Source organism: Nansenia antarctica, assembly GCF_963989245.1.
Source record: "Nansenia antarctica genome assembly, chromosome: 3".
NCBI classification, from domain to species: Eukaryota; Metazoa; Chordata; class Actinopteri; order Argentiniformes; family Microstomatidae; genus Nansenia; species Nansenia antarctica.
In genome coordinates, this window is record NC_137688.1 from 76,297,371 (window position 1) to 76,369,459 (window position 72,089).

The following is a 72,089-nucleotide window of genomic DNA, read 5'->3' on the forward strand; positions in this document are numbered from 1 at the left end:
ACCTCCTGGCTGTTGGAAGCAACTTTGTGAAGTCGCAGGTTCGACACAGCAAGCATCTCCTGTGTCCGCTTCAGTAGGTCGATGGCTTCACGTGCTGTGGGCCTTGACAGGAGTCCGTCGTCAACGTAGAACTCTCTTTCGATGAACTGTTTGGCGTCAGACCCAAATTCTTCTTCACCATGAGCTGCAGCACGTCTGAGACCATAGATTGCCACCGCAGGAGAGGGACTGTTCCCGAATACGTGAACCTTCATGCGGTACTCACATATGTCGTTCCTAGGATCGTTGTCCTCGTACCACAGAAAGCGGAGAAAGTTCCTGTGGTCTTCTTTCACAACGAAGCTGTGAAACATTTGTTCTATGTCCACAGTGACAGCGATCGGTTCTCGTCTGAATCGCACCAGTACTCCTAAGAGGCTGTTATTTAAGTCCGGACCAGAAAGGAGAACATCGTTCAGTGACACACCTTTCCATTTTGCACTGGAATCGAAGACGACTCGAATCTGGCCTGGCTTCTGAGGGTGATAAACCCCGAAGATAGGTAAGTACCAACATTCTTGTCCGTTCTCCAATGTAGGAGCCAGCTCAGCATGATCACGGTCGAAGATGTTCTGCATGAACGCGATGAAGTGCCTCTTCATCTCGGGCCTTTTCTCCAGTGTGTTTTGAAGAGAGGTAAGTCGTGTGAGGGCCTGGCCTCGGCTGTGAGGGAGTTGCTGACGGGGTGTTCTGAATGGCAATGGTGCCACCCAGCTGTTGCAGTCATCCATATACATTTCTTTGTCCATGACCTTTAAGAACAGTCTGTCTTCAATAGAGAGTCCAATCTTGTTGTCATCCCCGGACGTGTTGAAGATGGTGCTCCCTAAGTTGCATTCCCGGATACTGTGGGTGCCTTGCGCTGGGGCAATTTGATGTGCTGGCTTCGGAACATATTGCTCCTTCACCTGGATCCTGTTCGGACATGGGCTGAAGAATGAAGGGCGTTGGTTCTCAAGCACATTGGTGCGGTAGCTTTGGATGTCTGAAGGCTTGTGGGCTGCCTCTAGGCAGACTTCTCCTATGATGACCCATCCCAGGTCGAGTCGTTGTGCGTAGGGGGCGTCATGTGGACCGTTCCGTTGCTCCCGCACTTTATGAACTCTAAGGATGTCTCGGCCTAGCAAGAGAAGGATCTGTGCTTTAGAATCCAAAGGTGGTATACCATATGCTATGGGCTTGAGGTGGGAATGATGCAACGCTGCTTCTGGCGTAGGTATCTCAGCTCTTTCGGTGGGAATGTTGTTACACTCTATTAGTGTAGGTAGTGTCACTGTTGTAGCTCCATCCACAGATTCCACCACAAAGCCTGTGGCTCTCCTTCCTGTCATCTGAGTTGTACCTGCACATGTACGAAGTGTGAATGCTGAATCTGACCCCTTGATGTGGAACATATCAAAGAATTCAGACCGTGCAAGCGACCTGTTGCTTTGATCATCCAGCACAACGTATGCTCTGGTTGCTCTCTCTGGGTGTGCTTCTGGGAATATATTCACCAGGCAAATCTTCGAGCAAGATCTGCCGCTTTGACCCTCTCCACAGACTTCTGTGCAATTTGAGGTGACTGCAGATTGGTCTGATCCTCCTTCTCCCTCCCCGCCATCCTCAGATGGGGCTGAAGGCGGAGGTCCTGGATGAAGAGCCGTGGTGTGGCTGTTACTCTCACATTCCATGCACTTGATGGCTGTGGTGCAGTTCTTGGCCAGATGAGTAGTTGTGGAACAACATCTGAAGCAGACACCGTTGTCTTTGAGGAAGGCCTTGCGCTCCTCGAGGGGCTTGCTTCTGAAACCTCTGCAGCGTGTTAGGGGGTGTGGCTTCTTATGGAGAGGGCATAGTTTTTTTATGTCCACTGCTGTTCGGCCTGAACCGTCTTGTGTGTCTTTCTCGTGAGAGACATCTGTCTTATGTGCAGAGACCATGCTCTTACTTTGTCTCTTGAATGGCTGCTCTGACTTCATCTGGGCTGTGTTACTCATCGATAGCCTGAAGCTTGGGTCATTGCGAGCTCGTGCTTCTTTGGTGATGAACTCGCAGAAGAATGTGAATGGGGGAAAAACTACCTGTCGCTCAGCTTTGTATCTGGAACCCTGTGATATCCATTTCTCTTGGATGTTGTAGGGCAACTTGTCTACGATGGGCAAAATGCCGCGTGAAGTGTCCAGATAGCTCAAACCAGCCAGGTAACCTTCGAACATGGCTGCTTCCAACTCTTGGAGAAGGTCACTTAGCTCTCTCAGCTTCACAGGATCTTTATTGCTGATCTTTGGGAAGTTCTCCAGCCTGTCGAAGAGGGACTTTTCAATTACCTCTGGAGACCCGAAGCACTCTTCTAAGCGTTCCCAAGCTTTGCATAGACCTTGAGATGAATGACTTACATGTACTGCTCTTATTCGTTTCACGTGCTTTGCAGATTCACTCCCTAACCACTTAATCATGAGGTCCATCTCTTCATTAGCACTGAGTAGTAGTCCGTCAATGGCGTTCTTGAAGGACGACTTCCATGCCCAGTAATTTTCTGGGTGATCATCGAACTTGGTGAGACCGGAGGTTACGAGGTCTCTGCGTGCTAGGTACCGAGCCACATCACTGATGTCGGTTTTGTCACCGCTTCCTGTTGGTTTGTATGGTGAACCCTTGGGCCTGCTGGGTGTGAGCTGCTCTGATGTCTTTGGCCTACTAGGTCGCAGTGATGGAGAGCTGTGCTCATGCTTCACGGTGGAGGAGTGCTGTCTCTCGTATGAAACAGTCAGACGCTGTCTGGGTGGTGAGGAGGATCTCAGCCTATGGACTATCGGTTCCAGATTGGCTACAGAGTCCTTAACATCTTCGGCAGATAGTGGTAGCTGTGACTGTTGTTCTACGTACTGGCGTGTGCGGTCAACAGTGGCATGAATGACAGCTTCGATACCGTTGTTTTCTTCCTCCGCTGCTGCTTCAAGAACATTAGCTTCAGCGATGGCTTCTGCCACTTCTTTCTCATGCAGCAAGTTCTTTAATTTTGCTTCCATTTGGGCTTTTTCGATCATAATCTCTGATTCCATTTTTGCATAGCCAGCACGTGTGCGTGCTACTTCCACTTTGACACGTGCATTGACAGCTGCCCTACTGGCTGTTGATTTAAAAGACCTAGATGTGCTAGAGGCCACTGACCTTGTCTCAGCATTGCTCAACTCTTCCATCATGAATATTGCTGTGTGCTTGGCGTGAGCAAGGATGATGGGGAGCAGTGCTTGCGCTGAAGATCTCTCTCCTTGAGTCGATCCGCCCGCTGAGTGGTTGCTTTTTTACTATTCTGTTCCCACTGCGCGTAACCAGGGCGCAACTTCCACAGATAGCGAACACACACTGACACACAAATGAATCCTCAGACGCTGGAGTAAAGTTTAGTTCTTTACTCAACCCTCAGAAACATGAGTGGTCGTTTGGTTATTTTGTAAAACTGTAAATAAACATAAGAGTACAATTACTGTAATGCTCAAAACTATACTGTTACACTTTCAACATCAACAGTATGTAGCCAACATATAATATCAATATAACAATACAAATAGTTATACTTAAATAATATAAGCTATGTATTTATAAACATATACATTATACATTGTAGTTAAACAAGAAAAGAAAAGGCAACTTACAAGCAAAGCCTTTTCCAGGGCAAGAATGTAAACAAAGAGATTCTCCGGAGCTTTTCCTCTCAACTAGCTGTTGCACGAGCTATCACGTCTGAACAGTGTGCTCACGTCATGTGACTAATGTTCGTCATGTGACTAATCAAAACCGAAACTGAATAAAGGCAGTAACAAATGTAATGTCATAAAATGTCCACTAGATGTCTCTAAAATGAAAACCTAAGAAACCATGACAGATTCATTAGACCACTTTAAGTCTAAACCCTTATCGGTGAGACGCACGAGGGTGTTGTGAACCCTGGCTTTCCACGATGCGAGAAATGTCTCCTCCTCTACTGCGCTCACAATGTCTTTTCCCTGACAATCCATGTCGTTGATCTGGCAAGAAGATGTATATCTGGCCCAATATAGGCCTGGTTGGATGGTGTCCTCGGTTTCCTTACCAATCTGCCAAAAAAAACAACAACACGTTTTGTCATAGGCTACATAGTACAAGACAATGCAACGAAATGATTGTGCGTCTAACCAGAAGTGCATTACCGTTAATTATATCTTTAGCCCTGTCCGGACGGCATATAAATTACCTGAGGACCCCGGCAATACATTTTTTACCTGGGGAAATTCGGTAATTTATATGCCGTCCGGACCGACCATGTCAGTGATTTATTCCAGGGACCCCAGTAATTATTCCGGCTGGAATTACCTACTGTGTTTCAGCAAACCCTAGGGTCCTCAGGTAATTTTATTACCGTCCGGATCGACATGTCAGGTTTATGATTTCGTGCGCGATATAAACACTAGCATTTCCGGTTTCGACGCTGCACATCATTACGGCTCTGCCTGCTTCACGTCGATCGTTACCTGGTACTAATTAGTTAGATCCCTACTAAAATATGGATGTGATTTGGGACTTTATTAATGACTCCCTTGAATCTTCACCATCTACACCTGTCATCCCCTCATGGCGACCAATAAGAAGAAGAAGAGTGATCAAATCGATCAGAAGAGCCAGGTCTTGCAAGCTACAGAGATGGGCCACACTTATGAAGGTTGCCGGTAAGCTCGTTGATGAACTGCTAATAATAGCTAGCTAGCCAAATAATGTTAGCCAACACAGCCCCACTGTTCTCTACTACAGTGCTACTGAAATAGTCACATGTTGCTCAAATCGGAGGGGAGGGGAATCCTTACCCGTTTCCTTACGTGTATCTCAAATATGAACGTTATCCATGGGTACCCCCATCAGTAGCACTGCAACTGTGGGTAGGGATGCTCCGATCTGGATTTTTGGGGCCGATACCGATCACCGATTTTTTTCCTCAAGATCAACCGATACCGATACCGATTTTTTTTTAAATACATAACTGTAGGCCTACTGACTGGATAGCCTACATCTTTTTTGCTTTTTAGACAAAAGTTTTGATCCATTAGGCACCAAGCAAACGCAGACCCATTTTTATGGCATAGTAAAGGTCTGGCCTATCACCCAGTTAGGGCCTGAAGCCCAAGTCAGTCGATATGGCTGTATAAAAGACATCATAAACGTGGCCTTCATGGTTTACATACTGTTACGTCCTCCTATGTTTTCTGTTCAGTTATCTTTCTTCCCCAGGGAAAAAAATTAAATAAATAAATAAAATAAAAAATCGGTTTTTGCGATCGGCCATTTTTGCCGATCACCGATCGAGTCATTTGGAGTGAAATCGGCCGATTTAAATCGGTGGCCGATAAATCGGAGCACAGTTCGGACAGCCCAGCCGTGACTCTGGGCTTATATGTAATAAACCAGTTGCGGCTTGGGCTAGTCTTAACCCAACCCAACACATCTTACCCTACATTTAAAACATCCTTGATCTGAGAAATCAGAAAACAAGGTACAAATGATTTAAATGAAAAAAAAGGAACGGCCATGAGCGGTGGTATTTTCACTATTTTGATTGATTTGCGAGAGAGAGAGATGCTGAATGAGCGTGGGAGGACACAGAGGGAGAGAGATGTGGAGGAAGAGAGGTCATAAGCGGTGATATGTCTGCCTGAAGAAGGTCTATGACCGCAAGCTTGGATGAGCTGTGGTATTTTCACTATTTTTGGTAAGCGGTGAAACTGCAATGAGTCAATTGTAGTGTTTTCTATATCATTTCTTCACTAGATGGCAGTGTAAGCATTATGATAAGCCAATAACATGGTTCTGAAGAGAGAGAGAGAGAGTGAATAGAAAGTGTGTGAAATGGAGAGAGAGAAAGAGAGAGAGAGACAGGGAGAGAGATAGAGACAGAGAGAGAGACACAGAGAGAGACAGAGAGAGACAGAGAGAGAGAACTGTATTATTAATGTTTTGCTCAATGCACCCACATTGGAATAAAGCTAAATTCACCTTTCTATGCCTTCTATATTACAGTGAGCAGTTGGTGTCCCACCCCCAGCGCCAGTGGCGTAGCGGACGGGCCCGCAAGCGACGCACCGCGGGGGGGCCCCAGCCACTAGGGGGCCCCCTAACATTGGATCCACATTTTTTTTTTTTTTAAATAATTTAAAAATATATAAAACAAAGAAAATAAGTGGCCCTTCATTGTGTCAACCTTAATTTTAATATATAGGCCTATATTAAAAAATATATACATGGTTAGTCGTATCCAATAGCAACATGACTTTGACGTCACACGTAGGCAGCGAGACACAAGGAAAATGAGCAAGCGAAAATACAATACAAAGTACAATAAGCATTCTTTAGGTGGTGATAGATTCTCTATTCGGACATTGTAGCCGCTATATGTGGGACTGTCGGTCCGATATTGTAAAAAAATCCAATAAAAAATGTATGTTTACGGAAGTACATGTCTCAAGTATTATCTCGGCGGTTAGTCGAGTGAAAGAAAAACAACATACAGATGATAATTCACACAATATAATACCACGAAAGCGTACAGCACTAAACAATAACGTTTATTTGGGCAGCATCATACTCAAACTCAGGCAGAAAGGCAGGGTCCGGCCAGGTTCACAGTCACAGGCTGTCAGTGCATCATACAGGTACATAATTCAGCATGGTTAGGCTATTATATAGCTGTTTCTTTTTCTATTCTACTATTCTATTCTACTTCTGCTGTCTGCGTCTCCCTGGGTATTCCTAGACCAGATGGCAAACAGTAAAGAAATGCCACAATATACCAGGACTTAAGAAACGAGAAGTCCAACAAAGGATTTGACTAACCCTGGCCAATATTACGCAACAAGTAGACTCTGATGCAGCGGAGACAGGGTTGCCAGATTGGCTGGTTTTTGGTGGATTTAGAAGTTTTTAGATTGATTAGGTTGGAAATTCTCAATCCCATCTGGCAACCCTTAGCGGAGAGTCTACAGATATGTTTACAGATATCACACTGCTGTGCACACCACACTTTGTTAAAATAAATAAAGCTTGTACTATTCTACTTATAATACATTCTACTGATGTAGTGTAGTCTACCATTTGGTTTTAGTTATAGGCTATTGCTCTCACTTGTTTGTACCTTTTGCTAAGTCAAGCATTTAGAATGTAGAGTGCATATTGCGAAATTTCGCAACGTCAATAACGCATCGGCCTCTAAAAAACGCATTTTTTTAATTTATTTTTTAACTCCGTTGCGAAAGGGCCCCCGCCGCCACCTTGCGGGGGGGCCCCGGGATTTTGCGCTACGCCACTGCCCAGCGCACCAAGGGAGCGGAGAAGTCTGTTTTGGGAATGTGACGTCCTGCAAAACGTTGATGACACTGAGTGGTACCGTAACTTCCGAATGCCACAAACAACATTCCTCAACCTCTGTGACCAGCTTCGCCAGTATGTCAACCCCAAAACCACGGTGATGAAAGGCCCAGTCTCCCTGGAAAAAAGAGTGGCGGTCACTCTTAAGACTTTTTAAAGACCTTGTCAATAATGTTTCCAGACCTCACCGCCACTTCGAGCTGTAACCGTTTACATCAGTGACACCTTTCACTTAACAGTTTGAGTTCGCAATAGACTAGACCACTATCATACAACACAATTTCCGGTTCATCTTTGTTTTCTAATAAAACTAATACATTCACGAACGTTGACTAAAAGTGTTTAGGACTCAAACTCTTTGGACAGAGTCTAGTTCAGAAAAATACCTACAAAATTCAAGACCTCATAAAATCGTGATAATACTTTTTAATACTTATTAAGGGTCTTGATTTTCATAAATTGATTGATCAACTTTTAATACTTTTCAAGACACCGCGGATACTAGTGATGCTCCGATCTGATCGGCGCTGATCGGTATCGGCCGATATGGCCTTGATCGGTTTTGATCGGAGTTCTCAAAACGGCCGATCAAACCCGACCGATCACAAGATGGCCGATCAAACCCTGCCAGTTTACAAGATGGCGTCGCCAGTCTGGAAATATTACACCGTGTCGGAAAGAGACAACAAATATGCCGTTTGTAATGCCTGTTCAAAAGAAATACCTCGGGGAGGAACGCACGCAAGGTCTTTCAATACAACGAATATAATACGGCATTTGAAGGCTTGTCACACGAAGGAATATAACGAGTTTAATACATTGGCGAGCACTAAGGCCAGAGAGAAAGAGTCATCGAAAGAACGTTCGACACCACTCACTCAGCTTACTGTTACCGAGACATTGCAACGACAGCAACCATACGGCAACGACCACAAGAAACGAAAGGAAATAAATGCGAAAGTAATAGAATTCATATGCCTTGATCAGCAGCCCCTGTCTGTTGTGGAAGACGCCGGGTTCAAACGCCTTGTTTCCTGCCTGGATCCACGCTATACGCTGCCGGGGCGAAAATATTTCACTGATGTTTGCCTGCCGGAATTATATAACACTGTCTACACATACATCGGGAGCCTAGTGAAGGACAACATCGCGTCAATCAGCTTCACGACTGACATTTGGAGTTCGAGTGTCAGTCCTGTGTCTATGCTGAGCCTGACTGCGCAGTTTATCAACGCAAACTTTGAGCTGACTAAAGTGGTGCTTCACTCTCAAGAATTCCCTGGGTCACACACAGCAGAGGCACTTGCTGCAGCTTTCACAGACATGCTCAACGCCTGGGAAATCCCAAAGGGAAAGGTGCACGTTATCCTACGGGATAATGCCAAGAACATGGAGAAGGCTATGAGGGACGCGCGTTTACCAAACCTACCGTGCATGGCTCACACACTCCAGCTCGCTGTGCATGAGGGTACTTTCTCATCTCCTAATTTCATTTGAATACTTAATATACAATATCAATGGTGTTAAGAATAATTAAAAACATAATTAATGCTACACAATAAATAGAATGAATGAATGAATGAATGGTCTTTATTGTCATTGCTATAGTACAGGTACCAAACAACGAAATTTAGGAGGGGTGGCTCCCCTGGTGCTAGGAAAGAAGAAGAAGAAAAAAAAAAAAAAAGCTTCAATTGCCATTTTCGACGCTGTGATCGGTGATCGGTGATATCGGATCGGCAGATCACTGGTTCCAGTGATCGGTGATCGGTGATCGGCACCAAAAACCCTGATCGGAGCATCTCTAGCGGATACCCTGTTATAACTAGACTATAGTATAAATACATACCGTCACATACCAGTTTAGGGTGTTTGGAATCCATTCCAGTCCGTGTCAGCAGCTGTTTGATCTGGTTAACTTACCATTTATCTACATAACAAGCAAACAAACGATAGTTAGATTTGATGACAACAACAATAACAAAAACGCGGTAAACTTTAAAGTAACGCATCCGGGTATTTTGCCCTCGCGTCATGTCCCCTTCTTCTTCTTCTTCTCTTCAGTTTGAATGGCGGTTTGCGACCAACTTGATGCGCATTACCGCCACCTACTGGACTGTGTTTGGACGGTATATTTGACAGGGAAAACTTAAAAATGAAAGAAATGTAAATTGTTGAAAGATATTAAATCTTGTCTATCAACCCAGTATCTTAAAAATACTGAATTACCTGTTTGTCCATTTTGATTGCACTTCCTAATAACAGGGCTGGCAAATTTCACCAAAAGTTTGGAGTGAGATTTTTTGACTTTTTGATTTTGATTTTTTGATTATTATTTTTGGAGCGACCCAAAACTGTGCGCGTTTTGGCAGCGGCGGCCCCTCTCTCCCACCCAATTATTTGTGCTAGTTTCCTGCAATTTTACATGTTGTTCAATGTTCATAATAAACCAGCACAAGAAATGAAAATAATCAACATTTTATAAAACAAGAAAAAAATTCAGACAATATATCATATTTATGAAATCTTAATAAACAAATACAGTAGCCTACAGACTCTAAAAGAAATTGGGCCCCATCAACAGGACTCAGCCCCTTGGTCAGCAGCAGAAAGACCCTTGGTCATCATCTTATATACTACAGTGCATTGCTCATAGATGGCTATCATGTTATACAGTACATACCAGGGTTTTTCCTGGGTCAGAATGAGGGCTTGGTGGGTGATCTTGTGCGCGTTAAGCGCGCCCACATTTTTTGGGAGGGACCCCCAATTGTTGTATTTGTATTGTAAATTGTAATTATTATTCATTATTATTATTAATGTACCTGGTTATGTTACAGTAGAGAAACAAAAAACAGTTACCAAAACTGAGTATTTACTAGCTAAGATTGGCAAAAGATTGGCGTGGTGCAACCGAAATTAGTAAACAACTAGTTTGAAACTAGCTAGTAACAACTAGGGGTTTAGTAACTACTATGCCTGCATTTAGTAATGACTTACGCCAAATTGGTGCAACCCAGTCCAGTAGGCTACCAGATACGATGTTGTAATGTATGCACATATTTTGCTACCACGGTTGCCAGACGGAATTGACAATGTCCAGCCCAACCGGTCTAAAAGCGGCTGAATCCACCCGTCCAGTGTGACCAAAAGTAGCTCAATCTAGCAACACTGCTTGCTACTGTGGCAAGATGGGCTATGGTGGGACTACTCAACTAAATAATAAAGTTGCCAGACAACGCCACCCTGGGAGTTTCACCCAGGGAATTCAACAAGGGCACACAGGTTCGTTTCACTCAGTAGGTCAGAGACGTGGTTTAAAAATATAGAAACTTTATTGATCCCCGAGTGGAAATTCACACGTTACGGCAGCTCAGACCACAAAACAACAACAACAATATAAAGTGACAATTGGATAATAGGCTAAAATAAAATAGATAAAAATACAAAATAAAGGTTGATTATAATGTGAGGACGAGATGCGGTGAGACAAAGCGGCAGTGCTCCGCGTAGTGGAGCAGGAAGTTGCTTGCTTGTAGCGGGGGAGGCTTGACCGGCTAACAACACAACCTAATAGTAAACATACAAATGAGCATTCCCGCGCCACTAAAGGAATATGGTTGAAATTCTAAGCTACATTCAAATACACTCGACCTACCAGTTAGCAGCGACACGGACACATCTAGGGAGGATGGAAGAGGCACCGCTACAGCTACCAGCGTCTACCTGTGAGCACCATACTAGCATTAGCCGCTAATCAATAGACAGTGCGTCGCGAAAGGGGGGGGAGGGCACTTACCACTGCAAATGGAGCAGAGCACTCGCACCGAACGAGAGGCGCCAGGAACCCGCAGTCACTCTGCAGTACAAAATACTTTGTTTAGCATGATCGCCACAGCAACTCTACTTGTGAATGAATGAAAACAGCGAGTAGCCATACCTGCCAAAGACGTCACCACCACCCCGGAAGCGGAAGGATCAGGTGAGAGCGCAGAGACCGAGCCAAGGGGGAGGAGTGCCTCTTATACCCTAGCTCGCCTCAGTGATTGGCTACCAGCACATAGAAATATATATTTCTATACTGCTACACTACGTTCTTGCAGCTCGCGTGAACACAGGTTCTTCCATCAGCGCTCGCCTGCCGCTTCGATTGCAGACTCAAGTTAACGCGCGTGCAGAAAGATGCCACGAAACTCATGTCCGATAGCTTTCTTTCAAGGAATTTCTAAAATAAAAGTCCCGTAAAACAATTGTTATTTGAGAAATAGAGGTGCGGTGTGAGAGTGTGAGAACTGGTTGAAATGCGTGAGTCTCACGGCGATTGCGTGAGACTTGGCAGCTGTGTGGGAAAACTAGGGTTAGGGTTAGGTGCTACGGTTAGGGTTAGGTTAGGATTAGGGGTAGGGTTAGGGTTAGGGTTAAGGTTAGGGTTAGACATGCCAGCATGTACCAAGTCACCCTAGCACCTAACACTAACCCTAGTTTTCCCACATGTACCATATTCCCACATGTACCGTAATATATATATTTAAATTTTTCAGAATAAAAGTTCGACTTTGATTGGTTGCCGACTTGTTCCCGCTTTCACCAGCTGCTGTCACATCTAGCTCGCCGAAGATGACTACTCCAATGGTCGACATCACGACCGCAATTAACCCAGAACCTGCAATATCATCCAATAAGATTGTGAGAGTTGTATTCACAAGGACGTTCCCCAGGAGAAGTGAGCATAGCAAGTAATTCCCTTGGCTCCTAACTGGCTCTATCTTTTCGGAATAATTCTTCTCTTTCTCACAATTCTGGACTATTTGGAGCTCCATTGGGTCCAATGCCATGAATCCCAAGTTTAACCCACTGAACATTCCTGACAGACAGAGTAACATCCCAATAAAGATGACCTGAAGCCAGAAAGGCAACAGAAACTTCTTCTCTTCCACCACTATAACCTTTGTGTCATCTCCATCATGGTATATCCAGGTGTTCTCCGTCCAAGCGTTGTGCAGACCAGTAGGCACGGCAGGTACCGAAGTGGCGACTTAAAGGTCTTTCGCTGGGGATTTGACTTCAATTTCAACTACTACTACTACTATGATTATCCGAGGTCCTGATGCCGCAGGGATTGCCGGATGTATCCTCTGGTTATCCCCGACGAGCTGTCAATGTTCCCAACAACTCGGTTTCGCTCATGTTCCGTAAATGCTATTTTGGACCCCGTCTTGTTGTTTATGTTTTGCCCGTATACCCTAAATTTTCTCACGAGACCGTTCGCTCACCCGCAGGTGGCCCCTGCCTGGTTCCACTACGCGTCCGAAACTGATGACTCTTCAGCAGCACAGGCTATGTGCGAACTCGTGCCTCCCCCGATGTCCCCTAGAAGGCGCTGTCCAATCCAGTTGAGAAACCGGACGGGGGCGGGGTGAGCGCGGCCGCTGCAGCGAATGGAATTCCAAAACAAGCGCACCTCAAGCGAAAAGCGAAAGACAGGACTTTCCTCGTGACTTTTTTAGACGGATTTTGTAGAGCCAACTCATATATAATGAATTGTGAAAGCCAGATGTATATTATATGAGATAACAGGGGATAGTGTCGCGGCTGCGCTGTTTGCCACCTTTTCAGAGCAGTGTACAGGGAGAGATGTGACAGGCGCACGTAGCCTCATATGTGCCAATATTCATTATGCAATTCAGTCGCTTTGTGTTTAAGATAAGTCTGCATACAAGGCTAGTCTGTATCTATTATTTTAGAGAATATCTAAACATTTAGAATATTAGGTTTGTCTATAATAAGTAGGTTGCTGATGATTGTCTGAGTGAATGATGTGAGTCATGTGTAATAACGCACACATAATTGCATAAACTAGTTGTTAACTAGGTGTTATGACATCTTTGGGTGGGCATTTGGATAATTTGGATGGGCAACAACACATTAACAAATTAATTTGAGGGTGGGGTGGGGGGATGCAATTACAGAATTCCATTTGTATTTTTTTTTTTTGTAGGCCTACATTTATTATTTAGCTTTTATGATGGCCATTTGTATGATGAACAAGAGAGGAAAGCACATTTTTGGGGGGCTTTTCAGTAGGTTACAATAGAATAGAATGCACAGGGTCAGGCAGCAGTGAACTATAGGCCTAATAGTCTTCTGTCTAGGATAAAACGATGTCTAGGCGCAATATGATTAGCAAATGCAATGAAACATTAGAATTCATTTTTAAAATATTTAATACGTTATAATTATTATAATATATATATATATATATATATATATATATATATATATATATATCCGCTTGTTAAGTCGTGACGTGTTTCCGGGTCCAACGTTGGCTGAGGCGCTGTCTTCGAAATGCCGAAATAATAATAATAATTAATTATATTTATATAGCGCTTTTCCGAGGCTCAAATACCCTGACAATATGGAGAAAACGGGAAAGTGTTGTGTCCCTTGTTGTATGAATAGATCCGAGTCTAAAAAACGAATAAACTGTCATTCTACCGCTGTAGTTCACAGGTACTCTGGTGCGGGGAATTTCTGGTTTGGACTCGGAAATGGCTAAACGTCACTTTTGACGTCGGTATCCGCTTAATATTATTATTAATATATCGTTTTTTTACTATTTTGTATTGGGTAGCCTATGTGTGTAGAATGCAATTGGTAGCTAGCTAGGGTCAATAAAGGTAAAAGAAGACAACAGTGAGTACGCTAGAATGGAGACAGTATAGGCAAAATAAATGTTCTGTTTGCCTACTGAGTGCAAGTAAATCACAGTCTACTTGTTGAATGTTGCGTTTAGTTTTAAGATGATGTTAAGTAAATGATCGAATCACCACATATTATGACAATGGTAAATGGACTTACTTATAGCCCAGTGCTTTATTCCAAAGCGCTTTACAACGGCCTCTCATTCAACCATTCACACACACACATGCACACCAATGGCGGCAAGCTACCATGCAAGGCGCCGGCCTGCTCATTGGGAGCAATTTGGGGTTCAGTGTCTTGCCCAAGGACACTTCGTCATGTGGCCAGTCGGGGCTCGAACCGCCGATTTGCAATGGGGGAGCTAGAACAGTAAACATTATAGCTCAATGCAGTAATTTCTATGGGAAGCTAAGATGCCACCTATCCATGTTGAAAGATTTACCTAGTTAACTAAATATAACTAATCGTGTTAGCCTTCTGTAAAATTATTTTATACCCAACAAGCCAACTCATAGTATGACTAACAACAAATCAGGTATAGCTAGCTTGGAGCTGGCTAATCACTAAAACAACGGCCACCAAGTGAGCTGGTAACTTAAACGCAGTTTGCAAAATGTGCAAACTGAACTGTGAAACTATACAAGACTACTAATATAACTGATAAGAATCAGCGAAAAGAATGAACAGGAATCAAAGGTATACCGTGTTAATTCAAAATGGCGAGCAGGAAAGCAGTGAAGACAAAATTACAAATGTTTCGTCAATGCTAATAGAGGTAGATAGGAGTTTTTATTTTAAAATATCAATTTCAGCTCATCAACATCTTGTGTTCGTCATGGAAAAATGTACGCATGTTTCGTTACAATTTTCATTCATGAAATTAACACTGATGGGCAGATGATTCCTCGAGGTGGGCAAGGCTTATCTCTGGGCCAGCCCACCCGTAGACACGCCCCAGTTAATTATTATCAAAACACAATGTTTTTACATTACATTTTACCATACTTACCATTTAATTAGGAGATATGACACAATTAAGGAATAGGACACCAATGTCTCATGAATTACAATTATGCATAGTCTTTATGATTATTCTTGTGACATCCTGACTCCCTTTCATCAGTTGCAGCAAGACTTCTTTGTGCCACAGCACCCCCCTGTGGTCGAAGGCGTACTTGCACTCTTCAGCTGCAGCAGCAGTTCAAAGGGATTCACAGTGCTCACCTGGAAGAAGAAGAACGCGTGGTTTCACAACACGGACATATTTACAGTACATCAATATCAGTACAGTAACAACTAACATTCAACGTTAGCTATTCCAATGAAAATCCATGACATTTAGGAATTTACTAAATTAATAATTATTAACTAAATGTTAATATCGCTTGTACTTATAGACTCTAATTGTTTTTGCAGGGTTCTTTGAAAATCCACGTCCAAATGGCCACATATTGTAGTACTGTAGTATTAGTAACCAATGGATTATTTCTCATTGAGTCTATTAGAAATATTACAGTAAAGATGGCTGACTTTGCCACATATTTAACAATTTTACTAATCTTTGCACATGCAAAATGGGGCCCTCTGTATGTGCAGCTGTACCTAAGAGGTTTATTACTGTTAGAGATCTGAGCATGACCCCAGCCTCTGTATCGGAAAGCCCCCTCCAGTTCTGATCACTTGAAACAGAATGTCTAAAGGTCGACATGGGAGTAAATCTGAATAAAATACTCTCCACCACTCACTCCCCTGACTACCAAGACTGGAAACATTCTCCCCAGATTGAGGAATGTGTATGATTACAGAGACATTAACAAACCAGAAATAGTCTTTCATATGTATGTATGTACTGCGTGACCATGAGGCATGATAAGACGGCATTCCATTGGCTGAGGGGAGGACATTCCATCCTGTTCAAGGTTCCCAGCATGACTACCGTATTTTCCGGACTATAAGTCGCACCCGAGTATAAGTCGCAGCACTCAAAAAATGGGGCATGAAGAGGAAAAAACCACATATAAGTCGCACTGGACTATAAGTCGCATTTATTTACAAATGTGTGTGGTGGCCTGGGAAAACCCGTCGGATGTCGCTGGCGTTCGTTCGTGGCAAAGAGCAAAAATAGATGGAAATCGCGATTTTGGCGATTTTGATATTATGTGGTATTCTAGTACTTTGAACTCCATACTACATTATGGTGAATAAACATTTTAAGAAAACAAAAGAGAAAGTACTTATTTTTATGTTTTTGTGGTGGGTAGTTTGCTAGAGAAACAAGGTCATTCTCATTTCCTCATTTCCTCATTTCCTCATTCTCAGTTAAGCAACGCACGCACACTTGAGCGAAAGGAGAGACGATACTTCCACCTGTGTTATTGCCAGTTTACTGATGCTCACAATATAAGCATAAAGTAATAACATCTTAACTAGAAGACACACAAAATTGGATCTGTCCCTCGCATACCGACGAGGCGAGCAGACTAACACCGCATCACAAGCAGACAAACGAGACCGGCCGATCTGCATAGGCTCCTCCCCCGACCCAGAGGAGAAAGGGGGAGAAATCACCTTTCACTTTTTTTGACATGATACATTAAAATGCTCATAACTTTTTAAGATAAAGGGCTATCTCGGTCATTCAACCAGTTATGAATAGCTGAGAACTTCTAATTTATGGAAATATTAAAAAATGGAAATGTCAAAATGCCACCATGTGAAGGGTTTTCCCAGGCCACCACACATATGTTTCACAAAATCCAAGACCAAGAACAGACATTTAATCTGGAAAGGCAAGTTTATTCAACTACACAATAGCACACAGAACAACAGGCTGAATAGAAGTCCGGTATGTTAACAAGCCACATTGACAGTTATTCAGCTACACAATAGCATAAAGAACATACCTGGGAGGCTGAATAGGCTAAATGAACATAACAAGCCAGCGAGTCCAACAAGCAAGTTACCAGTAAGCAAGTTACCAGTAAGCAAGTTCACCAAGCTACCGTTTGCTTAGCTTCAACAAGCTAATGTTTCCTCCGCAGACTTTTCCGGACGAAAGTGTGTCTCTGTCGGCTCGGTACAGCTGGAAGCCCTCCAGTTGTACTGCTGCGTCTGGGACTTCCTCAGAGAGCCAGGTCTCCGTGATGGCATAAGCTGCTGAAGAGTTGTAGTCCTTGCTTTTCGCTACCAGGCACCGGAGTTCGTCCATTTGATTACATAAAGAGTTCACGTTGGCCAGAAATATTCCTGGGAGTGGAGTGCGGGAGCCGCGTCTTCTCTTTACCTCGGCCACTCGTGCGCTAATGCGTCTACTCCCAGCGGGGCTCCCCGATCGCACAGAGAGAAGAACAGGGGACACTGGGCGTTCTCTGCCGTAGCATAAACGTCCACGGTCGCTTGACCGAATCGTGACCAAATCTGTTTCACTACTTCGGGGTTGTGACGCCTCCCACTCTGCCTGCATATTGGCTGTGGCTGGAGCCTGGGCAGAGTGGGTGGGTCGTTAGGTTGAGTGGTGTCACCTGGGTTTGGGGAGCTGGGGATATATATATGAGAGGGGTGTCCTCAGCTCTCTCTCTCTTCCTTATGATTTGGGTTCTGTTGGTAAGGTCTCTGGGTACCTGGTGATGAGCGAGTGAGTACAGGTGTAGGAAGGGGGGCGGGGCAGTAACCTGGGGAGAGACACAGGAAACAACAAAAACACACACATAACCACACACACACACACACACACACGCCAAAGCAGTCTGAGCCATTCTCCCAAGTTGTCTGTGTCCTCCACCTGCAGAACCAAGGGCCTGAGAGGGGGCCCACACAGCTCTGTGTCCACCAGAACAGGCTGGACCACTCTGGACGACGGGAGACCTGGAAGACACCCAAAGAAAAGTGTAGGGTCAAAAGTGCAGTCAAAACAGTCTGTCTGTTGCATCTGCTGTCATCTCTGTCCAAGTCATTCTTGAGAAGTAGAGTGTACTTCAATGGTACATAAAAATAAAATAAAAACTCTCATCATTCCAATAACTGTTTATGTGCAGATCTGTTCCACAGGAAAGATTGCTGCAAGCCAAGCCTGCTTACTCAGTGAAGACATTCACTGAGTTGAATGTATCAGTCAGTCAGTGCGGCAATAATGTTTAAAGATGTGCTGAACACTGATTACAAAGGATAAAGTAGCTTGTGTGACGTTTGCTACTTACTTAAATCCTCCTCATCAAAATTCTCCATTTCAATCATCGAAGACGGTCCACTTTTGAAACCGTTTGACCTGTTTAAAAAAAAAAAAAACTATTAATCTTAAAAATCCATTCACATTTTGGGCACCCAATACAAATCATAAGGATGTCTTCAGAATGTGACTTACATGTTTTGTGACAGCGAGCCGTTTCCCTGAGGGATCTCTTTGCCGTTCAAGTAGTTTGTCAGCTTTTTCCCCAGCCCTACAGCAGGCTCCATGTCCACAGTGCTGGCACTTTTATCAAACAGGATGTAGTCGCTGACAAGATCCTGACCTGGGTTGTCAGCAGGGGGCTCACTCGTGTTGCTGCTCTGAGCAGAAGACTCCTCCTGTGAAGAGAACAATGTTATCCTGCCTCCCCCACGGGAAACTTTTCTAATCTTTGCACCAGCCACTGCTGTTTTGCCTGAAGTGAAAATGGCCCCAGACGTGGCCAAGGAGCGCTTGACAGTCTTGACAGTCTTGACGGTCTTCGGAGCAGACAAGTCGAGCGGCTGAGGGGCTCCACCCCCTAGCTTAGGTGAACATGCAGTGTTGCTGTTTTTGGGGGGTCCGAGTGACATGTATTCCCTGGGTTTAGGCTGTGCTCCCTTACGTGGTTTAGGGATCTTGGAAAGAGGTTTCACAGGGGGCAAGGCGTTGCTCTCCATATTCTCTGGAGATTTCTTGATTTCCCACCAGTTCCCAGGTGTGTTTCTACAACGTTTCTCCAGGAAGGGAGCGCTGACATGATCAAGCGGCCTACTAGGTTTGGAGGGGTGAAGCGTAGTGGGTAATCTTCGATTTGGAGTGTGGGAATAAACCATTTCACCTGTAACACACAACAAACACACACAATATTAGAGCAACACTTGGATATTGAAGGGCACACAAATCAATATATAGACTTACAAACATCCCTGTATGAAGTGGATTACACTAAGAAACTGACCAGTACAGCTATGCACTTATTTATTTTTTTAAATGATTTGAGAAGACGAACCGTTTTTATTTATTGAAAAACCCCTTTCAATAAATCATTTTTTTTTCCAAATACAGGGTTCCTACAAGTTTCAACAAGTCGAATTTAAGACCTTTTTTAGACCTTGTTGAATAGGATTTTAGACCTGTTCGCGACACCGTATGATAGATTTTTGTCATCCTCGAGGTGATGAAATTAGGGATTTCACTGCCATACAGACAAAAAAGGAAGCGAATTGGCATTTTTTTGGTTCCAGCTTGATTAATTTCTGCGTAAATAGATCGGACTGATTTCCTTGCAGGATCTCATTTTTTAGACCGAGCACCTCATTTTTAGACCAAATAGCTGAAATGTTAGACCTTTTAAGGCCTTATGAATTGGATTGCTAGATTTTAGACTTCAAGGCTTTTTATGACCAGCGCGGGAACCCTGCAAATTGGCCCCATGACTATAAAATATCAGCCGTTACTAAAAGGACTGTCTGTATTTAATGGCCTTACTCAGGGTGACGGTATGCTGTCTGAGTGGGCAGAGCAGGGGACTAAGCTGCTCCTGATCCACTGTGTTGAGTTGTTCCTCCTCCTCTGTCTGAGCAGGCAGCTTCTCGGCCTCCCCTCTGCTTGCCCGTGTCTGTTTCTTTAGTCGGCCCCTCCTGTGCTTCCCAGGTTTCTGCTCTGTAGGCTGAGAGGATGAGGGTAGAGACTGCCCATCCTGCCCTGCCTTAACAGAGGAGGGCATGGCTGCTTCAGATGTTTTCCTGTGGGTCTGTTTTGACTTCTTGGGTATGGGGATGCTATCTGCCACAGTCTCCATTGCGCCCTCAGAGGAGATCAGCCACCATGAGCCAGGCTTGGTCCTCTTCCTGACACCTGGCAGCCAGCTCTCTGGGGTGGGGTCTGATTCACCTACGCTTGGTGTTGTGGTCTCATTAGACCCGTGTCTGGCAGGATCCTTAGAGGTCGCTTTTCCTTGTCCATTGGCCAGTTTCTGCTTCAAGTCTTCTGCAGCAATAGGTGAAACAGATGAGAATTCATAGATTAAGGAGCGCTTGACAGTCTTGACAGTCTTGACGGTCTTCGGAGCAGACAAGTCGAGCGGCTGAGGGGCTCCACCCCCTAGCTTAGGTGAACATGCAGTGTTGCTGTTTTTGGGGGGTCCGAGTGACATGTATTCCCTGGGTTTAGGCTGTGCTCCCTTACGTGGTTTAGGGATCTTGGAAAGAGGTTTCACAGGGGGCAAGGCGTTGCTCTCCATATTCTCTGGAGATTTCTTGATTTCCCACCAGTTCCCAGGTGTGTTTCTACAACGTTTCTCCAGGAAGGGAGCGCTGACATGATCAAGCGGCCTACTAGGTTTGGAGGGGTGAAGCGTAGTGGGTAATCTTCGATTTGGAGTGTGGGAATAAACCATTTCACCTGTAACACACAACAAACACACACAATATTAGAGCAACACTTGGATATTGAAGGGCACACAAATCAATATATAGACTTACAAACATCCCTGTATGAAGTGGATTACACTAAGAAACTGACCAGTACAGCTATGCACTTATTTATTTTTTTAAATGATTTGAGAAGACGGACCGTTTTTATTTATTGAAAAACCCCTTTCAATAAATCATTTTTTTTCCAAATACAGGGTTCCTACAAGTTTCAACAAGTCGAATTTAAGACCTTTTTTAGACCTTGTTGAATAGGATTTTAGACCTGTTCGCGACACCGTATGATAGATTTTTGTCATCCTCGAGTTGATGAAATTAGGGATTTCACTGCCATACAGACAAAAAAGGAAGCGAATTGGCATTTTTTTGGTTCCAGCTTGATTAATTTCTGCGTAAATAGATCGGACTGATTTCCTTGCAGGATCTCATTTTTTAGACCGAGCACCTCATTTTTAGACCAAATAGCTGAAATGTTAGACCTTTTAAGGCCTTATGAATTGGATTGCTAGATTTTAGACTTCAAGGCTTTTTATGACCAGCGCGGGAACCCTGCAAATTGGCCCCATGACTATAAAATATCAGCCGTTACTAAAAGGACTGTCTGTATTTAATGGCCTTACTCAGGGTGACGGTATGCTGTCTGAGTGGGCAGAGCAGGGGACTAAGCTGCTCCTGATCCACTGTGTTGAGTTGTTCCTCCTCCTCTGTCTGAGCAGGCAGCTTCTCGGCCTCCCCTCTGCTTGCCCGTGTCTGTTTCTTTAGTCGGCCCCTCCTGTGCTTCCCAGGTTTCTGCTCTGTAGGCTGAGAGGATGAGGGTAGAGACTGCCCATCCTGCCCTGCCTTAACAGAGGAGGGCATGGCTGCTTCAGATGTTTTCCTGTGGGTCTGTTTTGACTTCTTGGGTATGGGGATGCTATCTGCCACAGTCTCCATTGCGCCCTCAGAGGAGATCAGCCACCATGAGCCAGGCTTGGTCCTCTTCCTGACACCTGGCAGCCAGCTCTCTGGGGTGGGGTCTGATTCACCTACGCTTGGTGTTGTGGTCTCATTAGACCCGTGTCTGGCAGGATCCTTAGAGGTCGCTTTTCCTTGTCCATTGGCCAGTTTCTGCTTCAAGTCTTCTGCAGCAATAGGTGAAACAGATGAGAATTCATAGATTAAGGAGCGCTTGACAGTCTTGACAGTCTTGACGGTCTTCGGAGCAGACAAGTCGAGCGGCTGAGGGGCTCCACCCCCTAGCTTAGGTGAACATGCAGTGTTGCTGTTTTTGGGGGGTCCGAGTGACATGTATTCCCTGGGTTTAGGCTGTGCTCCCTTACGTGGTTTAGGGATCTTGGAAAGAGGTTTCACAGGGGGCAAGGCGTTGCTCTCCATATTCTCTGGAGATTTCTTGATTTCCCACCAGTTCCCAGGTGTGTTTCTACAACGTTTCTCCAGGAGGGGAGCGCTGACATGATCAAGCGGCCTACTAGGTTTGGAGGGGTGAAGCGTAGTGGGTAATCTTCGATTTGGAGTGTGGGAATAAACCATTTCACCTGTAACACACAACAAACACACACAATATTAGAGCAACACTTGGATATTGAAGGGCACACAAATCAATATATAGACTTACAAACATCCCTGTATGAAGTGGATTACACTAAGAAACTGACCAGTACAGCTATGCACTTATTTTTTTTTTTAAATGATTTGAGAAGACGAACCGTTTTTATTTATTGAAAAACCCCTTTCAATAAATCATTTTTTTTCCAAATACAGGGTTCCTACAAGTTTCAACAAGTCGAATTTAAGACCTTTTTTAGACCTTGTTGAATAGGATTTTAGACCTGTTCGCGACACCGTATGATAGATTTTTGTCATCCTCGAGGTGATGAAATTAGGGATTTCACTGCCATACAGACAAAAAAGGAAGCGAATTGGCATTTTTTTGGTTCCAGCTTGATTAATTTCTGCGTAAATAGATCGGACTGATTTCCTTGCAGGATCTCATTTTTTAGACCGAGCACCTCATTTTTAGACCAAATAGCTGAAATGTTAGACCTTTTAAGGCCTTATGAATTGGATTGCTAGATTTTAGACTTCAAGGCTTTTTATGACCAGCGCGGGAACCCTGCAAATTGGCCCCATGACTATAAAATATCAGCCGTTACTAAAAGGACTGTCTGTATTTAATGGCCTTACTCAGGGTGACGGTATGCTGTCTGAGTGGGCAGAGCAGGGGACTAAGCTGCTCCTGATCCACTGTGTTGAGTTGTTCCTCCTCCTCTGTCTGAGCAGGCAGCTTCTCGGCCTCCCCTCTGCTTGCCCGTGTCTGTTTCTTTAGTCGGCCCCTCCTGTGCTTCCCAGGTTTCTGCTCTGTAGGCTGAGAGGATGAGGGTAGAGACTGCCCATCCTGCCCTGCCTTAACAGAGGAGGGCATGGCTGCTTCAGATGTTTTCCTGTGGGTCTGTTTTGACTTCTTGGGTATGGGGATGCTATCTGCCACAGTCTCCATTGCGCCCTCAGAGGAGATCAGCCACCATGAGCCAGGCTTGGTCCTCTTCCTGACACCTGGCAGCCAGCTCTCTGGGGTGGGGTCTGATTCACCTACGCTTGGTGTTGTGGTCTCATTAGACCCGTGTCTGGCAGGATCCTTAGAGGTCGCTTTTCCTTGTCCATTGGCCAGTTTCTGCTTCAAGTCTTCTGCAGCAATAGGTGAAACAGATGAGAATTCATAGATTAAGGAGCGCTTGACAGTCTTGACAGTCTTGACGGTCTTCGGAGCAGACAAGTCGAGCGGCTGAGGGGCTCCACCCCCTAGCTTAGGTGAACATGCAGTGTTGCTGTTTTTGGGGGGTCCGAGTGACATGTATTCCCTGGGTTTAGGCTGTGCTCCCTTACGTGGTTTAGGGATCTTGGAAAGAGGTTTCACAGGGGGCAAGGCGTTGCTCTCCATATTCTCTGGAGATTTCTTGATTTCCCACCAGTTCCCAGGTGTGTTTCTACAACGTTTCTCCAGGAAGGGAGCGCTGACATGATCAAGCGGCCTACTAGGTTTGGAGGGGTGAAGCGTAGTGGGTAATCTTCGATTTGGAGTGTGGGAATAAACCATTTCACCTGTAACACACAACAAACACACACAATATTAGAGCAACACTTGGATATTGAAGGGCACACAAATCAATATATAGACTTACAAACATCCCTGTATGAAGTGGATTACACTAAGAAACTGACCAGTACAGCTATGCACTTATTTATTTTTTTAAATGATTTGAGAAGACGAACCGTTTTTATTTATTGAAAAACCCCTTTCAATAAATCATTTTTTTTCCAAATACAGGGTTCCTACAAGTTTCAACAAGTCGAATTTAAGACCTTTTTTAGACCTTGTTGAATAGGATTTTAGACCTGTTCGCGACACCGTATGATAGATTTTTGTCATCCTCGAGGTGATGAAATTAGGGATTTCACTGCCATACAGACAAAAAAGGAAGCGAATTGGCATTTTTTGGGTTCCAGCTTGATTAATTTCTGCGTAAATAGATCGGACTGATTTCCTTGCAGGATCTCATTTTTTAGACCGAGCACCTCATTTTTAGACCAAATAGCTGAAATGTTAGACCTTTTAAGGCCTTATGAATTGGATTGCTAGATTTTAGACTTCAAGGGTTTTTATGACCAGCGCGGGAACCCTGCAAATTGGCCCCATGACTATAAAATATCAGCCGTTACTAAAAGGACTGTCTGTATTTAATGGCCTTACTCAGGGTGACGGTATGCTGTCTGAGTGGGCAGAGCAGGGGACTAAGCTGCTCCTGATCCACTGTGTTGAGTTGTTCCTCCTCCTCTGTCTGAGCAGGCAGCTTCTCGGCCTCCCCTCTGCTTGCCCGTGTCTGTTTCTTTAGTCGGCCCCTCCTGTGCTTCCCAGGTTTCTGCTCTGTAGGCTGAGAGGATGAGGGTAGAGACTGCCCATCCTGCCCTGCCTTAACAGAGGAGGGCATGGCTGCTTCAGATGTTTTCCTGTGGGTCTGTTTTGACTTCTTGGGTATGGGGATGCTATCTGCCACAGTCTCCATTGCGCCCTCAGAGGAGATCAGCCACCATGAGCCAGGCTTGGTCCTCTTCCTGACACCTGGCAGCCAGCTCTCTGGGGTGGGGTCTGATTCACCTACGCTTGGTGTTGTGGTCTCATTAGACCCGTGTCTGGCAGGATCCTTAGAGGTCGCTTTTCCTTGTCCATTGGCCAGTTTCTGCTTCAAGTCTTCTGCAGCAATAGGTGAAACAGATGAGAATTCATAGATTAAGACATGGCCTATATCTGCGGTTCTCAAACTTACTCAAAGGTCCGCATTGTTTTTTATTCAAGGTCCAAATCACATTTAATCAATAAGCAGACAAGAGACACTGCAAATAAACATTTCAAGAAAGAAAGAGATCTTACTTGATGGGATATCCTGCTCTACTAGTGGAGAGAGAAGGTCTGCAGGCACCTCCCTCTGATCCTCCACCTCCTCTAGGAGCTCCACTCTACGAGCTTTCATAGGTCTGGGGGGTCCGAGTGACATGTATTCCCTGGGTTTAGGCTGTGCTCCCTTACGTGGTTTAGGGATCTTGGAAAGAGGTTTCACAGGGGGCAAGGCATTGCTCTCCATATTCTCTGGAGATTTCTTGATTTCCCACCAGTTCCCAGGTGTGTTTCTACAACGTTTCTCCAGGAAGGGAGCGCTGACATGATCAAGCGGCCTACTAGGTTTGGAGGGGTGAAGCGTAGTGGGTAATCTTCGATTTGGAGTGTGGGAATAAACCATTTCACCTGTAACACACAACAAACACACACAATATTAGAGCAACACTTGGATATTGAAGGGCACACAAATCAATATATAGACTTACAAACATCCCTGTATGAAGTGGATTACACTAAGAAACTGACCAGTACAGCTATGCACTTATATATATTTTTTTAATGATTTGAGAAGACGAACCGTTTTTATTTATTGAAAAAACCCTTTCAATAAATCATTTTGTTTCCAAATACAGGGTTCCTACAAGTTTCAACAAGTCGAATTTAAGACCTTTTTTAGACCTTGTTGAATAGGATTTTAGACCTGTTCGCGACACCGTATGATAGATTTTTGTCATCCTCGAGGTGATGAAATTAGGGATTTCACTGCCATACAGACAAAAAAAGAAGCGAATTGGCATTTTTTTGGTTCCAGCTTGATTAATTTCTGCGTAAATAGATCGGACTGATTTCCTTGCAGGATCTCATTTTTTAGACCGAGCACCTCATTTTTAGACCAAATAGCTTAAATGTTAGACCTTTTAAGGCCTTATGAATTGGATTGCTAGATTTTAGACTTCAAGGCTTTTTATGACCAGCGCGGGAACCCTGCAAAATGGCCCCATGACTATAAAATATCAGCCGTTACTAAAAGGACTGTCTGTATTTAATGGCCTTACTCAGGGTGACGGTATGCTGTCTGAGTGGGCAGAGCAGGGGACTAAGCTGCTCCTGATCCACTGTGTTGAGTTGTTCCTCCTCCTCTGTCTGAGCAGGCAGCTTCTCGGCCTCCCCTCTGCTTGCCCGTGTCTGTTTCTTTAGTCGGCCCCTCCTGTGCTTCCCAGGTTTCTGCTCTGTAGGCTGAGAGGATGAGGGTAGAGACTGCCCATCCTGCCCTGCCTTAACAGAGGAGGGCATGGCTGCTTCAGATGTTTTCCTGTGGGTCTGTTTTGACTTCTTGGGTATGGGGATGCTATCTGCCACAGTCTCCATTGCGCCCTCAGAGGAGATCAGCCACCATGAGCCAGGCTTGGTCCTCTTCCTGACACCTGGCAGCCAGCTCTCTGGGGTGGGGTCTGATTCACCTACGCTTGGTGTTGTGGTCTCATTAGACCCGTGTCTGGCAGGATCCTTAGAGGTCGCTTTTCCTTGTCCATTGGCCAGTTTCTGCTTCAAGTCTTCTGCAGCAATAGGTGAAACAGATGAGAATTCATAGATTAAGACATGGCCTATATCTGCGGTTCTCAAACTTACTCAACGGTCCGCATTGTTTTTTATTCAAGGTCCAAATCACATTTAATCAATAAGCAGACAAGAGACACTGCAAATAAACACTTCAAGAAAGAAAGAGATCTTACTTGATGGGATATCCTGCTCTACTAGTGGAGAGAGAAGGTCTGCAGGCACCTCCCTCTGATCCTCCACCTCCTCTAGGAGCTCCACTCTAGGAGCTTTCATAGGTCTGCCTGACACCTTCTTGGGGTTTTCCTTGTCACCTTTCATTCCAGCTTTTGATTTGGAGGCTTTCTTTTCTGTTTTCGTGCTGGACTTTGATTTGCCAGATTTGATTTTGCCATTCTCTCCAGGTTCCCTACTCTCCTTCCCCCCTCCTGGGGTCTGCTTGGCTTTGGCCCTCTCTGGTTGGTTGCCCACAGCACTAGTGTCAGCTGACACCTCTTTATTAGAAGAACCAATGCTCTGGGCTTTATCCTCCTTCTGCCGTGGTGTACTCTTGATTGGGTCTTTTTTTCTTGGGATGGTGAGCCGGCGTGGAGGTTCATCCTCCAGAATCAGGAAGTCATCTTCCAGCTCCAGATCAGGAGGTTCTCTCACCAGAGATGGTAGAGATGGTGTCTCCTTTGGGCTGAAAAGTTCAGAGGGGAGATTATCAATTACATGTTCAGTAGTAGCTCTGCTAGCACAGAGATGTCTGTTGTTGAGGCCCAAGTAGTATTATTAGATGTCTGTAACTGACTGATGATGATTATTGACCAATTATCAAATTCAATTGGGGAGAAAATGTAGATATCAGCAGGACAAAATGCCGGCAAGGATGGCCAATCATATGAAGGAGAAGGTTCTGCAGTATTAAATAACACACAACTGGGGTAACTTATTATTATGATTAGTTGTCCGATTAGACAATCGAGAACGAACAGAGAACGAACTAGCAAGCTAGCTAGCTAGCTCAGAGGTGATTAGTAATAATAGATGGTAGTAGTAATAATACAATGTCTTATTCTGCTAGAATAGTTTTAGTAATGGACGGACGTAGACCCCAAACCTCTGACAAGCAGGCTAACTTCCCGCGTTTATTAAACGCACCCAACCCGAATCTGGCGATATGGACGATTTTAGACGCTTTTTAGGGGTGCTTGAGTATCCCTAAATTTCATCTCAGTACGACCTAAAAAAGAATAATCATTATTATTATTATCATTATTCTTTTCTGAAATCATTCTAGCCCAATTACAGTCATGATGTTACACACTCCGGTCCAGTAGCCTACATACACGCACCTCGTTGGTCCGCATTTAGTCTCGCGCTTCGCCCGGAGAATAATTGTTTAGCGCGCGAGTGTGTGTGTGTGTGAGTGAGAGAGAGAGAGAGAGAGAGAGAGAGAGAGAGAGAGAGAGAGAGAGAGAGAGAGAGAGAGTGAGAGAGTGAGAGAGCAAGAAGAACCAGGTGAGAAAGTGGACAGATAGTGAAGTCAAGATTGTTATAGTGTCAGAAACAGTAAAACAATTAATAAAAAATAAGTGATGGCTTTGTGGCTCAACAATAAAGTCTATAAATTATCATATTTGTTCTAGTCACATAATTGATATTATGATATTACAGAGATAACTTGTTCTGTTACTAATCTGTTACACTAATTGTGGGGGGGGGGGGGGGGGGGAGAAATTAACATTTCACAACAGGGGGGGGGGGGGGGGTGGAGGTGGAGGATCCATGCCACCCTCCCAAGGCAGCAAACCTAGGGGAAACACTGGTCTGTCACTTCATGACAATGATTGACCAATTATCAAATTCAATTGGGGAGAAAATTTACAAATCTCAGCAGGACAAAACGGCAGCAAGGATGGCCAGCTCTCTGGGGTGGGGTCTGATTCACCTACGCTTGGTGTTGTGGTCTCATTAGACCCGTGTCTGGCAGGATCCTTAGAGGTCGCTTTTCCTTGTCCATTGGCCAGTTTCTGCTTCAAGTCTTCTGCAGCAATAGGTGAAACAGATGAGAATTCATAGATTAAGGAGCGCTTGACAGTCTTGACAGTCTTGACGGTCTTCGGAGCAGACAAGTCGAGCGGCTGAGGGGCTCCACCCCCTAGCTTAGGTGAACATGCAGTGTTGCTGTTTTTGGGGGGTCCGAGTGACATGTATTCCCTGGGTTTAGGCTGTGCTCCCTTACGTGGTTTAGGGATCTTGGAAAGAGGTTTCACAGGGGGCAAGGCGTTGCTCTCCATATTCTCTGGAGATTTCTTGATTTCCCACCAGTTCCCAGGTGTGTTTCTACAACGTTTCTCCAGGAAGGGAGCGCTGACATGATCAAGCGGCCTACTAGGTTTGGAGGGGTGAAGCGTAGTGGGTAATCTTCGATTTGGAGTGTGGGAATAAACCATTTCACCTGTAACACACAACAAACACACACAATATTAGAGCAACACTTGGATATTGAAGGGCACACAAATCAATATATAGACTTACAAACATCCCTGTATGAAGTGGATTACACTAAGAAACTGACCAGTACAGCTATGCACTTATTTATTTTTTTAAATGATTTGAGAAGACGAACCGTTTTTATTTATTGAAAAACCCCTTTCAATAAATCATTTTTTTTCCAAATACAGGGTTCCTACAAGTTTCAACAAGTCGAATTTAAGACCTTTTTTAGACCTTGTTGAATAGGATTTTAGACCTGTTCGCGACACCGTATGATAGATTTTTGTCATCCTCGAGGTGATGAAATTAGGGATTTCACTGCCATACAGACAAAAAAGGAAGCGAATTGGCATTTTTTGGGTTCCAGCTTGATTAATTTCTGCGTAAATAGATCGGACTGATTTCCTTGCAGGATCTCATTTTTTAGACCGAGCACCTCATTTTTAGACCAAATAGCTGAAATGTTAGACCTTTTAAGGCCTTATGAATTGGATTGCTAGATTTTAGACTTCAAGGGTTTTTATGACCAGCGCGGGAACCCTGCAAATTGGCCCCATGACTATAAAATATCAGCCGTTACTAAAAGGACTGTCTGTATTTAATGGCCTTACTCAGGGTGACGGTATGCTGTCTGAGTGGGCAGAGCAGGGGACTAAGCTGCTCCTGATCCACTGTGTTGAGTTGTTCCTCCTCCTCTGTCTGAGCAGGCAGCTTCTCGGCCTCCCCTCTGCTTGCCCGTGTCTGTTTCTTTAGTCGGCCCCTCCTGTGCTTCCCAGGTTTCTGCTCTGTAGGCTGAGAGGATGAGGGTAGAGACTGCCCATCCTGCCCTGCCTTAACAGAGGAGGGCATGGCTGCTTCAGATGTTTTCCTGTGGGTCTGTTTTGACTTCTTGGGTATGGGGATGCTATCTGCCACAGTCTCCATTGCGCCCTCAGAGGAGATCAGCCACCATGAGCCAGGCTTGGTCCTCTTCCTGACACCTGGCAGCCAGCTCTCTGGGGTGGGGTCTGATTCACCTACGCTTGGTGTTGTGGTCTCATTAGACCCGTGTCTGGCAGGATCCTTAGAGGTCGCTTTTCCTTGTCCATTGGCCAGTTTCTGCTTCAAGTCTTCTGCAGCAATAGGTGAAACAGATGAGAATTCATAGATTAAGACATGGCCTATATCTGCGGTTCTCAAACTTACTCAAAGGTCCGCATTGTTTTTTATTCAAGGTCCAAATCACATTTAATCAATAAGCAGACAAGAGACACTGCAAATAAACATTTCAAGAAAGAAAGAGATCTTACTTGATGGGATATCCTGCTCTACTAGTGGAGAGAGAAGGTCTGCAGGCACCTCCCTCTGATCCTCCACCTCCTCTAGGAGCTCCACTCTACGAGCTTTCATAGGTCTGGGGGGTCCGAGTGACATGTATTCCCTGGGTTTAGGCTGTGCTCCCTTACGTGGTTTAGGGATCTTGGAAAGAGGTTTCACAGGGGGCAAGGCATTGCTCTCCATATTCTCTGGAGATTTCTTGATTTCCCACCAGTTCCCAGGTGTGTTTCTACAACGTTTCTCCAGGAAGGGAGCGCTGACATGATCAAGCGGCCTACTAGGTTTGGAGGGGTGAAGCGTAGTGGGTAATCTTCGATTTGGAGTGTGGGAATAAACCATTTCACCTGTAACACACAACAAACACACACAATATTAGAGCAACACTTGGATATTGAAGGGCACACAAATCAATATATAGACTTACAAACATCCCTGTATGAAGTGGATTACACTAAGAAACTGACCAGTACAGCTATGCACTTATATATATTTTTTTAATGATTTGAGAAGACGAACCGTTTTTATTTATTGAAAAAACCCTTTCAATAAATCATTTTGTTTCCAAATACAGGGTTCCTACAAGTTTCAACAAGTCGAATTTAAGACCTTTTTTAGACCTTGTTGAATAGGATTTTAGACCTGTTCGCGACACCGTATGATAGATTTTTGTCATCCTCGAGGTGATGAAATTAGGGATTTCACTGCCATACAGACAAAAAAAGAAGCGAATTGGCATTTTTTTGGTTCCAGCTTGATTAATTTCTGCGTAAATAGATCGGACTGATTTCCTTGCAGGATCTCATTTTTTAGACCGAGCACCTCATTTTTAGACCAAATAGCTTAAATGTTAGACCTTTTAAGGCCTTATGAATTGGATTGCTAGATTTTAGACTTCAAGGCTTTTTATGACCAGCGCGGGAACCCTGCAAAATGGCCCCATGACTATAAAATATCAGCCGTTACTAAAAGGACTGTCTGTATTTAATGGCCTTACTCAGGGTGACGGTATGCTGTCTGAGTGGGCAGAGCAGGGGACTAAGCTGCTCCTGATCCACTGTGTTGAGTTGTTCCTCCTCCTCTGTCTGAGCAGGCAGCTTCTCGGCCTCCCCTCTGCTTGCCCGTGTCTGTTTCTTTAGTCGGCCCCTCCTGTGCTTCCCAGGTTTCTGCTCTGTAGGCTGAGAGGATGAGGGTAGAGACTGCCCATCCTGCCCTGCCTTAACAGAGGAGGGCATGGCTGCTTCAGATGTTTTCCTGTGGGTCTGTTTTGACTTCTTGGGTATGGGGATGCTATCTGCCACAGTCTCCATTGCGCCCTCAGAGGAGATCAGCCACCATGAGCCAGGCTTGGTCCTCTTCCTGACACCTGGCAGCCAGCTCTCTGGGGTGGGGTCTGATTCACCTACGCTTGGTGTTGTGGTCTCATTAGACCCGTGTCTGGCAGGATCCTTAGAGGTCGCTTTTCCTTGTCCATTGGCCAGTTTCTGCTTCAAGTCTTCTGCAGCAATAGGTGAAACAGATGAGAATTCATAGATTAAGACATGGCCTATATCTGCGGTTCTCAAACTTACTCAACGGTCCGCATTGTTTTTTATTCAAGGTCCAAATCACATTTAATCAATAAGCAGACAAGAGACACTGCAAATAAACACTTCAAGAAAGAAAGAGATCTTACTTGATGGGATATCCTGCTCTACTAGTGGAGAGAGAAGGTCTGCAGGCACCTCCCTCTGATCCTCCACCTCCTCTAGGAGCTCCACTCTAGGAGCTTTCATAGGTCTGCCTGACACCTTCTTGGGGTTTTCCTTGTCACCTTTCATTCCAGCTTTTGATTTGGAGGCTTTCTTTTCTGTTTTCGTGCTGGACTTTGATTTGCCAGATTTGATTTTGCCATTCTCTCCAGGTTCCCTACTCTCCTTCCCCCCTCCTGGGGTCTGCTTGGCTTTGGCCCTCTCTGGTTGGTTGCCCACAGCACTAGTGTCAGCTGACACCTCTTTATTAGAAGAACCAATGCTCTGGGCTTTATCCTCCTTCTGCCGTGGTGTACTCTTGATTGGGTCTTTTTTTCTTGGGATGGTGAGCCGGCGTGGAGGTTCATCCTCCAGAATCAGGAAGTCATCTTCCAGCTCCAGATCAGGAGGTTCTCTCACCAGAGATGGTAGAGATGGTGTCTCCTTTGGGCTGAAAAGTTCAGAGGGGAGATTATCAATTACATGTTCAGTAGTAGCTCTGCTAGCACAGAGATGTCTGTTGTTGAGGCCCAAGTAGTATTATTAGATGTCTGTAACTGACTGATGATGATTATTGACCAATTATCAAATTCAATTGGGGAGAAAATGTAGATATCAGCAGGACAAAATGCCGGCAAGGATGGCCAATCATATGAAGGAGAAGGTTCTGCAGTATTAAATAACACACAACTGGGGTAACTTATTATTATGATTAGTTGTCCGATTAGACAATCGAGAACGAACAGAGAACGAACTAGCAAGCTAGCTAGCTAGCTCAGAGGTGATTAGTAATAATAGATGGTAGTAGTAATAATACAATGTCTTATTCTGCTAGAATAGTTTTAGTAATGGACGGACGTAGACCCCAAACCTCTGACAAGCAGGCTAACTTCCCGCGTTTATTAAACGCACCCAACCCGAATCTGGCGATATGGACGATTTTAGACGCTTTTTAGGGGTGCTTGAGTATCCCTAAATTTCATCTCAGTACGACCTAAAAAAGAATAATCATTATTATTATTATCATTATTCTTTTCTGAAATCATTCTAGCCCAATTACAGTCATGATGTTACACACTCCGGTCCAGTAGCCTACATACACGCACCTCGTTGGTCCGCATTTAGTCTCGCGCTTCGCCCGGAGAATAATTGTTTAGCGCGCGAGTGTGTGTGTGTGTGAGTGAGAGAGAGAGAGAGAGAGAGAGAGAGAGAGAGAGAGAGAGAGAGAGAGAGAGAGAGAGAGAGAGAGAGAGAGAGAGAGAGAGAGAGAGAGAGAGAGAGAGAGAGAGAGAGAGAGAGAGAGAGAGAGAGAGAGAGAGAGAGAGAGAGAGAGAGTGAGAGAGTGAGAGAGTGAGAGAGCAAGAAGAACCAGGTGAGAAAGTGGACAGATAGTGAAGTCAAGATTGTTATAGTGTCAGAAACAGTAAAACAATTAATAAAAAATAAGTGATGGCTTTGTGGCTCAACAATAAAGTCTATAAATTATCATATTTGTTCTAGTCACATAATTGATATTATGATATTACAGAGATAACTTGTTCTGTTACTAATCTGTTACACTAATTGTGGGGGGGGGGGGGGGGAGAAATTAACATTTCACAACAGGGGGGGGGGGGGGGTGGAGGTGGAGGATCCATGCCACCCTCCCAAGGCAGCAAACCTAGGGGAAACACTGGTCTGTCACTTCATGACAATGATTGACCAATTATCAAATTCAATTGGGGAGAAAATTTACAAATCTCAGCAGGACAAAACGGCAGCAAGGATGGCCAATCATATGAAGGGGAAAGGTTCTGCAGTATTAAAGAAGACACAACCGGGGTAACTTATTATCATGATTAGTCGTCAAACCAAATGAGTCTCTTATTGTCCAAATGTTCCCTGAATTTTAGCTGCATGTTTTTCCAGCGTTGTAAATCCGTTGTCAATAAAAATTAGACTCCCCTTCTTTTCCCCTGCCAATACTGTGTCGTTTGTGACATTTACCAACGTTTATGCTATCAATAGTTCGAAGCTAGCGTTAGGTGCGAGGCTGCTCGGGAACATTATTTGTTTCACAAAATAGCCTGATTTAGTTGACCATGAACATCAGAGACTACATTACGAATGTTCATTTAAAATACTCTATAGTGAGCACTGGTATAAGAACATGAACCAGAGAACAGCAGTAAATGCAATAACCCACAGTCGTCGCTGATGATGTTGCATTTTCGATTAGGATACGCATACGGGATTAAAGGGACAGGCGATGGGCGAAGAGAGAGGGAAGGGATTTCCAACCGATCACAAAACTGTTTTGAAAGCGCGTCGCCGACGAGGTTAATTGCAACATTGTAACATATTGTAACTTACTACACCCTAAATCGGAACGAAATGTAGGTCTGAAAGCGGCCTAAACTAGCTTCAATCAGCTTTTTTTCTGTTCTCCGTCATAAAGTGGACAATCAATTAGTGGCGGAGAAAATGTATCTGTGGCGGCTCGCCACGAATCAATGCATATAGAGGAAACACTGCATAATCTCTCCACTCACCATACTGGCTTGGACTGCCACGCTTCTGGAGGAAATCGAATCCTAACCCTAACCCTAACCATGCAGCAGAGAGAATGAGAGAACCTTATTCCAAAAACATCATAAGTAGACTTGAGTAGTCCCGTTACAGAGCGACTGTGGATGGATGGACACTGTACTGGGCTGAAACATTAGACAGTAAACAATAAAGTGTGCTGTAACTGTAATTTCTAACAACAACAGGATATATAAGTTAAGAAGTACATTCTTACCGGGCTTGTTTTCCTATGGGCTCTGGTGCTGTAGATGGGCTCTTAGAGATGGGGTCCTCAGGGGAAGGATCAGTCTCCGTGCTGAAGAGGGATGGTTAATTTGAAGGGAAACTATAAAGGTTAAATGATAAACTGCAAGAGTGCTACTGTACATTACAGGACACTAAGTTTCTCTCTGTAGTCTAAAGTGGCTTCCTTTCCATGTCTCCTGTCTTCCTTTCACACTGATCTGATGGACATAATGGGTGTATGAAATTTAACTGACACTGTTAAATGCTCTCCAATTGTCTAGTTCTTCTAGATTAGTGTGAATGAAGGAAAACAAATGAGGAAAGGAAGAAAAATTGTTACCATCAGCAAAACTATTCAAAACAAACTGAGTGTCAGGCTTTCCACTACATCTGAATTCACTACATGTCCCTTACCCGTTGCACTGTGGTTTCTGGTTGTGGATAGGCTCACTCAGCCCCTGGCCATCATCATCATCATCATCATCATCATCATCGGTAAAGAGCAACAAGGCCGGTAAAGAGCATATTTGAGCGGCTCCATCCCTATCCATGCCTCCCGTTTCAACATCCACTACCTGTCCAATAGGAGTGGAGGTCTTCATTGGTCTCTGTTCTTCAAACAGACTCTCCATCTCTGCAAGTGATAATAGAGTAAGCAACAAAAAGTGTGAGGGGTATTCTAACAGGGTTAGGGTTTTTTGCAAATGAAATAACTGAGTACAACTAAATAGTTATGATCAAACTTTGCTATCGTTTCCTTTCTGTAAACAAATAAATATACAGTGCCCTGCGGAAGTAATAGGACAGTGAATACTATAAATGAGTGCTTAATTTGGACATTTGGTAAATCTGTCCAACAATGTGTACACATTTGGGTATCCTGAAACAGGAAAATATGAGAATCTTAATAATACATATGTTTGATTCCAAATCCAAAAAAAATTAGTGTAAAGGCATTTACATTACTTACGCAGGGCACTGCTTTAGTTTAGTTTTTTTGGTTTAGTTTATTTAGCACACATGAAACGGTGCAAGGAGGGAACGAAGCCCAGAAGGCTTGTACATAGTCCCACTCCCTTTCTGAGGAAACAGAGGTACGTTGGTGACACCTATGCATTAAGTCCACCCAAATAAATCAGGCAAGGGAGCATTTCAGATACCATCCCAATTTCCTGTTAGGGTTATGTCCATGTGTATTTCCTGTTAGGGTTATGTCCATGTGTATTTCCTGTTAGGGTTATGTCCATGTATTTGCATACTGTATGTATTTGCATACTGTATGTATTGCTAATTCTCTAATGCTGTTAGTGTGCTTTCTGCTGTGCTTAATGTTGTGCGGGTTTATGTGGATGTGTGACGCTATCCCTTAAACTTGATGCTATGACTGTAAGTGAAGGAGGTGTGGAGATGTCTGTATGTTTTTACTCTTTTAACTGTGCTGGAAATGCTTGGATGTGTGCTGCTGTCTGTCGTGTGTTCTTTGTTTTTAACATGTAACCTGATTTATTTTCAGCCCCCCCCCACCCCACCCCCCAAGAGGCTTTTGTCTTGTAAATAAGAATTAGTTGTTATTGGCCTGCCTGGTTAAATAAAGGTTAAATAAAATAAATAAAATAAGAACTGTGTATTTTCTCACCGTTCTCCATTAACGGGCTGGCGACTCTCCCCTCTGCGTGCACGTCCTCTCCTTTGGGCATCTATAGTGTCAGGGCCATTTATCAGTGTGTCAATTCTTGAACTCCATATCATGTCATAAAATAGCATGAAGCATACTTAAGTGCATAGTATGAAGGTATATTACCGCTCGAGGAGTTGGATGTTTCCCTGTTGAGTGAAGTTGTTCTTGGCATGATGAAGCTCCTCTCTCCACCTCCTCTTCCTCTTCTGATGATGGGCTGGTTTTGGTCAATGGAGACAAGGGGAGCTGGTCTCCATCTGGTCTCCATCTGCCCACCGTCACCCAGATCATCGAACCAGCGGTCGCTGTCCTCCAACTCTACAGGCCCAATACAGGCCTGGTTGGATGGTGTCCTCGGTTTCCTTACCAATCTGCCCAAAAAAAAAAAAAAAACGTTTTGTCATAGGCTACATAGTACAAGACAATGCAACGAAATGATTGTGCGTCTAACCAGAAGTGCATTACCGTTAATTATATCCTTGACATCAGCAAAAATAATATTTTAAACAGCTTGTAATGTTTTTCAAACTGCTTGTTGCCGTAAAAATGAAGGTATATATTGGTTTACCATTCAACTGTGTTTTACCGTTAATTATATATCCTTGACATCAGCAAAAACATACTTTAATGCAATTTTTACGGTAAATTGTTGTTTGCCATATAATGGTCTTTAACTGTTATTTGTACCACAAATTGATATTTTTAACAACAAAAGAATGTCCTTTTTACATTTTTTTGCTGTAAAAAATATATTCATCCTCTTATCTATCCCTGTAATTGTAACTGTGATATACTGTTTTTCATTTTACGGTGTTTTACTGTTGCGATTTAATAGTTTTCCGCCGTATTATTCACGGATATTTTTTACAGTGCAACACATAGCAACTATATTGCAGTGTAGCAGTAGAAGGTAATTGTAATATACTTACACCAGAAGAGACGACAATAACACCGTTAGCTTGACACCAACATTCCCATGAAAGAGCGTCGGGTACATCAACTGAAGTCCAACTTAGTCTTCGAGGGGGAATGTACAATAGTTAGTGGTTATAAAAAAGCAAATACGATCTGTCTAAAAAGACTATATCGTTGACCACACGACTCCCATAGGAGATCGGTTAAACTGACTGCTCGAAGTCAGATTCTGAGAACAATTTATACCATTACCACACTCGGTAAGGTTTCAACCATGAATATCAAAAGAGCTTTTAATGGGGAACACTCACTGACAAGTTATCACAACAAAAGCATTCCATTCGTAAACAGTGTTTTCCACAAGTAGCCTAACAGCCGCTTGGGTCTGAAACAATTTGCATTTCGCGTTTGAGTGGAACTTTATTAAAAATACAAAAAACGAAATACTGGAACGAAATATCACACAATAATGAAACATGTATCGAAATATGACTCATAAAACATAGGCTACATTAAAATAAGATCAAACATGACTGATACACCCAACTATGAAACATTCACACGTAATAATACACCAGACCCTGTCCCAAGATACACAGACCCCCGCCCGATCACCATTTTGTTTGGTTTTATTATTTACTTTAATTCTTTCTTTTTTTCCAACAACAATCACTATAAAGATGGTCAAGCAGAGTTCTCTTATTTAATGGTATTTGTGTACATTGGTTTCACCATTTAGAAATTACATTTTTTTTTACACTTAGTCTTTCAGGGCACCAACAATAATGGGATTCATATAATGTCTAAATTAAGCACTCACTCATGTTAAATAATTGGTCGAAAATCCTTTGCATGCAATACCTCCCCTGAAGTCTGCCACCCATTCCCCCACCAGACCTGTATGCAGCCATCTTCACTTGTTGTTTGTGGTCTTTTTTTGCCTACAGTCTTATTATCAAGGAATTGAAATGCATGTTCAATTGGATTAACATGTAAGATTGACTTGGCCACTGAAGAACATTCCCTCAATCCCATCTCACAAAACATAATGGAATGTAAACACTTTGACGCTCAATATCTCTGAACTACCCTAAACGGAGATAGAACCTTATCATTCTAAACGGAGATAGAACCGTATCATTCTAAACGGAGATAGAAGAACCTTATCATTCTAAACGGAGATAGAACCTTATCATTCTAAACGGAGATATAACCTTATCATTCTAAACGGAGATAGAACCTTCTCATTCTAAACGGAGATAGAACCTTATCATTCTAAGCTCACGTAGAAATGCTGATGGCTCATTACTGGGGCCATACAGCGCAAAGTGCCCTATCTGAATGATGATACTGGTTTGAAATGAAGTCGTTGGTTACTTTCGTGACCACTTATTGTGTTTACACTTGAATAATACGTGTGCCAAAGGAATTGCCTGAATCAGCTGAAACCACTTGACAAGTGTTTTGGGTGTGTCACTAGTTGACATCCTGCCTACGATCAAATCGACGCATTCCGAGACTTTGTGTTTGTGTTGGTTTGTGTGCTGCTTGTCCTAACAGATGGACGAATCCACTCAATTGTTCCTGGATGGTTAACCTGACTACTTTCTGTTATCACAAACCAACACAGTGTCCAAAAGCATGTATATGGAGGACCAAGTCTGTCAACATTTACAATAAATATATAGATACATAAATGAATGTATGAATACATAAATGAATGAATACACACAGTACAACCAGAATAGAAGTCCAAGTAGTACAATACTCATTATAGGGCTAGAGAGGTACTCCATTTGGTTAGGCTGGACATTTTTTTGTGCCGTCCTAAGTCAAACTCTGCATATGAATCATAGTGGAGGTATGATATATGTGTGGCGGGTGGCGCCAATAGGAAAAGGGGAGGTGCCCAAAGGAAAGCACTTAGGGCTCACCTTAGGGGGAACGCCAGAGCGCAGCCGTGTGATCAGGTCGGAGGTGAGGTAGTTGCACACCTTACTCCATGCTGACAGGCAGAGATCAAGAGGTAGGCCGCAGCCTATGGCTATTTTCTGTGCGTAGCGTTTTATATTATTTCTTTGATTGTATGTAATATTGATGGTGTGATGTATTACAGGTCACCTACTTCCCTGCTGGGTTGAAGGCGGCTAGTAGTCGCTGGTAGGACGCTGCCATCGACGTACCAGGTATTTTAATGTATTCGTCATGTAAATTGAATCATTATGTATTTTAATATGTCGGTAATAGTGTTTTAAGATTGTTCATTTGTGTTTCCTCCAGAGCATCAGAGCGGCCAGCTGCTCTTGCCGTGAGACGTTTTGTTTGGTTAAAGTTTATGTTCTTATCTAGTCCGCCTGGGCAAGTGTGCCGGTAGCGGGGCGGACTAGTTTTTCTTTTTTGTTTGTTTGTTATTTAAATCCGCTTTCCCCCCACCATTGCTACTTCACCGGGTTAATCCCAGTTCTACCATCAGGGCAGGTTTGAGTGTGCTATATTTATAGATGATTGCAGTGAATCCTATCACGTGTGTAAACTTGTTCACCCAGAGTGTCAAAGTATTTCCCTACGGGCGTGTGCAGTGAACAACCCTTTTCTACAGTGTGTAGCCTATGGTGTGCAGTGAACAACCCTTTTCTACAGTGTGTAGCCTATGGTGTGCAGTGAACAACCCTTTTCTACAGTGTGTAGCCTACTGGTGTGCAGTGAACAACCCTTTTCTACAGTGTGTAGCCTATGGTGTGCAGTGAACAACCCTTTTCTACAGTGTGTAGCCTATGGTGTGCAGTGAACAACCCTTTTCTACAGTGTGTAGCCTATGGTGTGCAGTGAACAACCCTTTTCTACAGTGTGTAGCCTATGGTGTGCAGCAGGGGCGGACTGGGATCAAAAAACAGCCCTGGCATTTGCGACACAACAGCCCTATTTCCAAACGCAACACGTAACACGGATTGTTAACATAAAAAGTCAGAGGACAGATGCCAAACTACCGACATGTTTGCTGTAATTATATGTATTATCAGTAGGCAGTCATCAGTCAATATCTCTTTCAATAGCCTTTTCACACCGAGTGTACTTTTGTGCTATTTTCGGCCCAATACATGCGAATTTCGGTGCATTCCTACTTCCAACTACACTTGCTCCCTGCATCCAGTTGTTGCACATTAACTGCATCGCTCTCATCAAATTCCCCCATTCTGAAAATGAAAGCAGTGTAACGTTAACTGCTGTTATAAACGGAATGATGACATGAGGTGCGTGTCCACTGGCGATATAGAACTGACTACGATAGTTATGGAGATATACTCCAGTTCTACATCGTGGAGCTCCGCCCCATAGGGGAGCTCTGCTCCTATTGGTTTACCCCGCTACCTAAAGCTCTGCTCCTATTGGTTTACCCTGCTACCTAAAGCTCTGCTCCTATTGGTTTACATACTCCAGTTCTACATCGTGGAGCTCCGCCCCATAGGGGAGCTCTGCTCCTATTGGTTTAGGGCCCTGGGCATCCGCGATGCAGAACTGCGTGGATGGCCCGGCCAATATAAAATGTTTTGGGCCGTGGTCTGCTGAAATAAGTTATTTTCAATGAAAATCACGAGAGACAAAATTACAAATATATATATATATATTTTATATAATACATTCTGAGCGGCCCAGAGTCTCGCGGCCCTCCTGGCATTTGCCAGGCTTGCCCGGTGGCCAGTCCGCCACTGGTGTGCAGTGAACAACCCTTTTCTACAGTGTGTAGCCTATGGTGTGCAGTGAACAACCCTTTTCTACAGTGTGTAGCCTATGGTGTGCAGTGAACAACCCTTTTCTACAGTGTGTAGCCTACTGGTGTGCAGTGAATATAACACCTGCCCTGGTAACAATAACTGAGGTTCTTTGGAGAGAGGTCAATGTGGGCCTAGCTAGCTCAGCAGACACGTCGAGGCTCCGGCGCTCTCAGAGCTCATTTACGAACGCGGCCTTTTGTTACCAGGCTTGTATTATCATATATATTATATTCCTTAAGTCATTGAACAATAAGTCATTGATATAAGTCATTGATTCCATAAGTATTTGAATAATATCGATGATTCGGTGACAGTCCATCTATCCATCATCATCACCTATGCTGCCTGTCGAGTCAGTTGGCTAGCTGAAGGTGATTTCAGATATTCATATCAATTGAGTTGACACGTATTTGACACTTGAGTGACATTCTTGGCATGGATTGTTTAATGTATCTAGCAAGCTACAGACTACAGGTATATAACAATATAATATAGAGGTTTGTCCCGTTTCCATGGGAATGTCTTCATCATATTTTCATCCATTGTTGCTGGGTCATTCAGTCCTTATGCAGACTATGAGCTGAACATTGACTGTGTGAAGAGGTGGAGACACTTCTATTCACACCAAAGCGTTCCTGTCTTGCTGTCATAGCCAGCTCAACCACGTTGGCAGAATAATCACTTTAGTTTATTGTTAATTTTAATAATTTTGCCATTTAGCAGACGCTTTTATCCAAAGCGACTTACAATTACGAATTACAGGGACATTCCCCCTGGAGTAACTGAGGGCTAAGTGCCTTACCCAAGGGCACTCTAGTAGTGGTGTGGCTTCAGGCGGGATTTGAACTCACAACCTTCCGTTCACAAGTCCAACTCACTATCCACTAGACCACCACTACCCCCGTTGTTGTGTGTGTGGTGGGGGCTGTATTATTATTGTTATTATTATTATTTTAGCTCTATTCTCCAACAGTTTGGATTTGAAATCAAACAATTACTGTGAGGTTAAAGTAGAGATTCTCAGCTTTAATTCAATGTTTTCTTTTTCTTGGGTTCACCATTTAGAAAGTGCAATGTTTTTTGACATACTCCCCCTATTTCAGGGCTAGAGTAAAGGTATTGGAAAAAACATATAATGTCCACATGAAGTAGGCTACTCATGTTTAGCATTTGTTCAACAATACTTTGCTGCAATAACTGGCTGAAGTCACTGACTCTTCCGGATGCTTTTTGCCTAAAATCGTATCACCGCTTTTTGACTCTGAAAGAAGTTGCTATGGCGATGCTCTGCTATGTTTGGGGTCATTGTCTTGCTGTATGATGAAGGGTCAGGGGTCATGGTCAGGTTTAGGGGTCAGGGTCAGGGTTAGGGGTCAGGGTTAGGGGTCAGGGTCAGGGTCAGGGTTAGGGGTCAGGGTTAGGGGTCAGGGTCAGGGTTAGGGGTCAGGGTTAAGGGTTAGGGGTCAGGGTTATGGGTCAGGGTTAGGCCTCCTCCTCCTCCTCCCATGATGCACTGCAGCGGCTGGGCTTCTAAACAGCGGCGTGTGTCTCTGTCTCTCTCTGTCTCTCTAACTCTGTCTCTCTGTATGTCTCTCTCTGTATGTCTCTCTCTCTAACTCTGTCTCTCTCTGTCTCTCTAACTCTGTCTCTCTGTCTGTCTCTCTCTGTATGTCTCTCTCTGTATGTCTCTCTCTCTCTAACTCTGTCTCTCTCTGTCTGTCTCTCTCTGTATGTCTCTCTCTGTATGTCTCTCTCTCTAAACCCTTCCTCCAACTTGGATCTGGATACCCTCAAATTAAAGAGGGTGTTTGACAGTTAGGGATGCTCCGATTTATCGGCCACCGATTTAAATCGGCCGATTTCACTCCAAATGACTCGATCGGTGATCGGCAAAAATGGCCGATTGCAAAAACCGATTTTTTATTTATTTTTATTTTATTTTTTATTTTTTCCTGGGGAAGACAGATAACTGAACAGAAAACATAGGAGGACGTAACAGTATGTAAACCATGAAGGCCACGTTTATGATGTCTTTTATACAGCCATATCGACTGACTTGGGCTTCAGGCCCTAACTGGGTGATAGGCCAGACTTTTACTATGCCATAAAAATGGGTCTGCGTTTGCTTGGTGCCTAATGGATCAAAACTTTTGTCTAAAAAGCAAAAAATATGTAGGCTATCCAGTCAGTAGGCCTACAGTTATGTATTTTTTTTAAAATCGGTATCGGTATCGGTTGATCTTGAGGAAAAAAATCGGTGATCGGTATCGGCCCCAAAAATCCAGATCGGAGCATCCCTATTGACAGTCTGCACTTTAAGGCCATATTCATTCTATGACTATAACTTGAATATGTTTTGGTAAACAACTAAAATAACAACAGTTCTGTCAAAGAGTCCAAATGGACCTAACTGTAGCTTGGCTACTGTTTTCCAATTCTGGAAAAAGAAATGTTCAATGTTTTGATTAAATTCCGTCACTCTGTTTTAATATTTTGATCTGTGTTGGTAGGATTCCCTGCACTGTGAACTGTCCATCTGGGCAGAGAGATGGAGGCTTCTGCTTACTCAGTGTCAGAGAGCCAGAGGACACACCTTGGGTCCCCTGATGCAGAGGCAGAAGGACAGAACCACCGGAAGGACAATCTTATTAGGCTCCAGCCACCACCACCACCACCACCACCACCACCACCACCACCTCCCACCCACAGGAACCATCACTCTCCCAACATTAAAGAAGAGTACGACACACCGTGGGACAGGTTTCTACGGGACTTTATCAAAAACCAAAAGGCCAAAGATGAGATGCTCAGCAGAGAAACGTCAGGGTGTCACCTCTCTGAAGCAGCGAATGACATGGATAGTGACAGTAATGACATGGATAGTGACAGTAACGGCAGTTCAGAGGTCAAGACTGGAGGTCAGGAGGTCAAGATCAAAGAGTGCTATGGTAGGAATTCCTCTCAGCAAAGGCCAACCACAGGCCGCGCTAGAGCTGACCAATCACATCCTGAGTCAGGTGGTCACAAGAGCAGCTCAGTGATTGGATTACAGGAGCAGCAGAGAAGGACAGCGGCAAAGGAGCAAAGGAAACATAGTTGTGGTCATGAGGACATGCGCCAGTGCTACATCCAGTGTGGGAAGAAACTAAACACGGCGGATATTGTGAAAATACAGCAGCGAATTAGAAGACCAGACCAACACCGTTGTGCTACAACTGATCAGTAAGTCACACATGCTGCTAACGCTAACACATGCTGCTAACCCCTAACACATGCTGCTAACGCTAACACATGCTGCTAACGCTAACACATGCTGCTAACCCTAACACATGCTGCCAACGCTAACACGTGCTGCTAACGCTAACACATGCTGTGGATCCTGTCCACAAGTATCCTGTTCAATAATTCACCATAGGGTGCCAGGTGTACAGTATGCTAATGGTGGTCATTGAATTGATATGATGAGTCATACTGCAGGTGCATGACTATAATCATACTGCAGGTGCATAAGTCCATTTGTATTTGTATTAGCTCAGTATTTACACATTTCAACAGCAGCTTAACAGGTATTAAAGGGCAGTTGGTAATTAAACAGTTGGTAGTTAAAGGGCAGTAGGTAATTAAACATTTGGTAATTAAACAGTAGGTAATTAAACAGTTGGTAGTTAAAGGGCAGAACTAGGGATGCACGATATGCATTTTTTTTCCAACCGATACCGATGTTTACCCGCTTCTCGTGGCCGATAACCGATATGAGAACCGATATGAGAACAGATATAATTTCACAGTTGATAACCTGTAGTTCATGCACACCTGAAGGTAAGAAAGGCTATGTAGTGAGCAAAGATTGATGATTTAATATTCCATAGTGATCTCACCAAATCTAACTTACATCACTATTGTTAACACAACAAAGAGAACACTTCTGACTCTTCAAATGTTCATTTATTATTTCCTCTAACAAACAGAATCTGTTATAGACACTGTGCACAATGCTTTTTTTAGCCAAGATCTGGCCTCCTTTTATGAAAACAAAAAAGGCTCACCTAAGAGTATTTAGATCAAAAAAAGTGTCAAAAATAAAGTGCATCTTGTCTATCCCTGTAAATTGAAAATGCATAAATAAAATATCAAAAAATAAATAAATAAAGTGCATCAGTCAATACAAAAATAAAGACTTTTATAGAACCAAAAGTTTTATAGAACTTTTACAGAAACTAGTGCCAAATGGCTGCTTAGTCTGCAGATAAACAGAAGGACACAAGGCACATAGTAGGCTACACTAGTATGCTTAATAAAGCAACTGAAAAGGGCTGGGATATGCTACTTTTAGTGCATGAGGATGAGGTAGGTTGTGATAAAACTTATCTGGCTTACGCTAGTATCGATCAGACTATGGATGTGTGTGGCGACTGTATCATACAGAGCAGGCAGGCACACGTCTGCAAAATAGCGGCGGCTTGGGAGTGTATACCGGGGCTCTAAATGTGAAATTAGCTGGCGAAATCCTTTATCTTCTACTATAGAGAAAGGCTGGTCGTCGAGGGCCATAAACTCCATTATTTTTTCATTGATTGCTTGAGCCTTTGAGCTGTCTCGAGTAAACTTCCTGCAGTTTTCAAATGCGTGTTCAATAGGCACAGCAGCTTTTTTTTTCGCGGCTAGGCTACCTTCTGCTACTAGTGCTTGATATTCCTTCCATACAGCGTGCTTGCAATGGTGAATCTTAAGGTGACTTATGAGATTCGTTGTGTTGTAACTCGTAGACCTTTGCCCTCCTCTCCGAACTTTTGTCGAACATGTGTTGCAAATTGCAAACGCACTATCTGCCTCAGAAACTCTGAAGAATGTCCACACCGGGGAAGACATGTTTCGCTCTCGTCTCTACACTGCGTGGCTGTACGCAGGCGCAGCATCATGAGCGCGGAAACCGGAAGCAGAAATATTTCCGGCTTCATATTATCGGCTCTATATCGGCTAAAATTGTATAAAACCGATAAATATTTAATAACATTAATTTCCCATTATCGGGCCGATAAATATCGGTGCCGATAATATCGTGCATCCCTAGGCAGAACTATAAGCATGTCTAACAGATGAATGTCATGTATGATAAGGCAGCAAGCTGGCTTGGAAGGGAGCTGCCAGTCAAGTAGGGCTGCAACTAACGATTATTTTGATAATCGATTAATCTACCGATTATTGTTTCGATTAATCGGATACAAAAAAGCGGGAAGGAAAGATTAGTTAAAAGTTTTTTTATTTTTTTTATTTATTTTGCACATTTTATTTTATGTTTTCTAAATCAGCCAGGCCTATACATGTGCAAAATGAATAAGTATTAATAAAAAATAAAAAATAATATAAATAAAAAAGGCTTTGCTACATCAAATAGGTTTAACAACAGGCCATGGGCTATGGCGGTAGATTGTTTCAATAAAGTAGTTGAACTCTAGCTCAATACATGCATTGTTTTAGGTAATAACTTTGCTTAATGTAAAGGTCAGTAACCCAAAGTGCAATATAGGCTACAGACAAGACACTAATCAAATCAAATCAAATCAAATTTTATTTGTATAGCGCATTTCTTACAAGATGCAACTCAATGCGCTTCACACAATGAAAATGATCAGTCAATCAATCAATCAATACTGACAGAGCCACGAGCAGGCAAAAGTAAAAAAAAACCTGTATACTATGTAGCCAGGAAAAATTCCCTTGCAGCCCTCTACCAATAGAGCGACTACTAGCCAGTTTGCTTACCAGTACCCAGCGGTCCCCCAGGGGAGGCCAGGACCACCGGCACAAAGCAAGCAAGCAAGGGCAAAAAAGTGTTTTTATATAACAGATATGCTCCAAAACAATGCAATGTGTCCTCTCACTCCATACAATAGGCTAGGCTACAGTCAGTGCCTCACTCTAACTCACGGGTAGCTTGGTAGGCTACCACTAGCTAGCCTTTAGCTTATCACCTCTGCTCTACCACTGACGTTAGCCAGCTAGCTAAATACACTTGTCATGCAATATTGAATTCATGAATGCGAGCAAACACTCACTGGCTATCGCATTACATTACAGTCATTTAGCTGACGCTTCGCCAGAACTCACACTAACGCATTTGCATGGAGAGCAGGAGACCATGGAAGGGCTGAGCCCAGCAGGACTTGTATAATAAAACAATAGGAAGTTAGCTGTAACCCTCCTCTATAGAAACAGTTAGTGTAACCCTCCTCTATAGAAACATAGTTAGTGTAACCCTCCTCTATAGAAACATAGTTAGCTGTAACCCTCCTCTATAGAAACATAGTTAGTGTAACCCTCCTCTATAGAAACATAGTTAGTGTAACCCTCCTCTATAGAAACATAGTTAGTGTAACCCTCCTCTATAGAAACATAGTTAGTGCTCTGGTTCTCAGCACAGCTACGCAGACTACAGCTGGACGAGCAGCGTAGTGACAGTCAGCTAGCGGCAGCAGCGAGCTAACCCTGCTAGCTAACTCACTAGCATGTCCTGACAGCAGACAGCTTCACTCAAGGCTTTTGAGTAGCATGATTTAAATGTAGCCGCCGCGCCGGTGTAGGTACCGGATTTTCCCACTTTTCCGGTTCCGGTCATAGGTTCTGCCCTTTCCGGCCATAGGTAGCGCTATGATTCGCTATGATTCGCGATGCCTACACCGGCCGCAAGACAGCGTGGCGTGCGTCAACAGGAAGTAGGTTTGTTATGGAAACAAAACCCGGAAAAAAAAAGTAAAAATAAATAAATAAAAAAAATAAACGACGAATCGATAATGGCATTCGTCGCCAACGAATTTCGTTATCGATTTAATCGATTCGTTGTTGCAGCCCTACAGTCAAGCGTGCAAAGGCCACGCCCACACAGCCTCAGAACTGTCTGACCAGGAAGTAGAGCCTAACTAGAAGATTATTTTCATAGTTTATTATGTGTTAACATTTTTCCTGGACACAAAATACAATTGGAACCATTTAATGTTTACTTTCCAGACCCTTTAATTACAGCAAATGCCATCAGTAATATTATTATTGCATTTGCAGGACGTGTCCTGTCAGTCTAGATGGGAGTTCAGTGAACTGTTTGTCTGTCATGTCTAATCGACCTGCGTTGTTTCTGCCTCCAGTGTTTCTAGCCGCAGGTCCTCTTCAGCTGTAACCATGGTAACCATGTATGAACCAGAATGCACCGAGTCCCCTGGATCTGGCCGTGGTTCTCCAGCCCTGAAAAGCCCACAGTGGGGTCCAGAGATGGTGGCAGTGAAGCTGGAGGAAGAGGATGTAGAGGAGAATGGTGTGATGGTGAAAAGCCCACAGTGGGGTCCAGAGATGGTAGTTATTGGTAAGTCTTTGTTATTGGTGAGTGTCATTGCACTGTTGTAAAACCAATGCTGCCAGTGCAGTGTAAGTCAGTCAGTACCTGCATCATCTGACAGTCCTGCTCTCTCCCACTGTGTGGGGTTGATATATCAGGGCTAGTTCCCCAATCTAACCCAGTCCTGGACTACAGGACAGCCACATGTTAACACCGTTATCCCCAATCTAACCCAGTCCTGGAGGCCGTTCCACTAAAGTGGATTAGTATATCGGCGATTGAAATAAATCAGGCGATCAGGCAACTCGGGATTGGAATTCAAGCCTCAGGTGATTCCTCGAACGAGGATCAGGCTTGTGTCATGAGTGTTCACAGAACACCGGCTTAGAAATCCTCGATATGGCCGCGTACACGCAGACATAAAAGAGTCGATCTGTCGAAATAAAGATACTCCACTCTGCAGGGGTCCTACATTTGCGCAGCATTCCGATTTATTGATCTTTATGAAGACGGAAAAATAAGATGTAAAATAGTGCAATACTGCCGCAATTAACAAGGCGAGGGAAATGGTTTGGCAAGAAATTGCTGACCGATTAAATGCGTAGGTCATACTAGCCCCAGTTATTGTTATATGTTCATATTTTAATAAATGAATATTTACTGCTGTGGTGATATCCGCAGCAGGCTACAAGCCGTCATATCGTCACAATGGCCTAGTGGTATCGACCGCTGCTATAGTATTTATTCGTCTTTTTAAATCGGTGGTTCAAATCCTTCTTCAGACACACTTTTTACTGCATTTCGTTGTCTGAATCTAATCTAAAATCTCATCTAAAAAAGTATGTAGGCTATAAAATTGTGGTGCAGGCTAATTTACAAGAACTGACACGATTACAATGGTGTTTGAAGCCTTTGCATGAAATCTTCGGTTAAATGTAAAAAAAAACACAAAAAAAACGTATTCAAGTCTCGAGCTCGCAACCTTCGGCACTCTAGCTGGTTGCCTTAACCACTGCGCCAGCCAGACCGCTGTGTCAAAAGCAATGCAAGTTAATAGACATACCTATTTATTTTATTTTATTTTTTACACTTTTTAATTTATTTATCTATCGATCTATCTATCTATCACACTTTCAAATTATCAAATTATCTATCTATCACACAGTCAAACTATCTATCTATCTATCTCGTAAAAAGTGGGAACTAATATTTCCTAAAAGACACTTGATGGAACTGTCGTTCGGGATATAGTTTCCGCCTGTGAGACAATTTTGACGCACGCATTACTTTAGCCAGCCTCTTAGCCTGCTCGCGACCAGAATAACTCGGGAGGCTATGTTGCATAGCAACCAAACAGCGAATTATTTGAGCCACATTGATGGACCCGAACGCAAGATAAAATTATCGCCGATTAGAACTTTATCGAGGATTAGAAGATAATCGACCTTCGTGGAATGGGCCTCTGGACTACAGGACAGCCACATGTAAACACTGTTATCCCCAATCTAACCCAGTCCTGGACTACAGGACAGCCACATGTAAACACTTTTATCCAAAGCGACTTACTACATTTGTCTAAAGTAAGTGAATCAGTTTACAAAATCGGGGAATAAAACATAATAAAAACAGACAAGAGAGAAATATGATAGAAAATCAATTTTAGGAATAGCAACTGCACTCTACTGCTCTCTACTGCCCCCTACTGCCCCCTACTGCTCTCTACTGCTCTCTACTGCACTCTACTGCTCTCTGCTGCTCTCTACTGCTCTCTACTGCCCTGTACTGCCCTCTACTGCCCTCTACTGCCCTCTACTGCCCTCTACTGCTCTCTACTGCTCTCTACTGCTCTCTACTGCCCCCTACTGCTCTCTACTGCTCTCTACTGCCCCCTGCTGTTCTCTACTGCACTCTACTGCCCTCTACTGCTCTCTATGGAGAGGTATGGAGGGGCGAGGTTATGGATGGCCTTGAAAGTATGGAGAAGGATTTTGTGATCGATGCGGTGTTTGATGGGGAGCCAGTGGAGTTGGTGTAGAATGGGGGTGATGTGACTGATGACAGGGGGTTCTGGTGACAATACGGGCACCAGCGTTCTGGACCAGTTGGATCTTGAGGAGCAGTTTGTGGGGGAGACCAAAGAGAAGGGAGTTACAGTAATCTAGGCGGGAAGTGACGAGGGAGTGGACCATGATTGCGGCGCTGTTGGGAGTGAGTGAAGGGCGGAGGCGGTTGATATTACGAAGATGGAAGTAAGCAGACCTGATGGTGTTGTTGACGTGGGAGTGGAATGAAAGGGTGCTGTCGAGGACGACACCCAGACTCTTAACCTGGGGGGAGGGGGAAACCAAGGAGTTGTCAATGTTGAGGGTGAAACTGGGGTGCTTGGTGAGTGTGGATTTGGAGCCAATGAGAATTACCTCTGTTTTATTACTGTTTAGTTTGAGGAAATTTGAAGTGAACCAGGATTTAAGTTCATGTAGACAGGCACAGAGGGAGGAGGGAGGGAGGGTGGAAGTGGGTTTGGAGGAAACGTAGAGCTGGGTGTCGTCCGCATAACAGTGGAAATTAATGTTGTATTTATGGAAAATCAGACCAAGTGGGAGGAGGTAGATGATGAAGAGGATAGGGCCAAGGACAGAGCCCTGGGGAACACCAGAGGAGAGGGGGGACGGATGGGATGTGAATGATTTTAACTGTATAAATTGAGTGCGGCCAGAGAGATAGGAATGGAACCAGTGTAGATGGGTGTCAGATATACCAATGGAGGCTAAACGGTTAAGGAGGGTGGAGTGCGATATAGTATCAAAAGCGGCGCTCAGATCGAGTAGGATGAGGATGGATATGAGTCCGGAGTCAGCTGCCATCAGGAGGTCATTTGTGATTTTGAGGAGGGCTGTTTCTGTGCTGTGAAGGGGGCGGAAGCCAGACTGGAACTGTTCATAGAGGTTATTGTTTGAGAGATGAGTATGAATCTGTAAAGCCACCACTTTTTCCATGATTTTTGAAAGAAATGGCAGGTTGGAGATGGGACGGAGGTTGTTGAAGATGTTGGGGTCTGAACCAGGTTTCTTCAGAATAGGTGTTATGGCTGCGGATTTGAGAGATGATGGGACAGAACCAGAGGTGAGGGAGGAATGGATGATTGCAGTTATCAGGGGCAGGAGAGAGGGGAGGGAGGCTATGACCAGGGAGGAGGGCAGGGGGTCAAGTTGGCAGGTGGATGGCTTGGATTTCCGGATGAGTTTAGATAAATCGGCAGCAGAGGGGAGATGGAAGCAGGAGAGAGGTACAGAGAGGGGGGGATTGGGAGATAGGGGAGATGGACAACTGGACATAAGAGGGGTCAGTTGCTGGTGGATGTTGGCTATTTTTGAGTTGAAAAATGACATCAGGCAGTTACAGTGCTCAGTGGAGTAGAAGTGTGGGGGAAGGGAGTCGGGGGGGCGGAGTGAGTAGTTGACCACTGAGAACAGGGCCCTGGTGTTCCCAGCATCAGCAGTGATTTTGTCTGTAAGATATTGGGATTTGGCTGAGGAGAGGGCGTCTTTGTAAAGGAGGATGTGGGCATGGTGCATCTGTTTGTGAACAGTGAGACCGGTTTTTCTTGAAAGCCGCTCCAGCTGACGTCCTTTGGCTTTCACTCTACTGTCACACAATTATTCAGAGCTTTGAACGAGATTATTAACACCCGAACAGCCATGGGTGGGGTCATTAACACTAGAACAGCCACGGGTGGGGTCATTAACACTAGAACAGCCATGGGTTGGGTCATTAACACTAGAACAGCCATGGGTGGGGTCATTAACACTAGAACAGCCATGGGTGGGGTCATTAACACTAGAACAGCCATGGTGGGGTCATTAACACTAGAACAGCCATGGGTGGGGTCATTAACACTAGAACAGCCATGGGTGGGGTAATTTGACCTAGTGAGTAGAAATAAATTCTACCTTTGAAGTTGATCAAATTTCAGGACCCTCCTTTCATGACTTTTCTGAGATAAGTGCGTTCTACCTCCCAGTATCCTGACATGTTCTAAATCTACCTCGTATAAAGCTATTTCTATAACAGGTTTTACCCCAGTTACATACGCAGTAGTGATAGGATATTATATGTCTATGTACAGACAGTTATGAATGATAAACTGTACAGTAGGTCTCGCTATAGCTATCGCAGCAAAGTACTTGCAGTAGCCTACATTTGATTATGTCTGTAATTAGGGATGTTCCGATACTGATATCGGATATCGCCGCGATATTGGTCCTGAATGCTGGATCGCGGATCGCACCAGAAAAAAAAAGCGATCCGCGCTCTCGATCTGGTGTGTCACTCAAGTGACGACAACAGTAGTAGCCAGTGGTCACGTGCATGACCAGGGCTCGACAGTGCGACTGTTTTGGTCGCATTTGCGAGTGAATATATTTCTGTGCGACTTGGAAATACATTCAATAGCACCAGTGCTACTAAGAGACTGCTGAACTACTGTCATGCGCAGTCAAACTTATGTGTATAAGCGATGAGGGAATGAAAACAGTGAACAGAAACGTGTGTCGCAGAAATGCTTCGCGAGTCCTATATGCGCTTAAATGCGCATAGTTCGTAGCGCTGTGTGCTTCCGATTTCATTACAAAGAGGTTAACCCTATATGTGCCTGACGTCTAACAACATTCAAATGACTCTATGATGGTTATAGTTCAATGCTATTTTCTGACTTTTTGTAGGACAGGTGATGATAACCAGCGCTAGTTCCACAGACCGTAGTAGACTTTCAGACACAAAGAGACGCGGAGTTGGAGCTCAGTTTACTTGCAAGGAGAGTGATTCAGAGAGACCGTGTTTTAAGGGTCAGTCCAAATGGATCTGAAGTTCCACTCTCCAAGTCAGCCTTTATTAGAACAGAATGGAAAAAGGCGGAGACAGTTTTTTCATGAGGAAGTGCAGTCATGGGAAAGTCATCATGAGCAGTTTCTCTGCTGGGCGATTCAGACAACACAATGACAGGAAGTGACAGGAAGCGGACGCCCAGCTGAAACTGAAGATAAGGGGTGGACAATGGGTGAGAAAAAGTTCATGCACATAACCCAGAGTAAAAGGGTGTACAAGGTTCATGGTGTACAAAGTTCATATACAGAGCCCAGGAGTAAAAGGGCGTAGAGTTTTACACAGTGATACAAAGAATTATATAGAACATTTAACTATCATTTTATCATTTATGAAAACATTGTCTTTAACTCTAACACTCTAACTTCATATTTTTTTGGATTTGTATGACACATCATTTGAAAGCTTATGATCCGTAGTTCCAATCCACAACACGTCGCATTTGTTGCTTTAATAAAGGCTGGCAGTCTTTAATTTAACTGTTGTTGGTGTGGACTATATACTGGGGAGGTATTTGTTATTATTCAGGGGCCAAAAAATGTATACAAATATCGGATCGGTATCGCAGATACCCGAAGCCCAGGTATCGGTATCGGTATCGGTAGTCAAAAAGTGGGATCGGGACATCCCTATCTGTAATCCTCAACTGATTTTCATGGAACAACATGGAACAAATACAATTTTATTTATGATACAGTATATAATGTGTATAAAGTGTATTTATGATACAGTATATAATGTATATCAATTTTCTAATATTAGCGTATTTATGACTATTATTTTTAAATAATAATTAACCTCTTCTGCATGTGCAGCCACTCCCCGTGATAATCTGACCGTAATCCTGTATGGTGGTACGATGCTTGTAGGAGGTGCTCTCTGAGAGACATACTTAGATAGAGAACACTTTAATTCATATATTTGTATTCATTGCCTATTATCTTGTTAAATGTTGATATTTAATTTCTATATATTTTTTTCTTTCTTTATATCCTAATGCTGTATGTAAAGCACTTTGATGCAAGAATGACACTATTTACAGCGCTGTAAATGTTCAAATATTAGCATATTTATTATTTAAAGCACTATTATTTTAGCACTTTGAATTGCCCTTGTTGTATAAAATGTGCTATACAAATAAACTTGCCTATGTAACCCTGTATATGTTCCTATTCTTACAGACCAGCAGAGCTCCAACCCAGGTTCAGACAGCGAGCCCAGCTCCACCACACCATCGAGGCGGAAGAATCACCTTAAAACACACCCACAGACTTACACCGGAGAGAAGACCTACCGCTGCCCACTGTGCGGGAAGAGTTTCACTCAATCAGGAAGTCTGAATAGGCATCAGAAAATACACACCGGAGAGAAACCATACCACTGCTCCCAATGTGGGAAGAGTTTTAGTGAAGGAGGACATCTAAAGATTCATCAGAGAATACACACAGGAGAGAAACCATACCACTGCTCCCAGTGTGGGAAGAGTTTTAGTGAAGGAGGACATCTAAAGATTCATCAGAGAATACACACAGGAGAGAAACCATACCACTGCTCCCAGTGTGGGAAGAGTTTTAGTCAAGCAGAACATCTTAAGCTTCATCAGAGAACACACACAGGAGAGAAACCATACCACTGCTCCCAGTGTGGGAAGAGGTTCAATACAGCAGGAAATCTAAAGACTCACCAGAGAACACACACAGGAGAGAAACCATACCACTGCTCCCAATGTGATAAGAGTTTCAGTAAAGCAGAACATCTTAAGCTTCATCAGAGAACACACACAGGAGAGAAACCATACCACTGCTCCCAATGTGGGAAGAGTTTTAGTGATGGAGGACATCTAAAGATTCATCAGAGAATACACACAGGAGAGAAACCATACCACTGCTCCCAGTGTGGGAAGAGTTTTAGTCAAGCAGAACATCTTAAGCTTCATCAGAGAACACACACAGGAGAGAAACCATACCACTGCTCCCAGTGTGGGAAGAGGTTCAATACAGCAGGAAATCTAAAGACTCACCAGAGAACACACACAGGAGAGAAACCATACCACTGCTCCCAATGTGATAAGAGTTTCAGTAAAGCAGAAAATCTAATGATTCATCAGAGAATACACACCGGAGAGAAACCATACCACTGCTCCCAGTGTGGGAAGAGTTTTAGTGAAGGAGGAAGCCTGAAGATTCATCAGAGAATACACACCGGAGAGAAACCATACCACTGCTCCCAGTGTGGGAAGAGTTTTAGTGAAGGAGGAAGCCTGAAGATTCATCAGAGAACACACACAGGAGAAAAACCATACCACTGCTCCCAATGTGGGAAGAGTTTCAATCAATCAGGAAGTCTGAAGATTCACCAGAGAATACACACCGGGGAGAAACCATACCACTGCTCCCAATGTGATAAGAGTTTCAGTAAAGCAGAAAATCTAAAGATTCATCAGAGAATACACACCGGAGAGAAACCATACCACTGCTCCCAATGTGGGAAGAGTTTCAGTCAAGCCGGACAACTAACGATTCATCAGAGAACACACACAGGAGAGTAACCATACCACTGCTCCCAGTGTGGGAGGAGTTTTAGTGAAGGAGGAAGCCTGAAGATGCATCAGAGAACACACACAGGAGAGTAACCATACCACTGCTCTGGAAACGATCGTAGCTCTACGTCGGGTATTATTTACTGGTTATGCAGAGTTATTTCAGGCATGTGAGCCGCACTGCCTATACTGTAATTCATGCGAAGTGAATGTGGCTCGTAATAAAATTAACGATGTTGTTATCAGCCGAGAAAATGAGTTAAGAAATGATTTTCTTTTACAACTTGAGTATAAGCATTTGCCTGGTTAGTAATCAAACGTTAAATGACCCTTCTCTGCCCTCTCCCGCTTCCAGACCAACGCCTACCCTATATTTTAGCACTTGGCTTAATTCAGCCGCTTTTCTTTGAGCCGCTATTCACCTGCGTTCAATTTAAAGTATATTTGGTATTTATAGAAGGAAGCACGTACGCAATGTTAAACAAGCGCAGCTCGTTTTATAAATAATGCTTACATCTGTTTAGAAAAATGTGCTTACGTGAAAGTCAAAGATGACGTTCAAGTACCTTTTTATAAATCAGGGGTGGCCAACCAGTTGGAGACTAAGAGCCCCAAAGAATTGTTGGGGTACCAGAAAGAGCCACATCATACATGCAGGCTCACAAAAGCTCTCACTCACACACGCAATACATTTCCAATAGGCTATGAGACTAGTGGTGTCATTTCAGCAAAAGCCAAGGTATGGCAAGGTACAGAATAGGGGGGGTTGAGGGGGGGTTTCAAATCAGTTGTGCAATAGTCTATTTTGGTGAGTTGTTTCTATACAATTGACTTATATTACATTAACTCTTTCACCGCCAGAGTTTTCTGAAAAAGTTGCCAGCCAGCAGCCTTTTTCACTCATCTTCAAAGATTCCCAGAATATTTTGTTCTATGAATATGTAAACACTGAATACATCAGAAGAAAGAAGAGACCTTCTTCTTGCACACAAAAAAACAAGTTTGATTCTATCTTCTTCCTAGCATATTCAGTGAACACTTCAATGTTGGTGATTTTCATCAAAAAACTACTTTTCGGACAAAAAACAGAGAAAAACGCGTTTTTGTAAAAAACTGTTTATTTTCACCCCCAAGACCCGTTTGACCCATTTAACATTATAAAACTATAATACACATATATAATAATATAATACACTACATTTTATGTATTTATTTATTTTCTAATATTCATTATAATAATAATAACAATACATTTATTTTATAAGGCGCCTTTCATGGCACTCAAGGTCGCCGTACAACAACAAATTTAAAAACAGTTACAAAATTCAAAATACATAGAAATACACAGTATAAACATAGCTTTATGAATCATTGCCAATATTTGTCCTTGGTGTGGGACAGTGTGGTACAGCTAGTGTGTAAAGGGACATTACAGGCTTTACAATGGAACCATGTCTCTTTACGTTTTCCATTTTTTATACAAACCCTGCAACCCCTGGTTGGGTTCTGCTTTTTGGAAGTTGGGGGGATTTTTACAAGTGTATGGGCTCCCATATTCCCATCCAGCCTTCCCTGAGGGTCCTGGTTTGGTGCTCTAAAGTAATGAGGTCTGGGGTAGCCTCTTGCTTCCTCAGCACCAGTTTCCTCACCACCTGTCTGTCTGTCTACCTCAGCACCTGCCTCGCCTGACACAGGCGAGGCAGGTGCTGAGGTAGACAGACAGACAGGTGGTGAGGAAACTGGTGCTGAGGAAGACACTGCCTTGCTGGTCCATGACCTCACAACCCTTTCAATGAAGGAGTGAAATGTGTTGCATCTGCCCTGTGGGTTTCTAGCTTTGTAGATGACAAAAGCATTGAAGAAACTGATCTCAAAGAGATATGTAATGAACTTCTTTGGCCACTTCTGTGTCTTCCTGACAAACGGGTAGTACACAATGTTCTGGTCTGGTTTGTCAACTCCATTCATGTTCTTATTATACTCAACAATGCAGGCTGGCTTTCTCTTTGCTACTTTTTCTTTGCTGCCTCTCTCCCAGACCTCAACAGTTTCCATGGTGTAATCATGTAGAGTTGCTACCATTTTTACAATATGTTTGTCGCGCCAAGCGAGGACCATGACATTGTCACTGACGTATCAGTGTTTCGCCCACCTTCAGGTCAGCATTGGACACATTTGTGATCACTGGTGGTTCACCTCTGTGCATCCTCAGGTTACCACAGACGTGTGTGTTCAGACGAAGGAGGCGCTCAGACAAAGCTACAGAATTATATAACATGAAAGTTATTCATGTACAATCTGTAGCCCTGACCTGCTAGTTGACCAAGTAGAGAGACAGCTGTGTCTCCCAGGGGAGCGCTCTCTCCACAGTAGGGCTTCAGTGTGTAACAGTACCCTGTCTCTGAATCACATAATATGTATGACTTGATGCCATATTTGATGGGCTTTAGGGGATTGTACACCCTGAAGGTTAGGCGACCACGCCACAGAAGCATACCCGCATCTATGGAGATATTGGTGTTGGGTTGATACATCTCTTGAAATTTGGACCCAAGGTAATTTAAGATGGGGCGGACCTTGTACATTCTGTCAGTACAATCGGCTGGCATCGCTGCATTATTACTAAAATGAAGGTATCTCAATATGTTTTCAAACCTGTTGCGAGACATGACAGAGTTGAAGTAGGGGGTAGCTAACATTTCATCAGTGGACCAGTACATTTCAAGCTCAGGCTTACGATTGATACCAGTGAGAAAAAAGAGCCCCAGGAATGATTTCATCTCTCTAAGTGTGACAGGTTTCCATGCATGTGATCGAGCTTGTGGTGATTGTGGAGAGCCACTCACAGCTTCAATACATTGAGCTGCATACAAGTCGGTCTGAACAACTATGTCCTGGATCAGTTCATCAGTAAGGAACAACTCAACATAGTCAACTGGTTGTTCTGATGCCAGCTCAGCAGCAGCATTGATAGGTCCAGGTTTCGCAGTGAAAGGAATGTATTTTGCCTGCCAGTCTTTGTCATGCCACACCTTCTCACCAACAGGGGCCCTTGCTTGGTCACCAGCTGCGCCGCGCCCACGACCTCGTCCACGGCCACGTCCGCGCCCAGCTCTGTGCGGTGTTTGATCTGTAAATAATTAGAATTATTTTATTTATTTATTTTATTTTATTTTATTTTATTTTATTTATTTTATTTTATTTATTTATTATTTTATTTATTTATTATTTTATTTATTTTATTTTATTTATTTATTTAGTATTTTATTGTCTGTCAGCTGGTAGAAATATAAATACAATAAAATTATCTGTGTCTTTTTTACACGTGGGGCAGGGGAACGTGACCTTGCACGCGACGTGACCTTGCGCCCAGGTCCGCTCTCATGTCCACGTCCTCGTCTGCGCCCATGCCCGTGCACAGCTCTGCGCAGTGTTGGATCTGTAAATAATTAAAATTAGTAGGCAAGGCCAGGCAAGTTTATTTGTATAGCACATTTCATACAACAGGGTCAATTCAAAGTGCTTTACATGTATTATTTAAAAATACAGCAAGAGGAGCATAGTAAGAAAATAAAAATTACAATTAATAAAATCAAATATAACAAGTAAATAGATAAAACAGTTAATAAGACAATGTAGCTGGTAGAAATATAAATACAATAAAATGATCTGATGTGTGTTACCTTGGACAGGGGAACGTGACCTTGCACTTCGGGTCCAATCTCGGTCTGAACCCGGGTCTGAATCTGAATCCAGCAGGGGGGGGCTTGAAGGCTTAGCACTGTGCATTGTTTGATGTGTAAATAATTAGAATTAGTATAACACTAACTAAAACTATATTCCCGCCCGCACCAGCTGGTAGAGATCTGTGTCTTACCTCTATTAAGGGAATGTGATGAGTCACTTGCATCCGACGAGGGGGGGCTTGCAGCCCTCGCTGGTCCTGATGTTCCCGCTTCATTCACAATTAGTCTCCGACGCTTAGCACTGTGCACTGTTTGATGTGTAAATAATTAGAATTAGTAGGCTATAACACTAACTAAAACTATATTCCCGCCCGCACCAGCTGGTAGATATCTGTGTCTTACCTCTAGCAAGGGAATGTGACGAGTCACTTGCATCGGACGAGGGGGGGCTTGCAGCCCTCTTTTTTACACCTGGGGCAGGGGAACGTGACCTTGCACGCGACGTGACCTTACGCCCACGTCCGCTCTCATGTCCACGTCCTCGTCTGCGCCCATGCCCGTGCACAGCTCTGCGCAGTGTTGGATCTGTAAATAATTAGAATTAGTAGGCAAGGCCAGGCAAGTTTATTTGTATAGCACATTTCATACAACAGGGGCAATTCAAAGTGCTTTACATACATTATAAAACATACAGCAAGAGGAGCATAGTAAGAAAATACAAATTACAATGAATAAAAGCAAATATAACAAGTAAATAGATAAAACAGTTAATAAGACAATGTAGCTGGTAGAAATATAAATACAATAAAATGATCTGATGTGTGTTACCTTGGACAGGGGAACGTATATTAGTATAACACTAACTAAAACTATATTCCCGCCCGCACCAGCTGGTAGAGATCTGTGTCTTACCTCTAGCAAGGGAATGTGACGAGTCACTTGCATCCGACGAGGGGGGGCTTGCAGCCCTCGCTGGTCCTGATGTTGCCGCTTCATTCAGTCTTCGACGCTTAGCAGTAGCACTGTGCACTGTTTGATGTGTAAATAATTAGAATTAGTATAACACTAGCTAAAACTATGTTATAAAACTAAGTTGTGCAGCAAACTCTTGGCTATGTACTGTTGACAAAATACATCCAACATCTAAATAGCAAAAAATATCGTTTTAGTAATATTGTTACTAACGTCAGAACTGGAGTGAGAGATGCACATGAAGAGAGAGTCTCTAAAAGACTCACTTTTTTTTTTTCAAAACCGCCTCCGGTCTTGCCGACTCCAGAGGGATAACGTTTATAACGTTGACCCAACGTTACTGTATGATAATATTGCACATTAAAGAGTACAGTAGGGCTGTCCCAAATGACTATTTTTCTAACGATTAATCGAGCGATTATTTTTTCGATTAGTCTAACGACTAATTTAACGATATTTTTTTTTACTGTTCGATAAAAATAAAATAAAAATCATGTGTAGGCCCCTTAATTTCCACCTCACTGCTATGTTTAGCCAACTTGAATGCCAACATGGCCATTTAGAAGTCTGTCCATCACCACAACACATAGCTAGCTAGTAGCTACATAGCTAGCTAACGTTACTCTCGCTGCTATGTTATGATTAGCTAAATTGATGCTAACGTAGCATGCGAGCTACGAGCTAGATAACGTACAGTAGGTGCGAGCACCACAATGACAATAGGCTACCGTAGCTAGCCAGCTACATAGCTAACGTTACTAACACCAGAAGACAAGACATACAAACTGTGGTGAGCTACATTGCTTGTGTAACATTAGCTAGTAGCTATCCATTTTTCACTCATACACGGCCAGAAAAGTGAACAGAAATACAACGGTGACTTACGGTGGTGCTATCTTGCGGCTGTCTTCACAAAGAGCTCCAGGATGCTTTCGCTTGAGGTGCTCGTTCATTGCAGACGTACTGCTGTGATAGGCCATTTCATTTTTGCTTAATTTTTTTACTTTAAAAAAATATATATACGACGCACATTACGCAAGTCGACGTATTGACGTAGTCGATTACGGCGACGAATCGTAACAGCCCTAGAGTACAGCATTCAGTGAATTGTCTTACCTTGTCCATCATCTTCTACCAGTGGCGGTGTCATGCCAAAACCTGCTGCTGCCAAAAGCTGCAGGGCCATCAGCGGCCTAACGCGTCACGACCAGCTGGCGACTGTGACGTCAGTCTAGTGTTTTTGAAGCCTCCGTTTTGGCCGCCATTAGCGAAAAGCTGTAATTTGGCTCTACAAGTGTTAATATGTCATTTTATGAAGTTTTAATATGTTTTCAGGCGAGAAAGTAACCATATATATTCACAAAATGTATCCGGTTTATCAAAAAAGCATCCTAAAACAATGCACAGCAATTCAACTTAATAAAAAAAATGCGCGTTTCGTTCCCGGTTTATCAAAATAACCCGTTTATATAAAGAAAGAAACGGAGGTCTGATCAGCAGATCATTTCTCATAGAGTTGCAAACGCAACTTCAGCCCTGGACTAAGCATCCTAAAACAATGCACAGCAATTCAACTTAATAAAAAAAATGTGCGTTTCGTTCCCGGTTTATCAAAATAACCCGTTTATATAAAGAAAGAAATGGAGGTCTGATCAGCAGATCATTTCTCAAAAAGTTGCAAACGCAACTTGAGCCCTGGACTAAGCATCCTAAAACAATGCACAGCAATTCAACTTAATTTTAAAAATGCGCGTTTCGTTCAAGATCCATTAGAGTAGGACATGTACAGTTATGATAAGAACAGTCATATGTAACTTTTGGACTAGTATAGTAGTTGATATTGTAATAAAACGTGCCGATGTCAGACGATGAACAAACACACCACGAGTCCACACTGATTCAGAAAACGGAATAAACTTTATATATATATACACACAACACTTTGAAAATTCATAGGGGGGAATTCATCAGGGGGATGACGTTTGCAAAATAACTGTACAGGTTACAATCAGGTATATAATAATAGTTAGGGAGTAACATATCATTCACAAATTCAACAATAATAGAACCAGTATACGTATGTTACACAGTCAATTGTTAAGTGGGACAATGACAAGCTGGTCTGTGTCCAGAGGGGAGAGAAGAAGAACAAAGGATGGAAGCATTGGATTGAAGGAGGAGAATTATACTTGGTGAGCTCTTGTCCTCATACATGCATTTCTTTTTTACTACAGTAAACATTGTATCCAAGAAAAGAAAAAAAATCAAAGTAAACATTGTCAACAAGAATGAAGCCCTGCATTTTTATAACTTTATATTTGTTTCTCTCTTACGCAAGTCTTATGCAGACCTGATCATTAGACAACCATCTCTGCTGGAATACACACTTAGACAGCTTATGTAACAAACTACAGCAGAGGCTTTATCACCTGAGGCGACTCAGACTTTATGGGGTGAGAAAGCAGATCATGAGAATTTTCTATCAGTCCATTGTTGAAAGTGTAATCAGATGTGGAATAATTGTGTGGTTTGGCAACTTAACTGTACAACAAAAAAACAGACTAGTCAGCATTCACAAAACAGCTATGAAAATTGTAGGTGAAAGAGACTATGTGATCCTAAATAAACTATATGAAAAAGCTGTCCTGGACAAGGCTAACAAGATAATCGCAGACCCCCAACATCCGCTCTCCACAGAATACAAAGTTCTCCCCCTAGGTAGAAGGCTTCGCATGCCAAGATGTAACTATAAGCTCTTAAAACTATCATTTGTCCCATTCTCCATTAAACTAATCAATTCGCTCAAGCAGAAACGATGATTAGGACATGATCACCAGCACCTGCACTTTATTGACAATGTGTGTCTACTACCCTACACAGTGTGTCTACTACCCTACACAGTGGACCCTATTATGCACTTCATCAATAAGACGAGGCGGTAGATCTAAACTTAAGACGTGGAGGCGTGGTCAAGGCCACTTTGCTATTATGCGTGCTGTAGTGGGCGCCTAAAACCCGGCGCTAAGCAAAGAAATTAGTCATGGGTGTGTTTTGGGCGTCTTCTCAATCAACCCAATCAGCGTGCCAGGTGCCATTCCCTTTAAGAACCGGCTGCGTTGAGTCATTAGCGCTATGCTATTATGGAAGTCCTGAGAAGGAGGTCAGCGCGCTTCTCTGCCTCTCCCTTCTGAAATAAAGCATTTATACTGTGACCGTAATTGACGTCTTGCCGTGGAGCCACGTGCGTGTTCATGTGTGCCCACATGCATGCGCAAATCGCGGAGGCGCGCTCGTGTTTCAAAACGTGCATGAAGTCTAAACTTAAGAACTTTTCAAACCACTTCTTAGCGATAGGAGCAAAGTCAGATCGCATAATAGCAGGGGCGCCTAGTGCACTTCATTAACATATGAACACTCCCACAATGAGCAATATATGCACGTGTTGTGTCCTGTATATACCGCCAGTGGGCGCTAGTATGCTAGTGATGTATGCAGTTACGGAAGTGATGTATGCACTTCCGGATGTTAAGAAGAAGGAGTTGAATAAACGTGCGAAGTGAACAGCAGCTGCGTGTCTCCCGGTCTCATTCTTTCCTAAATACTTTCTTACTACAGAATACCACATTTTTGGCGACGAGGATGGCTATTTCTGTACCCTTACCTACACCGTTCATGCCTGTGCCAGGCGAACCTGCTATTTCTTTTCCTACTTGGTTGAGAATGTTTGAAAATTACATGCTCGTAATTGATGCTACCGGAGAAAAATGGCCGGAGGAAAGAAAGCGCGCGGTTCTTCTCCATGCACTTGGGACCGAAGGACAAAGACTGTTCTACACTCTAAAGGATACGGGTGTTACCTACACTTCTGCCGTGGATGGACTGAAAAAGTACTTTGTTCCTAAGGTGAATGTGATTGCTGAACGTCACAAATTTCGACAGAGAGCTCAGGGTCCTGACGAGACGGTTAATCAGTTCCTTGCTTCATTACGCGAGCTAGCTGCAGCTTGTGAATTTGGTGCCATGGAGGAACAAATGATTCGTGATCAACTGATTGAGCGTGTTGCTAATACACGCATACGAGACAGACTTTTGCTTGAATCGGACTTGTCTCTGGACAAAGCTACTTCAATGGCCTTACAAATCGAGGCTGGACTACGGAACTCCAACGTTCTCTCTGGAGCTACAGCTTCGGTGAGAGCCATCGAGAAACAGCCGACGAGGAGGAGGTTCGACAAGGGCAAGAAGAAAGCTCCGACGACGACTGCACCTGCCACGGTCTACAGCCAGCCAGCTACAACTGGGAATCAGCGCGCCTGCTTCCGATGCGGATCCACAGGACACTTAGCTAACAAGCCTACATGCCCGGCGGTTAAGGTGACTTGCAATACATGCGGAAAAGTTGGACATTTTTCCAAGGTGTGTAGATCGGCTCAAAAAGAGGTGCGTGAGGTAGTGGTGAATGACGTTACTGTGCTTTACATGCAGGGGGCCGTCGTGAATGATAAAATTATGTGTACTGTACGAGTTGATGCAAATTATCATTCCCATGATGTTGAGCTGATAGTGGATACAGGCTCATCTGTTTCTATTATTCCAGAGAGTACTTACCAGACACTTTTCCATACATGTGTCCTTGCTGAGCCTACAGTGTATCTGCTTACTTACTCCAGAGAGAAAATTCCTGTTAAAGGTTGCATGCATGCTACAGTTGTTCATAATGGACATTCAGTTACAGGTTCATTGATAGTGGTTGAATCAGGAAATGCATTGCTGGGACTAGATTTATTTGTAGCATTGCAGATGTGCATTGAGGGTAACAAAATTATTACTGTTAGCTCTGCTAGCTCTCCTACTGTGCTCCGAGCACCTACTGTACAGAGTACCACTCCACAGAACGAACCAGAGGTTCTAGTACAGGAGTTAGGGTGTGCAAAAGGTTTTATGCACAAAATACAGGTTAAACCAGATGCTGTGCCAGTACAGCAGAAACTGAGGAGGCTTCCGTTCTCAGTGAGGCAGGCTGTGACCGATGAGCTCGCAGATCTACAGGAAAAAGGCGTTATAGAACGTATAGACGCATCTCCATGGGTTTCCCCTATAGTTGTGACCCAGAGAAAGGGGGGAGGAAAGCCTCGCCTGTGTGTTGACCTCAGAGAACCTAATAAGGCAATCATCAGTGACTGTCATCCCTTACCGCACATGGATGAACTGTTCGCTGAGCTCCGTGGAGCCACAGTCTTTTCTACTATAGACTTAGCCTCTGCTTATCACCAGTTGCCATTGCATCCAGATAGCCGTGATTTAACTGCGTTTATCACGCATGAGGGTCTCTTTCGTTTCTGCCGAGTGCCATTTGGCCTCGCTTCTGCTCCTTCAGCTTTTCAGAAAATGATGTCGACTGTACTGACAGGCCTGCCAGGCGTACAGGCCTACCTGGATGATGTGATTTGCTACGGCATCACACAGCAGGATCACGATGTCAGCCTACGGAGAGTGCTACATGCTCTAAATGAAGTGGGACTTAAACTGAACATGCACAAGTGTAAGTTCAACCAGAAAGCTCTGCGCTTCCTGGGCCACACTGTGTCCAAAGATGGTCTTCATCCTGACCAAGACGGGGTCAGTGCTGTGGCGAACGCGCCTGCCCCGCACGACACATCCTCCCTGCGGTCCTTCCTAGGACTTGCATCGTGGTATAGTAAATTCATACCTGACTTCTCTACTGTGGTGGAACCGCTACGTGCTACACTCAGGGAATCCACTGACACTAAGTTTGAATGGACAGCGGATGCAGAGTCCAGTTTTACTGAGGTTAAGAGACTGATTACTGAGAGTCCTACCTTAGCATTATATGATCCTGAGTTACCTACTTATGTCACTACCGATGCTTCTAACTATGGATTGGGGGCTGTAATGAGCCAGATTCACCCAGACAATACAGAGAGAACCATAGCTTTTGCGTCCAGGACACTTTCTCCTGCAGAGAGAAAGTACTCTACCGTCGAGCGTGAGGCGCTGGCATGCGTTTGGGCGGTGGAAAGGTGGAGAACCTACCTGTGGGGACATCGTTTTGTCCTACGCACAGACCACCAAGCGTTGACAACCCTACTCACTTCCAGGGGTACGGGTCGCGCAGGTCTGAGAATAGCGAGATGGTCTGCACGTCTACTATGCTTTACTTATGATGTCACTTACCATCCAGGGAAACGTAATGTGACTGCTGACTGCTTGTCCAGACTCCCTCTGCCTTCGACAGGAGAGGTGGAGGAGGAGCCAGACATGGTGGCTACTGTGTTCACAGGTTCCTCACATGCCATATCTGTGACCGAGTTCACTGCTGCCTGTGAGGCCTGTCCTGAACTGACTCAACTGAGACAGCAGATACAGAAAGGTTGGCCAAAATGCAGTAAGAATGTGACAAAGGAACTTGCTCCATATTTTAGAGTGAGAGATGAACTGGCTGTGGATGAACTACTTGTCATGAGAGGCCCCGACCGTGTGGTGGTTCCTACTACACTACGGTCTAAAGTTGTAAATTTAGCTCATGAAGCGCATCAGGGAATAGTGCGTACTAAACAGAGACTACGAGAGCTATATTGGTGGCCGCAAATGGACAGATGTGTCCAGACATTAGTAGGCTCATGTGTACCCTGTCAATACAATGACAAAACAGCCAAAACTGCGCCTGCACCACTTACCCCAGTGGAACTGCCAGGTGGACCATGGGAGAAGGTGGCCATTGACATTGTTGGTCCCTTTGACTGTGCGACATGGGACTGCCGTTATGCTATTACACTCACAGACTATTACAGTAAGTGGCCAGAGGTGGCGTTTGTCTCTACTGTAACTACAGAGGCGGTTATTAGCTTCTTGACTACAGTGTTTAGTCGTGAAGGTAACCCTTCCTTCCTGGTCTCTGACAACGGATGTCAGTTTACCTCCCATGCTTTTGCAAGCTTTCTGGGAGAGAGAGAGATAAAGCACCTGCGTTCCAGTGTTTATTATCCAAGAGCCAACGGGGCTATTGAGAGATTTAATCGAGTTCTCAAAGAGTGTATTCAGACGGCTGAGAGAATGCACAAGCCATGGAAACATGCAGTAACAGAGTTCTTACTGAACTATCGCGCTACGCCGCATGCTACTACAGGAGCTACTCCCTTTGAGTTGCTGAGGAACAGAAAGATGCGTACAAAACTAAACGTCCTCCCTGTCTCACAACAAATTAAGTCACATGAGAAAGTGCAGGAGACAGTGAGACGCAAGCAACAGGAGAGTAAGGAGTACACAGACAGAATGAGGGGAGAGAAAGTGCCCATGTTCCAAGTGAATGACACCGTACGTGTCCGCAGACCGGAGCATGTAAAAAAGGGATCATCAAGATTCACAGAACCGCTGACAGTAGTTAGTAAAGCAGGACAGAATACATACCTGCTCAGTGATGGTCGAAAATGGAATGCATCCAAGCTTACACGCTTCCCCAAGGATGCTCTGTCTGGCACCAGTGGTGAAAAGGAGATTGAGCTAGAGGAGTTCATGGTGCCCGAGTCAGAGAATGTGTTTAATGAACCAGGTCCAAGAAGGAACCTTAGAGTCAGAAACCCACCTAGGTGGCTGGTAGACTTTGTGCCGTAGAGAACGTACTAAAAGGGTAGGATAGAACACGGTTCTAACTTAGTACAAAAAGGTCCTACAATGCAATGACAAAAGTGAATGTTCATTTCATGTTTCACTGTCATAAACTGTTTATTGTTGTTATTCATTCTGCTGATTCATTCATTTTCATTTCCTTAGTTTTCATTTTATTTCAATTGTACTGACACCAGTCTACAGAATATTGCATTCTTTGAGTACTGTAATTCCTTTAAGAAAGGGGGAAATGTTGTGTCCTGTTTATACCGCCAGTGGGCGCTAGTATGCTAGTGATGTATGCAGTGACGGAAGTGATGTATGCACTGACGGATGTTAAGAAGAGAAAGAAGTTGAATAAACGTGCGAAGTGAATAGCAGCTGCCTGTCTGCGTGAACTACTTTCTTACTACAGAATACCACAGGTCAATAAAGGTAAAAGAAGACAACAGTGAGTACGCTAGAATGGAGACAGTATAGGCTAAATAAATGTTCTGTTTGCCTACTGAGTGCAAGTAAATCACAGTCTACTTGTTGAATGTTGCGTTTAGTTTTAAGATGATGTTAAGTAAATGATCGAATCACCACATATTATGACAATGGTAAATGGACTTACTTATAGCCTAGTGCTTTATTCCAAAGCGCTTTACAACGGCCTCTCATTCACCCATTCACACACACATGCACACCAATGGCGGCAAGCTACCATGCAAGGCGCCGGCCTGCTCATTGGGAGCAATTTGGGGTTCAGTGTCTTGCCCAAGGACTAGGGTTGGGTACCGTTTGGGTTTTATCCGGTACCGGTACTTAACCGATACTTTAAAAACGGTACCGGTACCAAAACGGTACTTAATTCGGTACTTTTGATTTTTAAAAATGACATATATATATATAATAATAACACGGTCGACAACATTAAACAGCTTTTCACTTTTTTATTGCTGAGGCACAATATATATTAGTCAAATATACACTCAAATTAAAATAAATGAAAATAAAACTCCTGAGCCTTGGGGACTCCATTAAGCTGGGGGTGCCTATCATTGGTACTGATGTCGAATACGAGTACACACTTGTTCGGCGGCCCCTCAAGGACATCAGAATATTCTTAGAAAAGGGATCTAGTGAAGAGGCCTGCATAGCCCCCAGAACCAAGAGGAAATATAACTCTGATAAACTGGAGCCCTCCACCTCGTCAAAATCCAAACTCTGTTGCCGCTCAGCTACTACTCCCCTCCCCCTCTCTGGTCTCTGTTGACATGACGATAGATTTTTCAGACACAGTAGTAGGATAAGGACAGTACCCGAATATCAAGAGATCCCCGATCATGTTGTCCACCGCGCAGAGACGCAGCCACACATCCGCACAACGTCATCAACAGACGCGTCGAATCCTGGAGTGCACTGTCCAATCAAAGGCGTGCGTTCGTAAACTCGCTCTGAGAGCGTCGCAGCACACACTGGGCCCGACGTCATAAGGGGAGCAAGTCATTTGATTGGACAGAAGGCATTCCACGAGTGGTGATCAGAATTCCAGAACGAGTTTACGAAACGCACCCATAAGTCGAGCGTCGCGTTACGCCAACCCGCTAGCGGAAGTTGCTATTAGCAACCGTCTCGTTATCCTTCCGTACTCGCTGCTTTCACTGAGTGGAAATTTAACAGGCGATGTGACGTCGCGAGATAGAAAAGTACCGAAATGAGGCACCGAAATCTCCTTTGCGATTCGGTACGGGTACATACCGAATGTAAAGTAACCGGTACCTACCGGTACCGATTTTCGGTACCCAACCCTACCAAGGACACTTCGTCATGTGGCCAGTCGGGGCTCGAACCGCCGATTTGCAATGGGGGAGCTAGAACAGTAAACATATAGCTCAATGCAGTAATTTCTATGGGAAGCTAAGATGCCACCTATCCATGTTGAAAGATTTACCTAGTTAACTAAATATAACTAATCGTGTTAGCCTTCTGTAAAATTATTTTATACCCAACAAGCCAACTCATAGTATGACTAACAACAAATCAGGTATAGCTAGCTTGGAGCTGGCTAATCACTAAAACAACGGCCACCAAGTGAGCTGGTAACTTAAACGCAGTTTGCAAAATGTGCAAACTGAACTGTGAAACTATACAAGACTACTAATATAACTGATAAGAATCAGCGAAAAGAATGAACAGGAATCAAAGGTATACCGTGTTAATTCAAAATGGCGAGCAGGAAAGCAGTGAAGACAAAATTACAAATGTTTCGTCAATGCTAATAGAGGTAGATAGGAGTTTTTATTTTAAAATATCAATTTCAGCTCATCAACATCTTGTGTTCGTCATGGAAAAATGTACGCATGTTTCGTTACAATTTTCATTCATGAAATTAACACTGATGGGCAGATGATTCCTCGAGGTGGGCAAGGCTTATCTCTGGGCCAGCCCACCCGTAGACACGCCCCAGTTAATTATTATCAAAACACAATGTTTTTACATTACATTTTACCATACTTACCATTTAATTAGGAGATATGACACAATTAAGGAATAGGACACCAATGTCTCATGAATTACAATTATGCATAGTCTTTATGATTATTCTTGTGACATCCTGACTCCCTTTCATCAGTTGCAGCAAGACTTCTTTGTGCCACAGCACCCCCCTGTGGTCGAAGGCGTACTTGCACTCTTCAGCTGCAGCAGCAGTTCAAAGGGATTCACAGTGCTCACCTGGAAGAAGAAGAACGCGTGGTTTCACAACACGGACATATTTACAGTACATCAATATCAGTACAGTAACAACTAACATTCAACGTTAGCTATTCCAATGAAAATCCATGACATTTAGGAATTTACTAAATTAATAATTATTAACTAAATGTTAATATCGCTTGTACTTATAGACTCTAATTGTTTTTGCAGGGTTCTTTGAAAATCCACGTCCAAATGGCCACATATTGTAGTACTGTAGTATTAGTAACCAATGGATTATTTCTCATTGAGTCTATTAGAAATATTACAGTAAAGATGGCTGACTTTGCCACATATTTAACAATTTTACTAATCTTTGCACATGCAAAATGGGGCCCTCTGTATGTGCAGCTGTACCTAAGAGGTTTATTACTGTTAGAGATCTGAGCATGACCCCAGCCTCTGTATCGGAAAGCCCCCTCCAGTTCTGATCACTTGAAACAGAATGTCTAAAGGTCGACATGGGAGTAAATCTGAATAAAATACTCTCCACCACTCACTCCCCTGACTACCAAGACTGGAAACATTCTCCCCAGATTGAGGAATGTGTATGATTACAGAGACATTAACAAACCAGAAATAGTCTTTCATATGTATGTATGTACTGCGTGACCATGAGGCAGCACTCAAAAAATGGGTCATGAAGAGGGAAAAACCACATATAAGTCGCACTGGACTATAAGTCGCATTTATTTAGAAATATGTTTCACAAAATCCAAGACCAAGAACAGACATTTAATCTGGAAAGGCAAGTTTATTCAACTACACAATAGCACACAGAACAACAGGCTGAATAGAAGTCCGGTATGTTAACAAGCCACATTGACAGTTATTCAGCTACACAATAGCATAAAGAACATACCTGGGAGGCTGAATAGGCTAAATGAACATAACAAGCCAGCGAGTCCAACAAGCAAGTTACCAGTAA